Source organism: Impatiens glandulifera, chromosome 6 (genome assembly GCF_907164915.1).
Source record: "Impatiens glandulifera chromosome 6, dImpGla2.1, whole genome shotgun sequence".
In the NCBI taxonomy this organism is placed as follows: Eukaryota; Viridiplantae; Streptophyta; class Magnoliopsida; order Ericales; family Balsaminaceae; genus Impatiens; species Impatiens glandulifera.
In genome coordinates, this window is record NC_061867.1 from 7,895,660 (window position 1) to 7,967,748 (window position 72,089).

The 72,089-nt window shown below is 26.4% G+C and overlaps 2 protein-coding genes across 2 annotated transcripts; one reads left to right on the forward strand and one right to left on the reverse strand.

Annotated features, from left to right (window-relative positions):
* Positions 1-17,604: 17,604 nt before the first annotated feature.
* On the forward strand, positions 17,605-18,270 carry LOC124942361 (defensin Ec-AMP-D2). Its single transcript, XM_047482847.1, has 2 exons — positions 17,605-17,725; positions 17,976-18,270. Exons 1-2 carry the CDS (start codon positions 17,662-17,664, stop codon positions 18,152-18,154), a joined length of 243 nt encoding a protein of 80 aa, XP_047338803.1. The 5' UTR covers positions 17,605-17,661; the 3' UTR covers positions 18,155-18,270.
* Positions 18,271-31,041: 12,771 nt separating this feature from the next.
* On the reverse strand, positions 31,042-31,488 carry LOC124943063 (paraneoplastic antigen Ma6E-like). The gene has a single exon (XM_047483628.1). It carries the CDS (start codon positions 31,486-31,488, stop codon positions 31,042-31,044), a length of 447 nt encoding a protein of 148 aa, XP_047339584.1.
* Between the last annotated feature and the right edge of the window lie 40,601 nt (positions 31,489-72,089).

Genomic DNA, 72,089 nt, shown 5'->3' on the forward strand with positions numbered 1-72,089 from the left:
ATTATCAAACACTACATAATTTTAATTTCGCTTGAAGTTAATCACAAATTTCGATTTTTCAATAACAAATCATGACATTCAAAAACATTTACATCAAAAGTGTGAAACAATCACACAAGAAGGCTACAAATTATGTAAAACATACAAAATGGATAAAAATTGGAATCGCTAGTTTTCTTGTTTTGAAAAAGATCCATATGTATTAAAAATGATAAAAATTGTTTAAGCCAACGATAAAGCTTGACATTAAAAAAAACATGTTATTCAATAGGTTATCAACGTAGGTCTTCGAGAAAAATGATTAACTACTTGGCCGACTCTACCAAATTTTCAAATCAAATCTCAAAAGTGTCCTATAATATAATTATGAATTATACGTATCAAACAACTGCGATCATTAAAAGTTAAAAATTTATATATATATATAAACTCTTATATGTAAATGTCCTTGGATTTGGCTATAATAATAATAATAATAATAAATTGTATTTGAAGAAGTGAACAAGAGTGTTGTCCATAACCAATCTATTGGTTTGAATTGTTCAATAACAAACCATGAACATTAACAAAAACAAATACATGAGAAGTGTGAATCAAACCTAAAAGGCGACACATTATTTACAACATCAAGAGAAAATATAAACACTAGTTCATAGACTCATAGTTCATAAGTTCAAATTAAGTTCACAAAAGATCTAGAGCTTGTATGTGAATGTCCTTAGATTTGGTCATCCTCTACTTTTTTCAACCTGTTATGAACATTTAATAATAATAATTATTATTATTATAATAAATTGTATTCCCATATTTTAATATTTCATAAACCATTTTAAAAAAATAATAATAATAAATTGTGTTTGATGGAGTTTTGTCCATAACCAATCTAATATTGTTCAATAAGTATTTTCTTACACTAAACATTTTTCTATATTATCAATGAAATATATTCTTATTAACCTCTTCATTATATATATTATATATTACGTTAATAAATTATAAATTAATATTTTATTAGTAAGTTAAAAAAATATTAATTTATTATAATTATTTTTTATTTAATATATCAAATTATTGAATTTATTAACTAATACAATTTATATATAAGAGTATAATAATTTTAATGTATTTTTTTCGATATAAATTTTAAACATTATCAAACCGATTTAAAGATTGAGTACTTCAATTTTAGAAATTTTTATTTGTTAATTTAATTTTATATCTCAAAATATTTGAGTTATTAAGTACATAAAATTTAGTGTTCAGTATTTAGATTTTAATTTTTAATTTTACACATCTAAATTATTTTTCAATACAATCTAATAAATAAAAAACAATTAATACTTTAATAAAGCTATATAATTTTTTTTATTAAGTAATATTTTATATATTGGACCATAATTTCAATTTATTATGAAATTAATCGTTTTTATTAGTAATTGTACTTTAAATTGAAATACCATATCACATGTCATAGATCAAATAGAACCTATCATCTCAATATATTTCATTCCTAAAGTATTTTATAAATATTTACATAATCTCATTACACTTCTAGAAGATAATTGACGCATCTTTCTTCTTCTCATTCTTACTTTCAATGGATCAGTTGCGTCTAAACTCATTTGTATTATTATGTGTTATACTTTTGATGTTACCTATAGGTTAATATTAAAATTTATTATTAAAATTAGTAAATATACTTTAAATTGAAATATTATTTCATATCATAGATCAAACAAGAACTATCATCTAAATATTTTATTCCTAAAGTATTTTATAAATATTTACATAATAAATTCTTTTATATACCTTTTTTCTACATACAAAATGTATATAAATAGCAGATGATGGAGGAAGACCTCATTGCACTTCTATACGACAATTCTCGCATCTCTCTTCATATCCTTTTTACTTTCAATGAAACAATTGTTGCATCTAAACTCATTTATATTGTTATGTGTTGTGCTTCTCATGTCACCAATAGGTTAATATTAAATTTTATTAGTAAAGTTAGTAATGATATAATTGGTCGTTAATGGCTGCTTTCATATAGGGAAGATGAATCGAACCATAGTGGTGGAAGCAGAGACGTGTAGATCGGAGAGCCAACTGTTCACTGGAATGTGCTTCAGTGATAGTAATTGTGCTTCCGTTTGTGAGCTTGAGCATTTTTCAGGAGGAGATTGTGTCGGAAATAGATGTTTTTGCCTCAAAGATTGTTAAACTTTACATTTATTTCCCCATTAATAAGTTCATGTAACCATGCATGACTTATAAACATTTATGTCATTCAAATAATTAAGAGAAATAAAAAAAAAGTATTGTCATTTTTGTTATTTAATTTTCTTTTCTTAGTTTAGATTGATCTTAGTTTCCAGTCGATTCAAGTCATTATTTCAAGAAAATATAAGAATACATATTTTGATGGCATTTCTTAATGGACTATAGTATATTAATATTTTTTTATACAGTTTAACAAATATCATATATTTATAAGTTGTTTTCACTTAATAGATATAAGTTAGTTTTTTTTATTTGTAAATGATTGAACTATTATAAATAACAAAATTAGAAAACCAATTATCTTTGACGTATTACTTTGGCCTATAGTGATAGTGATGGGCTTTACGAGGGGTTGGTATCAGGGCCAGAGGCTTGCTGGGCTTGGCAGCACATTTATTAAAATAAAAAAAAAATTCAGTATATTTTAAACATAAATAGATTTAGCCTAATGGTTTAGAATCTAAACAAAAGGTTTATATCTAGTCATTAGTTTTAATCTCATCAAAACTTTTTTTTTATCATTTTTTAACGGTCAAAATTGACGTTTTTTTTAGGTTAAGGCAGCCCAAAACTCGGGGCCGACACTGTCAAAATTGACGTTTTTTTTAGGCTAGGGCAGACCAAAACTCGGGGCCGGCACTGGTCGGTATATATGCCCTAATTTATGTGTTTGCTTGGCTTATCTTATAGCCAACCCTCCATACATAAATCTTTATATTGGGTATTTCAAAATTACAAATGTTCAATGTTTTAATATTTCAGATTTTTACAATATATATATATATATATACAAAATTATAAATAAAATTTAATAATCGCAAATGAACTAATAATTAATGTTTCACATTCCACCTTCAAGACTAGGTTTTGAATCTCAATTCGTACAAATTTAAAAGGAATTATATATGCAAATAATATGGTTGGAAATTCAACTCCTACAAATTTGAAAGGAATTTGATAAGATAATAAATAAATAAAGTCTAATTTTATATTTCTAAATAAATTTTAGCATGTTCATATATAGTTAAATGTTATTCGTGAAGTGTATCAACTTTTCCATCAAAATATTCTCATTTTATCTAATTATAAATATAATGAAAGAAAATATATATTTATATATTCAAACGATATATAATATATATGATAACAGATAAAATATATATAAAAAAATTGTGGCTTCATATGTTAAGCCTATTGAATTATTTATATAAACTCCAAAATTTAATACAATAAAATATTATCAATTTTCTCCTACCAAACTAAAAAAAAATCAAAATAGAAAATTTGGTTTACACTAACATATAAGTCAGGTTATATTGTTAATGATTTTGTAAGGTTATCATTACCGTGCGCTAATAAAAATTTAAATCTTATTGAAATTTTAAATTTAATGAAATTTTAAATTTAATGAAATTTTAAATCATGAGTTTGAAGTAACTCGTGAATCATTATACAAATATTTTTCCTTTATAATTTTAAAAAAAATCAAAATTATTTTAAATCGATATTTTTAATGTACTTCAGTGAATTATACAATTTTGGGTTTTCGTCTCACTCGAGAGAGAAATGTGAGTTAAAAAGCATGACTATCGAGTAGAAAAAATCATTCTCATTAAGTTTTAATTTTTAGCGTTACACATGTAATTGACAATTAATTTATATTAAAAGAGTTATAATATACTTATATAGAGTGATTGTTATTCACGAAGTATATAAAATTTTCTTTTAAAATCTTGTCATCATTTACAAAAAAAAAAAAATTTTACAGATCTAAAGTCTAAATTGGAAAGTCAAAATAAATATATTAGTTACATTCACATATAAATCATGTTATACCCTTAGGGTTGATTTGTTGACAAAGGTATACAAATTGTATTATACTATTAAATAATAAGTACAATTTCTATTTTTTTAATCGCATTTTTTAGAGATGTAATTAAGAAAGTTTTGTATCTTATATTTTGAAATATGGTAAATGGTTCTCAACAAGTATATTTTCATCTCTAATTGTGAGAATTTTCATAATGTTAATTTTTTATTATCATATTAATAACATATTATAACAAACTCATCAAGATAGTTTAATGGTAAGAGTCGACTTATGAGATCAAAATGTCAAAAATTTGATTATTTTCTAGAAACAATTTATATTGAAACGGAGTCATGACTGTATTAGCATTCTAGTTCTCCTTAATTAAAAAAATTAATAACTATAACTATCTAACCTATATATATATCATTATAATATTTTATAATTTAGCTTTTACATAAACTAGCATGATAAATATATAAATAAAATATTATTTGCATATAAATATTTTATCGGGATGGCAATGAGTATGAAGTGGACTTATATTCAATTCGTTAAACTTTGAAAATTTATTTTACTTCCGTTTGGGTTTAGAAATCCTGGTGAGATATCGATTATACAATTTTCTAAAAAAACATTATATTTTTCTATTATACAATTTTTATAAATTTTTTTTCATATTATACAATTTTCTAAGATAATATTATATTTTCCTAATATAGAAATGTATTTTTTTATATAGTATATTAAAAAAATATATAAAATTTTGAAGAAATAATTCTAAAATTTATAAAATATACAAAATAAATAAAAATATATTAATTTATATTTTTAAAATATCTTCGGAACAGAGTCGGTTACAACACAAATACTATTTTTATCTATGTATTGTCATCCTATCGATCAAATCCAAAAATCGACCCAAACTGAACAATTTAAATAAAATCCTATCAGGGAATGAATTGTTCATCACAATTTTTTTTTCTTTTTTCTTTTTACTTTTTCTTTTCATTTTTCTTTTAAATTTTATTTTTAACACGGTTGAAAAACTAATTTTTTTTTTTTTTATTATTTATGCTTATTATTTCTAAAATTGTAGGGGTGAGTGGGATAACCGAGAGATATAAATGAAAGACCTATTTAATAGGCATCATCATTTATTTTGATATATGAAAAGACAAATAATTTGTCAGTAAAGCCTTGTAACAATCCATTTGATATGAAAAAGAGAAAATATAGTAACATTAAAGAGAATAAAATACTATCATTTTTTATAGATTTTTTCCTCTTGTTACCAACAAATTGGTATCAAAGCAATTATGTGTAAGGTGAGCGTGAGAGAACCTGTCAGCCTTAAAAGAAGATGAGCATCTAATTAGAAATAGCATCCCGCTACCCATGTTGACAAAAGGTGCTAACTACGACAACTGAAAGGTGCATATGAATGGCATTTTTGGCTCCCAAGATAACTAGGATGTGGCTAAGACTAGGTATGAGGAACCGACAAACATAGATGGGTATTCAAATGCCCAAATGAACGCGTTGAATGCCATTCCAGATAAAGACAAGGATAATTTGTATCTACTATATCAAGTCGTTGACAAATCTGACTTTGAGAAGATAGTTGGCGCAAAATCTTCTAAAATGGCATGGGATACACTCAAAGAAGCAAACAAATGAGTCAAATGAGTGAACTTCAAACCCTTAGGGGAGACTTGTAAATATGAGGATAAAAATGTCTATCTGAGTTTATTACTAGGCAGAGACCATGTTGAACAATTTGAATTGGAATAGTAAGAGTCTTTCATCAAACCGAGTTGTTGAAATGATTCTGAGGTCATTGATAGTAAATTCGAAAATATTGTGTGCGCAATAAAAGGAATCCAATAACCTATCAATGCTCACTCTCGAAGAGCTTACTAGGTCCCTAGAAGCGCATGAGTAGAGAAGGAAAATTAAGAAGGGGGAGTCCCTTAAACGTGCTCTCTAGGAGAAGGCGATAATAAAAGAGGAGAATTTATTATATGCCCAGTGTACAAGAGGCAAAGGAAGAGACAGAGGCCTAGGTGGTAGAGGAAGAGAAGGAAGAGGAGGATCAGGAAATGAACATGTTGGCCAAAACAATTACCATGGATGAGGTCAAGCTCGGGTGGCTAGACAAACACAAACAATAATATTTAATGTTATAACTATGAGAAGTATGAATATGTTCCAAAGATTGTTACTCAATAAAATGTTACAACTATGGAAAGTTGGTTCATATTTCCAAAGATTGTAGTTCCAAGAAGAAAAATGAGGAATCAACAATCTTCCTTGTTGAGAAAGAAGATGAAGGATTTCTGCTAGTGACAAAAATTCTAGAAACCGAGATCAATCTGAGATGTTTTAATAACTTGTTTTGGTACTTTGACACCGACGCAAGTAATCACATGTGTGGTGACGAGAGATTGTTCAAAATACTCTCAAAGGTATAGTCCATATCCATTTCTTTCGATGATGCTTCAAAAGTAGTTGTCAATGGTCGAGGAACGATCTGGTATCAACAGAGAATAAGAGAGATCAAAGATGCTTACTACATACATGATATCAAAAAAAATATACTGAGTATGGGACAATTGATGAAGAAATGGTACTAGACTCTAATAAAGGAGCGAGAACTACAATTGAAGGATAAACTTGGAAGGCTCATTACCCAAGTAGAAATGAAGAAAAGTTACATATACACACTTGAATCATTTAGTGGTAAGAGATACTTTGTTTCTGTAATTGGTGATTTCTCAAGGAATACGTGAGTTTATTTTTCTGAAGGAGAGTCAAAAGTGTTTGAAACTTTCAAAAATTTAAAGTAATGGTGGAGAAAGAAAGAAACATATTCATCAAAGTAGTTCGATTTGACAGAGGAGGTGAGTTCACTTCTGTTGAGTTCAACAAATAATGTGTTAACATGGGATCAAGCGTTTCTTGATTAGACCATATTCTCTGCAAAGAAATGGTGTAGCGGAATGAAAAAACCAAACTATTCTCGATATGTTTCGAACTATGTTGAAAGGAAAGAATATGCCGAAAAGGTTTTGGGCAGAGGTCTACGTGTAAAAAATGTCCACATGAAAAGCTAGGAGAGAAAACGCCTAAGAAGATTAGAAGTGGTATGAAGCTGAGTGTTTTTCATCTGAAGGTATTCGGTAGCATGACCTATGGCAAATAGCAAGTCAACACATGGCAAAATTAGAATATTAAAGCAAAAAATACATATTTATTGGGTATGATGAAAAATCTAAAGTATATAAATTGTTTGATCATGTTAACAAGAAAGTGGTGAGTCGAGATGTTCACGTGGAGGAATAAATAACGTGGAACTAAAGTAATCTAATTGAGGAAGAAACAAGTTTGAAGCTTATTATGCCTCCGATATCAACAACCACCGAGCTTTCAAAAGATATATGACACTACATATGAAGTCCATGTTGCATGCCTCTTAGCCGACTCAGAAGATTTGAATTTTGAGAAAGTTGTACAAAACGAGAAATGGAGATCAGTTATGGATGAAAAATTGGGGCAATAGAACATAACAAAACTTGGGAGTTGACTGACCTTCTTAAAGGAGCTCGACCTGTTACAGTAAAATTGGTATACAAAAAAAAATGAATGGCGAGGGAGAGGTTGAGCGTTAAAAGACATGACGAGGGAGAGGTTGAGCGTTATAAGGCTCAACTTATGGGGAAGGGATATGGACAAAAAGAGGGAATCCACTATGTAGAAGTATTTGTTCCTGTCACGAGAATGGAGTAAATTCGACTTCTGATCTTGTTAGTTACTCAGAATCAATGGTCAATTCTACATATGAATGTGAAGTCAGTCTTTCTAAATAGAGTTTTATAAGAGGAGGTGTATGTCGAGCAACCACTCGGGTAAATGAAGAGAGGAGATGAGAAGAAGGTATTGAGATTGAGAAAAACCCTCAACGAGTTGAAGCAGGTTCCTCGTTCCTAGAATGAGAGAATTGACAAGTATTTCAAGAAAAAAATAGTACGAGCAATGTTCGTACGAACATGTCTTGTACACTCAGAAAAGAATATGATGGTAGTCGTTCTTTATGTCGACGACCTCATATTCACCGGAAGCAACGCAAAATTGATTAAGGAGTTCAAGGAGGTAATGAAGAAAAAGGTCAAGATGACAGACTTAGGCCTGATGAAATATTTTCTTGGCCTAGAAATGAAATAGTCGGAGGAAGGGATTTTTATATCCCAAGAGAGATACACGCTTGAAATTTTAAAGAAGTTTAAAATGGAGGACTGCAACCCGATTACTACTCCAATGGAACTAGGCATTAAACTCTCAAAGTTTGATGGAGGAGAATGAGCTGATGCTGAGAGATATTGAAGCTTAATCAGAAGTCTAAGGTATCTTACAATCACAATACCTGACCTAATGTTGAGTGTTAGTATAACAAGTAAATTCATGGAGGATCCAAGCAATAGACATTAGCATGACTTGATTGAATTCTAAGAGAAACCCTTTCACTTAGGCTATTTTATTCAAAATTAGACGACTACCGATTAGTGGGTTACTCGGATAACAATTGGTGTGGTGATGTTGATGTCTGGAAAAGTACATCGGGTTATATATTCCTACTTGGGAATTTGAATTTTACTTGTCTGTCAAAGAAGAAGCCTATTGTGACTAAGTTGACCCTACGAGGCCGGGTATGTGGCGGCCTCTTGGAGTGTGTCATGAAGTATGACTTTTAAATTTACAAAGGCATCTGAGAGTGATCCGAGACGAAGGGACTATGATTTGAGTTGATAACAAGTCAGTGATCGAGTTGACAGAGAACCTGGTCAATCACGGAAGAAACAAGCATATAGACGTCAGATTTCATTTCATTCGAGAATAAATCGGAGAATGTTGAAAGTCAAGCTCAAGCCGTAGACGTATTTACCAATTCACTATTAACCACGCTACTAGAGAATTGTAAAAGGAAGGCTTACTAGAATGAGAGATGAGAAGAGTATTTAAGTTTAAGGGGAGATTTATTGAAAACTTTAATTAAGAAGTTTTATTTTTATGCTTAGTATTTCTAGAATAATATTCATGGTTTTATGTGTTGGGAATTTTGAAATGAAGATTACTTTTATACTGTAATCTAGCAATGTGAGATGGGTAAATGCACAGGTTATCCAAGCCTAAAACAGAAGATCAAGCACAGAACAAAACAACACCAGATTTACGTGGAAAACCCTCTCAACCTGGAGGGTAAAAAACCACGGGCCAACCAACAAATTTCACTATAAGCAAAAACAGATACAAATGTTCTTCTCAACTTTAAACCCAAAGTTGAGGCATACAAACAGAGAAAACCAGATTCATTCAGACTTAAGCTAGTCTAGATATAAGATAACAAGAGATTGAAACTTGAAGGTGAAAATGTAAGAGATCTACTGCCTCCTTCTCTTCTTCTTGCTCTGTTTCTTCTCTTCTTTGCAGAATGACTTCTCTCTAGAAGTGATATAATGAGCAGCATTCTTAGGGTTTTGCTTGTTTTATTAAATGCCTAATTGGACTGGACCCAAAGGCCCAACAATCTCCCCCTCCAGCCCACGGAGAGAGGTACACCAATCTTCAAGTCATCACTTGGTATTCATGCCGACAAGCCGACAATAGAGCTCGAGCTTGTCTTTTGGAACAATCTTCGTAAACATGTCTGACGGGTTCTTATCCGTGTGGATTTTCTTCAACTTCATCTGCTGGTTTTCTATTACATCTCTTAACCAATGAAACCTCATATCAATATGCTTAGTTCTGGAATGATATGTAGCATTTTTGCTCAAATCTATGGTACTCTGGCTATCACAGAAAACAATTGCATCTTCTTGTTGCATACCAAGCTCTAGGAGAAATCTAATCATCCACAATAACTCCTTACCAGCTTCAGTTGCTGCAATGTATTCTGCTTCTGTTGTTGATAAAGCCACACATTTCTGCAATTTGGATTGCCATGACACGGCTCCCCTGCAAAAGTAAACACATAACCCGAAGTGGATTTTCTATGATCTAGATTTCCAGCCATCTCAGCATCTGTGTAACCTTCTAACACAGCTTCACCATTTCCAAAACTCAAACACAAATTGGAAGTGCCTCTTAGATATCTAAGAATCCACTTCACTACTTCCCAATGTTGTTTTCCTGGATTAGAGAGGAACCTACTTACCACACCGACTGCATGCGCTATATCTGGCCTAGTGCAAACCATTGCATACATCAAACTCCCTACAGCTGAGGAGTATGGAACACTTGACATTTCATCATTTTCTTTCTCTGTTGATGGACACATCTTCTTGCTCAATTTAAAATGGCTAGGAAGTGGACAACTTACTTCCTTTTCTCCTTGCATGTTGAATCTTTCAAGCACCCTTTCAATGTACTTCTCTTGTGACAACCAAAGTCTCTTAGCTTTTCTGTCACGAGTAATCTGCATTCCCAATATCTAACGTGCTTGGCCCATGTCCTTCATGTCAAATGTCTTGGACATCTCCTTCTTCAACATTGCTATTTTCTCAGCATCATGTCCTACAATCAACATATCATCAACATAAAGTAAAAGGATCAGAAACTTTCCATTAGAAAATCTTTTGAAGTAAACACACGGATCTGCCTTGGTTCTCTGGTACCCATGACTCATCATAAAAGAGTCAAATTTCTTGTACCACTGTCTCGGAGCTTGTTTCAACCCGTATAGACTCTTCTTCAATTTGCAAACCATGTTCTCATTTTCTTTCACTTCAAAACCCTCTGGTTGCACCATGTAGATCTCTTCTTCCAAGTTACCATGAAGAAATGTAGTTTTTACATCAAGTTGCTCAAGCTCAAGGTCTAAGTTAGCTACTAGACCTAACACTGTACGAATGGAAGTCATCTTTACCACTGGTGAGAAAATCTCCTCAAAGTCGATGCCCTGTTTCTGTCCAAAACCCTTTACAACAAGTCGAGCTTTGTACTTCATAATTTCTCCATTTTCATCTCTCTTTAGCTTGAACACCCATTTGTTTCTCAATGCCTTTCGGCCCTTAGGAAGTTCCACCAGCTCATATGTGCCCATCTCTTGCAATGACTTCATCTCATCTTTCATTGCATTCTGCCACATAGCTTTGTCTTTATGAACTTGTGCCTCCTGAAAACTTTTTGGCTCTCCTTCTTCTGTCAATAATATATACTCTGAAGAAGGGTACCTTTTAGAAGGTTGGTGCTCTCTCTCAGACCTTCTTAATGGGGGCTCTTCTGGCTCCTCTTGACGATGTTGCTCCCCCTGCTCAGGAACACCATAAACAGTCTCATCATCATTACTACCATTCATGTCAGAGGTTTCCTCAGTGGCTTCTTCATTTTGTTCATCTTCATCTGTTACTGTTGACTGTACATGTGAAGGAATTGGTATGAGTTCTATGGACTCATCAACCCTCTCTGACTTCTCAATGATTTCTGGATTTATCCCATTCTGACACTCGAAGAACACAACATCTCTGCATCTAACAATTCTCTTCTTTTCTGGGTCCCATAATCTGTACCCAAATTCCTCATTTCCATACCCAAGGAAAATACATGGAATTGCTTTATCATCCAACTTGGATCTTTGCTCCTTTGAAATATGCACATATGCTTTGCATCCAAACACCCTTAGATGCGAGTATGAAATATTCTTCTTAGACCATACACTTTCTGGTATTTCAAACTTCAAAGGAACAGAGGGTGACCCGTTTATGAGATAGCAAGTTGTGCGAACTGCTTCTGCCCAAAACTGTTTTGGCAACTTTGTCATCTTCAACATGCATCTCACCTTTTCTACAATGGTGCGATTCATTCTCTCAGCCACACCATTGTGTTGTGGAGTTCCAGGCACTGTTTTGTCATGTCGAATTCCATATTTTACACAATATGCTTTAAACTCCTTGGAGGTATACTCTCCCTCGTTATCAGAGCGAAGACATTTCAGCTTATTGTCTGTCTCTCTTCCAACCATGACATGAAACTCTTGAAAGTAATTGAACACCTGGTCTTTTATTCTCATAAAATAAACCCACACCTTTCTAGACGCATCATCAATAAATGTTAAAAAATATCGATTGTCACCCAATGACTCCACTTCAAAAGGACCACACACATCAGAATAAATCAAGTCTAACACATTATGTTTTCTTTCTGATGTCTGACTAAAAAAGACTCGATGTTGCTTACCAAATGGGCAGTAGTCGCATAGATCCAGAACCTCATCTTTGGTTGAGGGGATGTGCAACTTCCTCACCAGAATTCGCAGCCCTTTCTCACTCATGTGGCCAAGGCGTTGATGCCACAGATTTAGAGAGCTTTCAGCTTGTACTGCATTCAGATCATCTTTGAGTACCTTCACATGTGTTCTGTACAATGAGTGCCACGACTTCCCTTTTGCTACAATCATTGATCCTTTGCTGAGTTTCCATTCACCACCACCAAGATAATGCTTGAATCCATTTTTGTCCAATGCATCACCTGATATCAAATTTAGACGCAAATCAGGAATATGCCGCACATCTTTCAGTGTTAACCGATGCCCCTGTTCTGTCTGCAAATAAATGTCAGCAATACCCACAATGCTTGAGTGACTAGTATTACCCATCTTCACTGTACCAAGATCTCCAGCCTTGTACGTGGTGAAGAACTCTTTATTCGGTGTAGCATGATAGCAAGCACCTGTATCAACTATCCACTCAACTCCTTGGTGATCTTCTACATGTAGATATTGTTCCTTTTCACAAGAAAGAATAACTACATCCTCTGCAGTTACTGTGGCTGTGGTATTTCTATTTTCATCATCTTTCTTCTGATTTTTGCCTTCATTCTGAAGTCTTTTCCAGGCTCTACAATTTTTCTTCATGTGACCTTCTTTACCACAGTGATAACATTCTCTTCCCTTAGATTTTGATCTGCCTCTGGACTTGCTATGGCCTCTTGATTGTTGTCGGTATTCAGCTCTTCCCCTGTTCTCTATGACAAGGGCCTATGCACTATTTGTATTAGTTGACTTCCTTCTTGTCTCCTCATTGAACAAGCTGCTAGTAACTATACTCATAGTAAGAACACCATTCGGAGCTGCATTACTAACTGTCACAACCAATGTCTCCCAACTGTCGGGCAATGATCCCAAGAGCAATAAAGCTTGCAACTCATCTTCTAAGGTCATCTCCATCACTGACAATTGATTAATCAAGCTCTGGAAATCATTTAAATGCTCACCAACACCTGCACCTTCTCTGAATTTCAGATTTACTAACTTTCGAATCAGAAACGCTTTGTTACCTGCTGTTTTCTGCTCATACAATGACTCCAACTTCTTCCACAACTCATGTGCACTCTTTTCACTTGCTACATGGTGGTACACGCTATCATCAAGCCACTGTCTGATTGTGCCAACTACTTTCCTGTTCAATTTTGTCCAATCACTGTCAGACATATCTTTTGGCTTCGCACTATCTCCTTCAACCGGCTCATACAAGTCTTTACAGTAAAGGATATCCTCCATCTTGGATTTCCAAATCTGCCAGTTATTATTTGTCTACCTGATCATTGTGTTATTGCCTTCCATCTCAACCTACAAAAGCACTCTTCAAAATAAACCTAACAGCTCTGATACCACTTGTTGGGAATTTTGAAATGAAGATTACTTTTATACTGTAATCTAGCAATGTGAGATGGGTAAATGCACAGGTTATCCAAGCCTAAAATAGAAGATCAAGCACAAAACAAAACAACACCAGATTTACGTGGAAAACCCTCTCAACCTGGAGGGTAAAAAACCACGGGGCCAACCAGCAAATTTCACTATAAGCAAAAACAGATACAAATGTTCTTCTCAACTTTAAACCCAAAGTTGAGGCATACAAACAGAGAAAACCAGATTCATTCAGACTTAAGCTAGTCTAGATATAAGATAACAAGAGATTGAAACCTGAAGGTGAAAATGTAAGAGATCTACTGCCTCCTTCTCTTCTTCTTGCTCTGTTTCTTCTCTTCTTTGCAGAATGACTTCTCTCTCTAGAAGTGATAGAATGAGCAGCATTCTTAGGGTTTTGCTTGTTTTATTAAATGTCTAATTGGGCTGGACCCAAAGGCCCAACATTATGGGTGAGTGAGATAACCAAGAGATATGGGTGTCATGCTTTATTTTTGCATTTGAAGAGGCAAGAATGTGATCATCTCGCACCATCAAATTACTCTATGGATTGTTTCCGTAATCGACTCTCGACAAGGGACCAAATTAGTAGGTATATGACAATTCCAAGTACACTCTGCGTTTTATGTTCAATGGAGGAAGAATCTATAGAATATTTATTTAGTGATTGCGCTTTTATGACTAAATCGTGGAGGTGGTTTGCTAATACTACGGGCTTGTTGAATTTTCCCCTTCATTGGAATCAAATCAAGGAATTTATGATTGGAAAAGATAAGAGATCTAAACACGTTTTTTTGTTAATGTCATGAAGTGTTACTTCGGGATGGTTGTGTATCAAACATGGATGGAATGAAACACTAGAGTCTTCTTAACGACTAAGAGAAACAATGTGCAAGTTTGGAACGATATCATTTTTTTATGGAAAACTCTAATACATACATGGAGGCATATTCTTATCACTCTGGAGAATTTGATGCTTTGTCTAGAATGAGGTATTATATTTGAAAAAGTCACTTATTTATGTTTGTATAAGGCGAGTTAGTGGATTTGTGTTATTTGTAGGTTGTATGTATTTATTTGTTTATTATTATTTTTTCTGTAAAATCAAACTAATGTTGGTCTAGTTTGATTCAAAAATTTATGTCAGTTTTTCTAATAATTTTATGGGGATGTTTAATGAAATGATAAATTTGCCGTTTTCAAAATAAAAAATGTGAGGAGTCAAATATTTTGTCTATAAAGACTTGTAATAATTATTTTGATATGAAGAAGAACAAATATAATGAGATTAAGATAAAAAAAGTACTGTCAATTTTTATAGTTTTTTTTACCATTTTGTTACCAACCAGTAGTGTGTTTGGATAATATATATATATATATATATATTCTTTTAAAAAAAATGCCCATATATATTAACTCAAAATTATTTATATCATTATAATGCATTATCAATTAAATAAAAAAGGCAATGGAGATATATATATATATATATATATATATATATATATATATATATATATATATATATATATATATATATATATATATATATATTCTTGTATGATACTAATGTATGGAATATTTGTTTGTTCTTTATGTATTTGCTTTTACTTTGATCAAAACCTACTCATTTCCCGAGTACTATAAGCTTGCGGATACAATAATGTGAGAACATGGAATAGGTTTCTTTAGTAAAAGATTTAAAGTTAATTACTATACAATTTGAAATTATTATTATTTGATTTGTTACTTTGTATTATTAAAAATACATGCATAAGAGAACAAATGTGTGGGTTCATTCTACTAAATGTCTTATTTAATATATGAAAGTATAATATCTCTTATTTATTTACTTTCAGAAACAATTCAATAATTAGAGTTACGGGAATTTGAAAAAAAAAAGTGGATTGGAAATATAAGAATATATATATATATATATATATATATATATATATATATATATTATAACGGATTAGACATCGTGGGTAACCTTTTTTTAAAATTAAAAAAGTAAATAGTGAATTAAATTGGAAAATTTTAGGAAATTATGAGTTAATTTTACATTTCTACCCGCAATATATTTTTTTCAGAATTGGTTCGGCCACTGAGCCCTAAAATAGATCCATTCGTATCGTCTTCCGGGGCGAAGCGATTCAAGTTATCTAAATAGGCAAGATCTTACGGTTAGACAAAAGTTTAACAATTTTAAATAATTTTATTTATACAAAAATTAACCTTTAAAGAAAAAATGGCATTGAATAAGTTGCTTATCATCAACTGTGGGTTGTTTAATAGGACAATCACACAAATGAAATGTAAATGTAAGTTATTACTTTAATGTTGAAATTGTTTTATAAGTTCAGATTTAGCCTATTTTATGATCATATATATTAAATAGCCAATTGTTTATTAAAACAAACAGAATTTGTTAGCCAAAAACATAGACAAGACTAAAAAAATAGTCATAGAAAACATCAAAATCATTCGCCCAATTTTACACGAGTTACAAAGATCAAATTGAACAAGTTTTTCAATTATCATACTTTTGTCCATTTATAAATGTGTGAAAACACGTCAGAACGCACCAAATTATGCCTAATATCCTTATTATTTGTCAAAAGAAATTAAAGTAAACGATTTAACTTTGATAACTTAAAAAGCTATTTGGCAAATTCAAGTACACTTCAAATAATTTAAAAATGAATCACATCTACATAGAAAAAGGATTAAAAAAGGTGTTTAATCGTGATTTATTCTAATGTTGAAACATGGGTGGATCTACTCATACTTTTGAGCGAATAATAAACTTTAAAGATCAAAAGAGATATGATGATGTCAAAAGAGAAGAAAAGGCAACTTTATTGAATAATAAAGGAAAGTTTACAGCGGGATCGGTTCTAAAAGTAGTGACAAGATATATAAATCTGAGCTGGTCATGATTTAATGCAATGGAATCTTTTTTTTTTAATTAAATTATTCTCAATTGAATTGAATATCCGATTTTGAATCTTCCCATTTAAAATATGATTATTGATATTAATATTATTTTTTTGATAAACATAACAAATGTTGGGTTTTTTTGTTATATAACAAATTAGTTATAATTTTTTTTGTTAGGTTATGTATGAGTTTTAAATAGGGCGATATAAGAGCTTGTCAAGCATGTTTGATTGTTATATTACGAAGAAAACTCGTTCCATTTTTTTATTTCATATGAAACGGTTATGAAAGTGTGGAGAGCATTTTAGATTAACTCGAAACTATTTTTGCATTTTTTTTATGAAGAACATTTCAACACATTAGCAATATGGTTCAAGACATGATATCATGTAAATTATTGTTTTATTTTAAGAGTTAAGTTGATGGGAAAATATCTTTATTAAATAATATGTTCCCATAATTGAATAATTTTAATTTAGTATGAAATTAATAAATTAAAATGATTGGCACCAACATATTATATAATAAAGATATTATCCATGCACCTCAAAGTCTTAATTTTTATGCTTATCTAGATAAACACTTTATTTTTAAATCACAATCCACCACATTTCATTTCATTTCATTTCATTTCATATAATAAATAAATAAGTATTGATTATCTAAATATCTAATATTTTATATAATTCAATTTCAAACTTCATTACTCAAAAATCTACATCACTCAAAACCCTAAAAACAAAGGTGGATGAGAGGAAATTTAATGAATCACAAACTTAAGGGTTTAATTCAACCATGAAATAAAACTTAGAACCTTTTATTCTTCTTTTATGAAAAGGAAATTTAGTATATAAATAGAAGACATATGTGGAAGGACTCATTGCACTTGTAAACTTTTAACCATTTCTTCTAATTCTTCTCACCAATGGGGAAATTGGTTCATTTGAGCTCGGTTGTATTGTTGGTAATTATGCTTCTCATGCCCACAGGTAACATCATTTATAGATTTTTTTATGGATTTCAACTATTTTTTATGCGATTTTCGCAAAATAATGAATTAATGAAATTTGTTTCAAATTTTTAAATAAAATAATAAAGATTGTACTTAATTATGTAAACCAACTATACTATTTTACTATTGTTCTTGATACATATTCAATTCTTACAAGACTTTGAACCATGTATTTATTCTTGTTATTTTTTTATTTCTTTTAACAATGGTTGCATGCATGTATGAAGAGATGATGGGTCCGATGGTGGTGGTGGAAGCTGGGAGGAAATGTGAATCGCAGAGCCACCGTTTTAAGGGGACGTGCTTTAGGCAGGGAAATTGTGCTGCTATTTGTCAAACCGAGGGTTTTCACGGAGGACACTGCAGAGGTTTTCGTCGTCGATGCTTTTGCACCAAACATTGTTAAGCCCTTTAAGGACAAGTTCTTGTCTTTTAACCATGTACGATTTCTCCCCATTTATCTCATTGGAATAATAATTAAGAGGAGAAACTAAATAAAGAGTTGTATGGTTTGTTATTTAATTTCCTTTTATTTCTTTAGATTGAGCTTACCAATCTTGATTTTATGATGTATTTGAGTTTAAACCAATCAATCAAGTCCTTATTTGAAGAAAGAATATAAGACTATAAATAAGAGATCAAATAACTCTCTTGACTGACTTTGAAAGGCATGGTTATTATTATTATTTTGTATTAAGGCAGAAAAATGAAATATTTTCGCCTCATAACTTAATTTTTTTATTTTAAATGGTTGCAAAAGTAGAAATGAGTCAAGATAAAATGAAATAACCCAAACTTTTATCCTGGTGAAACGGAGTGGAGATAGGTTGAGGCACGAGCAGACTAATCAAGGTGTGGCTCTTGCCTAGTTAGATGGTTCAGAGCTCAACTAGGAAGTCAAAGGTCACGGGTTCAAGTCCTAGTTCTGTTCTTCGGCTATCTGCATTCAAGTTATCGAAGACCAATAGATATTTAACGAGATTACATCAACAAGCTATGACAAATCCGATTAAGAAGTTTTTTTATAATAGTTATTTGAGTAATTTTTTACAATTTATTGGTATTTGTTATCTATTCATTTGTGTTTATTTATTTATATATATAAATAATATTTTAGATTAATCTACATGTCACAACCATTTAACAATATTAATAATCATATTAGTTACCTAGTAATTACTTTCTTAGTTTGATATTATTGTAAATCATACTCTTGGTTGTATTTGTTTCAATTACATATAATTATTTGTTTTTTAAGACTATTTTTTATAATTCTTTCACTTTAATTTCTGGATCCACATATCTAAATAAATCGATAATTCTGGGCCTTCCAAAAATGACTATATATTAAGGCTTTCTTTTAACTTAAGGCCTTACTATTATTCTCCAGAATCTCCACTTCCTCTACCCATTAATTATATATATATTCTTGTAAGTAAATAAACTAATATTAATATTAAAAATATATTTTTTTTCTAATTTATTTATTTGGTATGGTTTATTTAATTAGTCGATTTATTTATATTTATTAGTTTTCATTTATTTAAATAGTTCGAAATTTAATTATTTTTAAAATTCGGTTAATAACGATTCTCCTTTTAAATTAATTATTTATTTTAATAATGTACATTGAGTCAGAATATTATAAAGTTTTACAAACTAATTCGGTTGGCTCAAAATTTATTTAAAATTATAAATTAGGGGTAAAAATTAGAGTATGTAGATGTAATTATATAAAATAACTTAATTAGTGTGATAGTTAAAACAAAGTCAAGGATTAACCAAATCCTAGTAGTATAATCACATTAATTAAGATTACATGATCAAATTTCCAATTCACTGTCAAAATAAGAACATTCACATCCGAGAGCTTATCTTTGAACTTTGACCTCATGAACTAACAATTCCATTTTCTTTTAATGTTCTAAATAATCTGTTGCATTTTTCTAATATTTGATGCACACTTTTGATGTTTGATGTTTGTTTTTGTTAATGTTCATGATTTGTTGGTGAACCATAGAAATTTTCGATTAACTCTACATTAAATTAAGTTATTTATCAATGCGATCTAATAAATTCAAAAACGAATATTTTTAATTTATTATGAAATTAATAGTTTTATTAATATCTGTATTTAAATTAAATACCATATTTCATATCATAGATCAAATAGAAGCTAGACCCTATCATCTAAATAGTTTATTTCTAAAGTATTTTATAAATATTTACATAATCAGTTCTTTTTTCTAATTAAAAAATTGTATATAAATAGTTGATGATCGAGAAGATCTCATTCTAGACGAAAAATCTCGTATCATTTTTCTTTTTCTTCTCCTTATACTCTCAATGGAGCAGTGGTTGCGTCTGAGTTCATTTGTATTGTTATGTGTTATGTTTCTCATGTCGCCTACAGGTGAATATTAATTTTTATTAGTAAAAATAGTAATGTTATAATTGGTCATTAATGATTTCTTCCATATAGAGAAGATGAGTTCGACGATGGTGGTGGAAGCGAGGGAATGCGAATCGAAGAGCCAACGTTTTAGTGGACTGTGCTTAAGTAACAAAAATTGTGCCAACATTTGTTCGCTTGAGAATTTTACAGGAGGAAATTGCCATGGTATTCTAATGACATGTTATTGCAGCAAAGATTGTGAAACTAAAAATTTATCTATACATGAATAAGTTCTTGGACAAGTTATTATCTTTTGATCATTCAGAATGGATTCTCTACACTTCTGTCATTCAAATAATTAAGAGAAGAAAATAAATAAAGGGATGTGTTTTTTTATTTAATTTCATTTTCTTAGTTTAGATTGAACTTAGTTACCAATCATGATTATAATGTATTTGAGTTTAAGAATGCATACGGTGGAGGCACTATTAGGCCTCCCTTGGTATATTTTTTTTTTTATGTATTTTAAAATATCCCACATCTATAAGTTTTGTTTACTTAGTAGATATATATTATTGTTTTTTATTTATAAATAATTTAACTCCTATATATAAATAAAAAAATTAGAAGAAAAAAAATTGTCTTTGATGTATAGGGTTGGCTTAAACATGTGGGTAGTTTGATGAACTTTACCAATTATTTTTGGATAGTCAATTCTTATATTGGGGTTTTTTAAAAATTCATATGTTATCCATACACAAATAATAAATAAAATTTAATAATTGCAAGTAATATAATTGTTAACGTGTTCACATTCAACACATGATTCTAACTCGTACAATTTAAGGAAGTTATATATGCGAAGAATAAAGTTTGAATTCAGTTTGTTGCGAATTTGAAGAAATTATATATAAAAAAAAAAAGAATAGGGAATTGATTGTGTTATATGAAAGTTTGGTAGTTTATTTCAAAAAATTATTTTATTAAAATTAATTTGATACGATATAAAATGAATTTTATAATATTCATATAGAGTAAGGTGTTTTTCATGAAGTATATTATTTTTTTCAAAATCTTTGTATTTTGTTTAAAATAAATATGGTAGTTTTAAACAGAAATTTTTTAAAAATAAAATTGGTTTACAAAAGTATATAAGTAATGTTATATTGTTAATGATAATGTAAGGTTATGGAATTGTGCGCCATAACAATTTGTATCCATGCAAGTATAAATGAGTATAAATAACCTGTGGATTAAAATTTTACTTGTAAATTATATATATCCATACACAATTATAAATAAAATTTAATAATCACAATTAATTTAATTTAATTTAATTGTTAAAGTGTTCATATTAGTTATTTGAATTTTTAAAAAATGTGAATAAATATTTGAATGAATTATATGTGATGATTTTTATTTCAAATGATTATATCGTTTTTTAATGTGAATTTTACACGTTAAAGAATACTCATTTTAGCAATTACATGATAATAATAGTCTAATTCATCTATTTCTTGAGAATCTAACATCGTTAGGATTATTCTATTTTAAACATAAATCGATCACCGAGTTTTAACAAAAATACGACGAGTCAATAACTTGAAGAACACTCAATTGAATAAAAACTCAAAATAAAAACTCACTTAAGTGAAAAATTCGAAGAACACTGAAGAAAACAAAAAAAAACGTTTCAAATTCTAGATAAATAATTAAACGAGATATATAAAGAGTTATTACATGATGGATATATACCTGAAAATTAAACTACTATAATAAATTTATTAATTGATAATTCATTCAACAGTTGATATTACTATACTCTTATAACATTTCTAAACTCTTGACATTTTTAGACTCTTCACTGTCAATCTTATACATTGAAATTTGATCTTATTCATTGACATTAAATTTCACAAAACAATTGGTATTAATTTATATTTATTAAGATTAAATTACATTTAATTTATTTATTCGAATTCTCATTTCCATTTAATTAATAAAATTATCTTAATCATATTTAGTGCAAATAAAGATAGTTTATTTTATTATTAAATATTATATATGATAACTTTTACTATAATTGTTTTTTCTGAAATTATAATATTATTTGTTTTAGCCCATTTAAATTTTCTTTTCAATAGCATCTTCTTAATTTTCAAATCAATATTAAAACTAATATATATTTGATTGAATCTAAAGTATCAAATACATACACACTAGAACTCTCTTTTTTAAATCAAACATTCTTAATTTAGAAAATATCAGATCAATGTTCTTCGTCCCATTTTACAAGATTTCAATATGATCAACCATGTAAACAAGTGCACACATTTGAAATTGAAAATAGCAACAAAACAAAGTGTTAACAACGACAGTAGCTTGACACTATAGCTTCGTCGCTAATCCTCATTATTCATCGCTGAAGTAATGCTTTGAGAAATGTAATCGAATTTATATTTTTTATTTTGAAAGATGGTAACGATTCTTAACAATTATTTCATGTTTAATCGCGACAATTTTAGTAATTTTAATTTTTTATCGTCATATTAATGTCACATTTTATGGTTGTAATGCATACATATTATTATAGTAATTTATAATATTAATTTTTTAATTTGAGTTTTTATATAAATACATTAAAATTAGCCGAGTTTTTATTTTTATTTTCAAACGTTTTAAACGATTTTAAATAATCTATTTGGTGTTTAATCGCGACAGTTTTCGCATTGTTGACTCATTATCGTTGTGTTATTGAAAATAAATTTATATTGATATTTTTTTTTATAATATTGCACCTTCCTAGTTTCAAATTATATATCAAATATAAAGATCATCTAAATACTTTATTTCTAACTAAAGTATTTTATAAATATTTATAGAATCAATTCTTTTTTTTTGTTTAGCTAAAAATAATTGTATATAAATAGCTGAAGATGGAGAATGTCTCATTGCACTTGTAGACTACAATTCTTTCATTTTCTTCAATGGAGCAATGCTTATTTGTATTGTTAATAGTTATGGTTCTCATGCCTACAGGTTAATATTATATTTTATTAATAAAATTAGTAATGTTTCTAATTGGTCATTAAAGATTGCATGAAGTTGATCTATGTCGGGATTTACTGGATTTATGTTTAGTTGTATTTTTTTTTTAATTGTTACCTATTAAACTTTTATGAATCCAAATGTTTTCAAACATATAATATTTTAAGTCTATTGGTATTAAGCTAAACATATTTTTATTTATATTTAAATTGGTTAAATGTTATAATAATTTTTAATACATTTTAGGTTTACACTTTGTTATAGTAGTTTTTCTATAAAAAAAAATTTGTAGGGAGTTTGGGGAGGGAGTGGGCCTTAGTTGACTGCCCAGATTGTACTGCCCCAGAGCCGGTCCTGGCAATAGGCGAAGATCAGGCTCCAGAGCCGGCTCCGGCCATAGGAGACGATCAGGCTCCAGAGCCGGCTCTGGCCATAGGAGACGATCAGGCCCCAGAGCCTGCCCCGGCCATAGGCGACTGCCCAGATTGCGCCCCCCCAAAGCCTGCCCCGGTCACGGCCACTAGGAGATGTGAATCGAAGAGCAACCGTTTTAAGGGAATTTGTGTTGTTGAGATGAATTGTGCTTCTGTTTGCGAGACAGAGGGTTTTCATGGAGGAAACTGTAGAGGTTTTCGTCAAAGATGTTTTTGTAGCAAAGATTGTTAAACTATATTTATTTCTTCAAATTATGTTGTGAATTTATACTCACCTTAATAAGTTATTGTCTTTAAACAATTTAAGGCGTGAGCAAATAAATACAGGATTGTATTGTTTGTTATTTAATTTCATTTTATTCATTTATATTAATTAAGCTTACTAATCTTGATTATAATGTAATTGAGCTTAAATCAATCATGTCCTTATATTAATTAAACTATATTTATTTCTTCAAATTATGTTGTGAATTTATACTCACCTTAATAAGTTATTGTCTTTAAACAATTTAAGGCGTGAGCAAATAAATACAGGATTGTATTGTTTGTTATTTAATTTCATTTTATTCATTTATATTAATTAAGCTTACTAATCTTGATTATAATGTAATTGAGCTTAAATCAATCATGTCCTTATATTAATTAAACTATATTTATTTCTTCAAATTATGTTGTGAATTTATACTCACCTTAATAAGTTATTGTCTTTAAACAATTTAAGGCGTGAGCAAATAAATACAGGATTGTATTGTTTGTTATTTAATTTCATTTTATTCATTTATATTAATTAAGCTTACTAATCTTGATTATAATGTAATTGAGCTTAAATCAATCATGTCCTTATTTGAAGAAAATATTAGAATACATAATTTTTATGAACCGGATAATCCAGCCATCATGTTCAAGTGGTAAAGTTTTTATAAAATATATATCGATATACAAAATTATAAATAAAATTCAACAATAATGAGTATTCAAATAGTTAAATTGTTCGTATTTCACCCGAGACTAAGTTTTGAATCTCAGCTTGTGCAAATTGAAGAGAGTTATATATATATATATATGAATAGTTTATTTCGAATTGTTATATATTTATTTATTAAATCGAATTTGACACAATAGAGGTTAAACAATTTATTTTTTTATTTGAAAAAGAGTTTCAACATATTCATATAGTATTATTGCTAAAATATATCATATTTCTCTTTAAAATCTTCGTATTTTATTTACAAATAAATTTAGTAGTACTGAAAAATCAAAATAAATACATTAGTTTTCAAGATCATATCAGTCGTATTATATTATTAATAGTTAATATAAAGTCACCGGATCGTGAATTTAATATTTTGCACCAAAAATGGTTAAACTTTATCTTTATTTCTCCATTTATCTTATTCAAATAATTAATAGGTGAAAATAAATTAAAGGGTTGTATGGTTTGTTATTTAATTTTATGATATATTTGAGTTTAATCAAGTCCTTCATTGAAGAAATGATAAGAATTAATTATATTTTTAATTAGATATTCAAAGGTTTAACCATACTGTCATAAGCATTATTAAAAAATCAAATACATCATAAACAAACAAATCATAAGCATAATTAAAAATGCACACTACTTATAGTTTTTTAACTAAAAATACTAGCATGGCACCACAATGTCATGGTTCACGTTTTTATTAAAACGTTTTGGGTAGAAATTTTTATACACCATATATACTTACACCTGTTTTTCAAAAAAGAAAGAAAAACAATTGTTTTGATTCACTGCAATTCAAATGAAAAAATAGTTAAATTTTATTTAAAAAAAATAAATTAAGTAAAAATTTAAAACATAATTTGCTTTCCATTAAGACACCACACTAAAATAAATTATAAATTCCTCCACGCTTAAAAACACTTTCACCAACGCTTAAAAGCGTTTCCAAAGATATCGCCGACGCTTAAACTTGCGTCGCTATAAGGTGAGTCGGCGTATGTTCAGTGACGCATAAATACGAGTCGGTAAAATTAAATTAAACGCCGCCAAAAAACATAATTTTCGAATTAGTTTTAGCCCACAATTTTCAGGCTTTATTTTTTTAAGCTATTATATTTAAATTTTGTTTCAGTTATTATTTTGAATATCATTATCAATTGTTTTCAAATTTAAAAAAAATTCTAAATGTATAAAATACTAAATATTAAAATACAAATTTTAATTAATAATATTAAAGCAATAAAAACAATCCTAGAATTTTCTCCGTTGCACATACACAATCTATAGGTATAATATTGAAAGAATCAATACTTTTAAAAACAAATATATAGCACTTTATTCTTCTACAAATCACATAAATAAAATGAAAAGAAGAAAATAAATTCAATCACTTTATTTTCTTTATCCAAATAAATCTCAAGAAAATTATATAAATATGTACTCAAAAGTGTTAAGAGTTCTTTACAAGAAATGATCTTGCAATAAAATCTCATAATCTCCACTAATGTTTAATAATACAATACCACTATTACCATTCATAGTTATAATAAACTAGATTCATCATTATTTGATACCAAACATAGATATGTATCATAATAATATATTTAAATTCACACTACAATTACCTGAATAAAGAATGATGCACATAGTTTCAGAAAAGATAAAACCTTATATTAAAGTCAAATACATTATTTTAGAATAATGAAAAATAGAAAAGTTAAAAAAAAAAATACTTTTTAATGAATAAATTAATATATATTTTTAGAGATATAACTTGGTTATAAGACACTTCTATTCATATTAACAACTTATAAAAATTGATTTTGTAAGCGAACAATAGTAGAATATGAATTAAAACCTCTATCATAAGACCCTTTTTTAGGCATAACCATCTCTTTAATTTTATATTTACATCATTTACTTATTAGTATGTTTTAATGGACTTCCTCATTACTAATAACACCCTTACTCATTCCATTATAATATTTTTTTATTTATAAAATGCATTCTACCTTTATATTAATTCTACAATGTAAAAGTAAAAAAATCTTGACAACTTTGCGGAGATGTAACACACAATTTCAAATGCAATTTAACACAAACTTATCTAGAGGGATATGTACACATCCCTTCGATTACATTGTTCTATCTATGATAAAAACCTGCAAAATGAATAAAATTATTATTTGAATGAAATATTCAAAAAAAATATTTGTAGGTATTGGCTTCACTGCAATAACCTCTGTCTACAAGTGTATAAACTCATTAATTAATCATCTACATGATAAGAAGTGAATATCCCCAGCCTTCTTGAAAGGTCCTGGGTTCGAGCTCGTCAGGTGACAAGTTCTGCGTCTAGTTAAGTGTGTTTGTGGACTATGTGCTTAACCTATTTGTAGCCACATTTTTTTATAAACTCTTTAATTATAGAAGAAGAAAATAGATTTTCACTAAGAAATTGATTACAACCTAAAGAATTAGGAAAACAAAAGAGAGCTCAATTTGCATGTAACATGAATGTAAGAAAACAAAAAGATGTCTTGCAATGGAATGCACAACCAATCTGAAAATTTGTAAGGCATAAATAAAAAACAATAATTATAAGAGAATGAGCCTTTTCTCTATCATCTGGTTAAAGGAAACTTCTAATTGAACTTAGTATATAACATGAATAAAACTAACAACCAACTATATTTATATAGCTTTTCATATTTAGCTCACATGGTACTAGACATGAAAGTAAGAACAAATTGGAAGAATAATATTCTACTCCAAATCACATTGAATCTTAATTACCAAATTAGTTTTGACGTCGTAAAGGCATTGCATTTGTACCAGCTTTTCTATTTTGTATCCCTAAAAATAATATAAAATAATAATATCCCTATTTTAGAGAATCAAAATATAAATTATTCTACACCAGCTTCCTTATCTTTATCCATATATCATTTAAATATTCATTAAAACAGCCAATTTTTCAACCACCTCAACCACTTAATTACTTATTCATATATATATTTAAATATTCATTAAAACAAACAAATTCTCAACCACCTCAACCACTTAATTTATTTATAACCCTTAAATATTTATTCATAACTTGTCAACCACCTTAAGAACCTAAAATATATATAAGAACACATTCCCATAAAGAAATGACTTCTTTCACTTTAAAAGAAAATTCTGATTTGTACCAAAATGGCGGAGAAAAACAATGGTGGGATTGTTAGAAATGAAAAAAGAAATGGCGGGACAGTTAGCCATGAAAGAGAAAATATATTATTTTATTATTTAGGAATGCTACAGTAATCCCTAAATATAAAGATTCACTGTTCATCCTCCCTAAAAAATTATAAGGATAGGGAATTTGATAAAACATTTTTTTTACAACTTTTATATTATTTATCTTCATAATAGAACACATTTTAAGGATTCTGCTATAAATGCCTTGAAGTTAAGAAACTTTCTCAAATGCCTTTTTTTCTTCTGATAATATGAAATTTGTTGATCTCAAAACATTTAGAGCTCTATGTATGATGAATAATAATAATAAAAAAACACACATAAAAAGATAAGCCCATCCAACTGGTGTATGTAAATACACCATTTTGCTTTTTTATGGAGATTTGGTAAGAATTGCAAACGGATTGTCACACTCAAGTGAAAAAAACTCACTTAGACGTATGTATACAACTAGTTCACTTAAACATATTTACTAATAAATGTCATTTAAACGTATGTACTATCAAAAATTGACTCATTTAGCCTCTTTTAGTAACCATGGTTAACTTTTATTTTTAAATTTATATATTTATTAATTAAATATTAATATATTTTCTCTCTCCTTCCTCTTCATTTATTATTTCATTTATTACTAATAAATGAATCTCTATTTTTATCTTTTTTATAATTTTTTTTTATTTCTATATGAATATTTATGATTGATTATTTTAATTTTATTATATATATATATATATATGAGCATTCATTATTAATTTTTAACTCTATATTTCTTCTTTTTTTAATATATTTTTTTATATTCACATTAATTATTAATTATTTTAAAATTGTTTGATCCCAATAATTGAATATAACAATGAAAATTCTTTCAACAACAAAAATCCTTCAACACAAAAATAAATTAATTAAGAATTAAGAATTGAATAATAATAAAAACTCATTCATCAAACACTAAAAGAGTAATAATCAAATATTAAACAAAACAATTCATTTACTACTAATATAAGTCCTGAATAAAACTTATTAATTTTATTTTTATTTATATTAAACTAAATAAGAAAAAACATTTTTTCATTTTTATTATATTAAATTAAATAAGAAAAAACCTTTAAAAAATATTACAGTTAAACATAAATAAGTTGTTAAATTTAAAAAAAAAATGAGAATTTAAGAAATATGAGAAATAAAAACTAATAAAAAAAAAGATGAAATATAAAATAGAAATTAATATTAAAATAATAAAAAAATTTAAGAATAAAATAAATTACCTAGTATAATTAATGAAAAAGAAGGAGAGAGAAAATATATTAATATTTAATTAATAAATATATAAATTTAAAAATAAAAGTTAATCATGATTATTAAAAGAGGCTAAATGAACCAATTTTTGATAGTACATATGTTTAAATGATCTCTTATTAGTACATACGTCTAAGTGAGCTAGTTGTATAAGTACATATGTCGAAGTGAGTTTTTTTCCGGTGAAAAAATGTATATCAAGATTTATTAGCATATAATAACGACACTAAATATATGGTCCCAAGAATTTGGGTCATTAAACACTTTATCTTAGCAATATTTAGTGTAGGTTAATATAGTTTGTTTTATTATTAAATATTATAAGAGATAATTTTTCTATAATTGTTTTTTCTGAAATTATAATATTATTTGTTTTAGAGTCCATTTTTCTTTTACCCAACTATTGCCATTTCACTAACTATTTTAATTATTTTTTATTTAAAAAAAACTAGTATTACACCCACACTGTCCATATATTATTAAAGTTTACCTAGTGTCCAATGCAATATATATATATATATATATATATATATATATATATATATATATATATATATATATATATATATATATATATATATATATATTGAGAAATGATAGTGTTGATAAAAAGTTGAAAAAATCTATATTATTCGAGTGTCAATTTCATCATTCTCATCAAGTTTCTTAGTAATATTTTTTTTTTAAAATGACTTAAAGGTTGATTATTTGTTTACACAATTTATATTATATTGTTAAATAATAAGTTTATTATTTACTATTTCTAAAAATTCGCATGTTTGATAAATGTAATTAAGAAATGGGCATACAAGATATCAAACTTTTTATCTTTTATTTTGAAAGATGGTACACGATTCATTTTCTCGTAAATTGTAATGTCAGTTTTTTATCGTCATAGTATTTTAACCTTGTAACACATATATATATTTCATTATATATGATAATTTATAATATTAATTTTGTAACTTGATTGTTTTACATAAATACACTCAAATTAAACGATTTTAAATAATTTGTTTGACAATTTTCGTGTTGTTAGACTCATTATCATAGTGTTAATAAAAATGAGTCTATATTAATATTTTTTTTTTTATAAAATTGCACCTTCCTAGTTTCATATTATAGATCAAACATAAAGATCATCTAAATATTTTATTTCTAAAGTATTTTATAAATATTTACATAATCAATTCTTCTTTATGTTTAGTTTAAAAAATTTGTATATAAATAGCTGAAGATGGAGAAGGCCTCATTGCACAATTATTTCATTTTCTTCTTTTCTCTATTCGCAATGAAGCATGCATACTTATTTGTATTGTTAATAGTTATGGTTCTCATGCCTACAGGTGAATATTATATTTTACTAATAAAATTAGTAATGTTTCTAATGGTCATTAATGATTACATGCAGCTGATCTATGTATGATTGTACGGGATTTAAGTTTAGTTTTAAAAAAAATATACTTATTACAAATAAAACACATATTTATTAGGAGTTAAGTAAAATATAAAATTTCTCATTTGTATTGGACTTTTAATGTTGTAGGTTTGATTTATTTTAATCAAAGTTAGAATTTGTCTACTTTTAATCTTACCTTATTTTGGATTCTTCAATACTTTTGAGTTTTTTTAATAAAATAGTATTAAGCTAGTTTCCAAAACAAATTTAAAAACAAAAATAATTATAAAAAAAAAATAGTATTTTTATTTACGTTTACATTAAAAGTTGAAGTTCCATATTTATTTCGTCTTAATGCATACCTGCATAAATGATGGGTTCAAAATAGTTCTTATTTTTTTGAGTTATATTTTATGTTATTTTTCAATGGGTAAAATTTTATAATTATATTATGTAATAAGTCTTAAGTTTAAACCTTGTTAGGTTAGTTTTTTTCTTTCTAAAAGAACACATTTGTAGGGAGTCTGGGGAGGGGATTGGCCCTAGGGGGCGGCTGCTCAGATTGCCTCACCCCAGAGGCGGCCCCGGCCTTAGGCGGCTGCCCAGATTGCCTCACCCCAGAGGCAGCCCCGGCCTTAGGAGGATGCCCAGATTGTCCCACCCAAGAGGCAGCCCCGGCCTTAGGCGGATGCCCAGATTGCCCAAACCAAGAGGCGGCCCCGGCCTTAGGTGGCTGCCCAAATTGTCCCACCCCAGAGGCGGCCCCAGCCTTAGTCGAATGCCCAGATTGTCCCACCCCAGAGTCGGCCCCAGCCTTAGGCGGTTGCCCAGATTGTCCCACCCCAGAGGCGGCCCCGGCCTTAGGTGGCTGCCCAGATTGTCCCGCCCCAGAGGCTGCCCCGGCCTTAGGGTCGCCGGCCTTAGGCGGCTGCCCAGATTGCCTCATCCCAGAGTCGGCCCCCGCCCCAAACACGAGGATATGTGAATCGGAGAGCAAGCGTTTTAGGGGAACTTGTTTTATTGAGAGTAACTGTGCTTCAGTTTGCCAGATAGAGGGTTTTCAAGGAGGAAACTGCAGAGGTGCTCGCCGCAAATGCTTTTGTACCAAAGATTGTTAAACTATATAGAGAATTCATACTCGCCTTAATAAGTTCTTGTCTTTAAACCATTAAACCATTCAAGGCGTGAGAAAATAAACAAAGGATGGTATGGTTTACTATTTAATTTCCCCTTCTTCCTAAATTTATATTATGCTTACTAATCTTATTATGATGTATTCGAATTTAAATCAATCTAATACAACCATTCATTCAAGTTTTTTATATGGTAAAATTCTTATAAAATATATATCCATACACAAAATTTAAAATAAAATTTTACAATTGAACTAATATTCATTTTACACTAAGACTAAGTTTTGAATTTTAGCCACAGTGCGAATTTAAGAGAGAGATTTGAAAAATTATAAAAAGATAAATGGGAGATGTGCGGTGGTATATCTATGTTGAATAGTTTATTTCAAATTGTAATATATCCTTTACTAATTCGAATTTGACACAATAAAGGTTAAACAATTGTTTTTATACTTGAAAATGACTTTTAAAGTTAAAAGAGATAAGTGTTATTGATAAAATATATCAATTTTTCTCATTAAAATTTTCATATTTTATTTAAAAATAAATTTAGTTGGTTAAAACTGAAAAATCTAAAGAAATACATTAATTTACACGATTATATAAGTTGTGTTATATTGTTAATGGCTAATATAAAGTCACCCGATCGTGCACTTATAACAACTTGGATCTTCATGTGAATTTAAATGAGTACGGTAACTTGTTTATCAATATAAATGAGAACGGGTAGCTACTTCGATCTTAAAATGTTTTCACTGAAAAATATTTGGACCAAAAATTGTTAAACTCTATCTATGTTTCTTATTGAACAAGTCTTTTTACCTTTAACCATGTATGACTTCTCTCCATGTCACAACTTTGTTTAAATGAAGTTATAAGCATGCATGTGAAAACAAAATAATTGTATTTGAGAAAAAAAAATCTTAAATACAAAATTTCTAATTTAAAAAACAACACCTTACTTACACCTGTTACCAAAAAAGAAAGAAAAATAATTGTATTTAAGGGTTCATTGCAATTCAAATGAAAAAACCACTGTAGAAAATAGTGTTAGTGAAAACTAGAATGTTTTGAGCTTGGATTGTATTTATTTGAGTTATTATTTCTGTAAATAATTTTATCTTTATGCTTGTTTATGATTTTAAATTAATTTTATATATAATTATCCGTATAAATAATAATTATATATAAATAAGGGATCCACATGTTAATTGACATTATTGAAATCATAAAGAAATACTCTTAGAGTGTGTTTGACGAGGGGAATTGGAATTTGCATTAAAATTCTAATTTCAATTCAACGAGAATTTACATTAAATTACCATTCAATTCCTATGTTTGGGAAAATTATAGAATTGTAATTCAATTCCAATTCTTATGTTTGGGAAAAGGATAAAATTGTAATTCAATTCCAATTTTTATGTTTGTAAAATAAAATATCGGTTCAAAATGTTAATTTCTTAAATATGTTTTCACATTTTTGTCACGTTTAATACATTTTTGACATGTTTAACACATTTAACACGTTTTTGACATGTTTAACACGTTTAACACGTTTTTGACATGTTTAACACGTTCAACACATTTTTAGCACGTTTAACATATTTGACAAGTTTTTAACACGTTTTTGGCATGTTTAATACATTTTTGGCACACATTTAACACATTTTGGCACGTTAACAAGTTTTGACGTGTTTAACGGCACATTTAACACGTTTTTCACATGTTTAACGGGACGTTTAACATGTTTTTTTACGTTGATTTTCATTATAGTCGAACACGTTTTTGGCACGTTTAACACGTTTTTGACATGTTTAACACGTTTTTAATATGTTTAACACGTTCAACACGCTTTTACATGTTTAACACATTTTTCACGTTTTTGGCGCGTTTAAACACATTTAACACGCTTTTGACATGATTAACACGTTTTCACACTGAAAACACATTTTCACACGTTTAACATGTTTTTCACGTTTTTGGCACATTTAACATGTTTTTGACATTTTTAATACGTTTAATATGTTTTTCACACGTTTTGATAAGTTACTGATTTTTAATACCAAAACGTGTTAAACGTGTCAAACACGTGAAAAACATGTTAAATGTGTCAAAAATATGTTTAACATGCCAAAAACATGATAAACGTGTCAAAAACGTGAAAACATGTTTAACATATCAAAAATGTGTTAAAAGTGCCAAATAAGTAAAAAACTTGTTAAACGTGCCAAAACGTGAAAAACGTGTTAAACGTGTCAAAACGTGTTAAATGTGTTAAAATGTGTCAAATGTGTTAAAAACATAAAAAAATATGTGAAACGTGTCAACAACTTGTTAAACATGCCAAAAATATGATATGCATGTTTAATGTGTTAAAAACGTTTTAAACGTGTTAAAAACATGAAAATGTTTCAAAAACGTGTTAAACGTGCCAAATATGTGAAAAACTTGTTAAACGTGCCAAAATTTGAAAAACATGTTAAACGTGTCAAAAATATGGTAAACGTGTCAAAACGTAAAAAAGTGTTAAACGTGCCAAAAACATGATAAACGTGTTTAATATGTTAAAAACGTGTTAAACGTGTCAAAAACGTGAAAACGTGTTAAATGTCAAAAACGTATTAAATATGTTGAATATATGAAAAACTTGTTAAACGTGCCAAAACGTGCAAAATGTGCCAAAATGTGAAAAACGTGTTAAACGTGTCAAAAGCGTGTTATACGTGTCAAAAACGTGAAAATCGTGTTAAACGTGTTAAATGTGTCAAAACGTGTTAAAGGTGCCAAAAACGTGTTAAACGTATCAAATATGTGTTAAACGTGGCAAAAATATGAAAATATATTAAACGTGTGAAAAACGTGTTAAACGTGTTTAAAATGTGAAAATGTGTTAAACGTGACATAAACGTGATAAACGTGTTTACTGTGTGAAAAAACATATTAAACATGTCAAAAACGTGAAAAACGTATTAATTTGGAATTACAGTTACGACTTAACAAAATTGGATTGAGAACTATCAAATTATACTATATTGAATTCCATTGAAATTTTAATTTCAATTCCAATTCTTAATATCAAAGTGTCTAACAAACCTAAGAATTATAATTGGACCCTCCAATTCCAATTTCAATACTAATTTCAGGGTTAACAAACACACCCTTAAAGAACGGATAGATACCCGCCTTTTACTTTATTAAAATCATAAATATCTTTAAAGCTAAAGTTTATATGTACTGTCGTTATTATGTTATTATGTTGGTCATAGAAATTTAGTAAATGTTAATAGAAACTCTTTAAATTAATATTCGTTAAATTAATAAACTCTCTAACAAAATAAATTTGTCCGGTCCAGACTTAAATCAATGTAAGAAATTGAAAACTCAATAAAATAATGAAATAATATATTTTCGGGAGATCCCTTTATAATTTTCGGTCCCAAAAAAATTATAAATTCATAATTCAGAATTCAGAATTCAGAAACTGAAAACAATATATTACACTCTATTGAAATATGATTCAATAGTTGTCTGGTTTCCTTTAAATTCAAGTTTTTTTTGTGTGCTTGCAGGATTATTTCTCTTATACTCACACAATTCTTCACGTATTTGATTTGACATAGTTGATTTTGAAACACCTTTTAGATTATAAAAGAAGTCATCTTTGTAAGATATGGTTTGAATTTATATATTTTATGTAAAACTTGTTTAATAATACATTTACATTTATCCTTTTATTTACATTTACAGTAGTATTTCAAAGTTATTAATAGTGCTAAGTGAGTCACAATGTTCGCTGCAACGTAATTCTAAGTTCATAGACTAATTTGTTTTTTTTGTTTGATATGTATATTTACTTATTTTATAGGATATATGAATTATACGTTGATCGGTTAAAACTCTTTAAATTAATAATTATTAATTAATTAATAAATTAATAATTATTAATTAACTGATAAATAAATAGTTTTCTAAATTAATAAATTTATCCGATCCCGACATTATTAATTTAAATAGTTTGTGGTGTATTGTATGTAGTGTCGTTATTATGTCCCTATAATGTATTTTTTAGGATTGGTATATTTTACTGTGGTTACTATAATTGTTTTTTAATATTTTAATTTGTTTAAAATTAACAATTAATTTAATTACTTATTAGTGAGATCATACCAGTTAAGACTATCTTTATACTTTTAGACAAAATAGATTAATAAAATATGTTTTATCAATCCAACACTTCAATATTTCAATATTAAGCAATATTTTTACGATAAAATAGAAAATAGATTCTCTGTGCCTATTTTCTTCGTGTATCCCTCACAGGAAATATTGAAATGATTAAAAAAAATATAAATAAATAACATTTTCAACCTTCTCGGTGAAAGGGAAAAAAGAGAAAATGGGCACTGAAGTTCCACCTGCAAAATAGATTAATTTAGCATTCATTTTTAAATGAAACAATTTTAATTTAGAAAATATCGGATCAATTTTTTTCATTCCATTTTACAAGTTTTCAATATGATCATGTACAATTGAACACGTTTGAAATGGGAAATAGCGACAAAATAAAATGTTGCTGAATGTTAATAAAGATGTAGCTTGATAATTTATCTCCCGTCGCTAATCCTTATTATTCGTCGCTAAAATAATGCTTTAATAAAATTTTAAAAAGATGAAAATAAATTGTCGCTCATTATCATCGCTATTGTCAATTTTCACCCAGGTAAATTGTTAAATTTTACATAAGGTAGGTTGTTGCAATAAATCTAATATATATATATATATATATATATATATGATGTTTAATTTTTAAAGTGTCCGGAATTTCGGGTCGAGAGCGGTGATTAATTTGGATATATATGTGAGAGTAAATTGATACTTGTGTCGGATTGTGGGTTGACCCGCCCATAAACTTAAAACGATTAAAAATAAAATAAAAAATGCTATAGGTATGTTTCGAATTGCAACCTGACAAAACAAATACAATCCTTTAACTAACTAGATTAATTTAACACTTTAAAGTGTAACTTCAACACCAAATTTGATGAACTCGTGATATTTTAACAATATAAGTTCAACTTTTTAACTAACTAATATATATATATATATATATATAATGATGCTTAATTTTTAAAGTGTCTAGATTGCCAAATCGAGAACTGTAGTTAATTTGAATATATATGTGAGAGTAAATAGATACTTGGGTCGGATTGTGGGTTGACCCGTCCATAAACTTAAAACAGTTTAAAATAAAATTAAAAGTTATATGTATGTTTCGAATTTGCAATCTAACAAAAACAAGTACACACATTTAACCAAGTATAATTGGGATGTGGTTTGCCGAGGGATAATAGGTCGATATCAATTGAAAGCGGTTAAAAAAATATTCATATAATATTTGATTGAATAAAGTGTGATATTACGATGTTAAATATTAATAAATATGAATTAAATATTTGATTGACCAAATTAAAAGTGTAAAGTCATGAGATGAGATGAAGTTTATTCAAAAAATATATGTGATAAGATGTATGAGAAGATATGTTGTTTTACCGAAGTGAATAAAACGTAGAATGAGAACGTTTTATTTTTTATTTTAATATATTATTCGTGATTTATTCAAAATATTTAACATTGAATAAATATTATTATTTTTTTAATAATTTAATTTATTTATATTTTTATCCGTTTGAATCTCACGGAAATCTTTCAGGTGTATATATATAATCTTAACCTCAAATCAACTATTCTCACACCAAATCTTACCACCCATTTTTCAAATATATGAGTATGCATGTTTGTTAATTTGCGAGTTAATTCATTCATAAATTTGAAAAATGTAATATAAAAAAAAAAAAAACTTGATAGATCTAAAGTCTAAACTTAAAAGTAAAATTAAATAGTTATAATTAACTAATAAGTATTTTATTTGTTTTATAAAAATTGATATGTTTGAGAGATTTATATTTTTAAATGAATTTAGAGTTTAACTATTTGTAGACATGAGCATATAAATTTTTTTATACTATTAATTAATAATTTTTTTATTTTATTTTTCTAAAATTCGAATGTTTGAAAGATCGTAATTATGAAAAGGAACATAAGAGTTGATTGACATTTTATCTTTTATTTCATGTCTAATCGCGCCCCAATTTTCCTAATATTACTTTTTTATTGTCATATTAATTTCGCATTTTAATCTTGAAACTCATGTATATTATTATAATAATTTATAATACTAATTTTGTAACTTGAGTTTGTACATAAATAAGTTCAAATTAGTCGGGTTTCTTTTTTCAAACACTTTAAACGGTCTTAAATACTTGTTTTTATCTAATCACGACAATTTTAGCATCATTAACTCATTATCATTGTGTTATTAGAAACGAGTCAAATATTAATATTTTTGTAAGATTGCATATTCTTAGTTTCATATAATAGATCAAACATAAATATCACCTAAATTTTTTATTTCTAAAGTATTTTATAAATATTTACATAATCAGTCCTTTTGTTTAGCTAAAAAAAATGTACATAAATAGCCTCATTGTACTTGTAGATTATCAATGGAACAAACTCTGCGTTTTGTATTTTTATTAGTTATGGTTCTCATGACTACAGGTGAAGATTATATTGTATTATTAAAATTAGTAATATTGTAACTGGTCATTAATTAATGGTTGAATGTTGATAGCTCATTCTAAAAAAATATATTTATTACCTATTAAACATTTATGTATTCAAAAATAATTTAAATTGGGTATAATATTCTGCATTTTATTCAGTTCTCCCCTAGATGGATTTTTATTTTGGACATAAATTAATTTCAAGCCCTTAAATGTTTTTTTACATTAGGTTAATGATTGAAGTCCCATCATTTAAATTTTTACTAATCACTAGCAGAGATAGATCCATAAATTCGAGTTGAGATGGACTTAAAATATAAAAAGAAAATAATTAATTATAAAAAAAACGAGTAAATAAACTTATGCTTTGCCAAATTTTCTATAAATTAGAAAAGTAAATATTGAATTAAATAAAAAAACAAAAAATTAGGAGGTATGTCAACTCCTAACATATATCCGCTACTAATCCATGCAGAAATAATAGGTTTAGAGGTAATTGACATTGGGAATGGCCAATTGGAATGTAGATCGAAGAGCAACACTTTTAAAGGAAATTGCTATATAAGAAAAAAATGTACTTCCGCTTGCAAAATGGAGTTGTTTAGTGGAGGAAAATGCAGACGACGAAGGGCAAGTTTCCTCCGCCGGGACTGTGTTTGCTTCAAATATTGTGATGGTTCTCGTTGAACAAACTCTTCGACTTTTCGTCGTTTATCTTATTCAAATAATTAAGATGAGAAAATAAATATTGTATGGTTTGTTTTTTAATTTTCTTTTCTTTTTTATCAATCTTAATTTTATGATGTATTTGAGTTTATTAAAGTCCTTATTTGAAAAAAATGATAAGAATTCATTATATATTTACAATGAGTGAAACATACTCCTTCAGTGTTAAGATTCTTATTTATGAAATTAAAATTTTTTAACTTCATTTTTTTTTAGAATGTTCTGATTTAAAGATAAATTGTATAAAAATATTAATATTTGATAATGATAATCATATTATCACTCTCTTGAGTTGAATTTGAAAGACACGATAACAATTAACTAGGATTCTCGTGCAAAGTAGACTGACAAAAATTTTTTTTTTTTAAAAATGGACAAAAAATTTCAAATAATGTTATGATGTGTATTTAATGCGTCAAATAATTAATAAATTACAAATAATAAAAAATTTAATCACAAAATATTAGTTATTTTATCAATAATTTCTCAACTACTAAATAAAAATAACAAAATTGTTAAAGCTGAACATTAAAAATAACAATAAACAAATTTACATGAAAATTGAATGAACAATTTAGTGTATTGCAATAAAAATAGAGTATTGAGTAAATTAAAATTGTTTTAAAATTTATGAATGTCATAAAGACACTTAGACACAAAAAATGTTAGAAACTTATTCAATAATGGTTTAAAATTGAAATACAACATTGATGATACAAGTGCTTATGTTGCTCGAACGTTGTATAAAATATAAAACATTAATAATCAATAATATCTCAACTGAAAAAGATACCAATTAAAAATAATTATTGTGCCACATTGATTTCACATTTATTTTGAAGGTATAATGATCATGAATGAAATTTTCATTATTTACAAGCCAGATCCTTATATATTGAATTAGTAACTCCATATAATTATCAAATAATCTAATTTGTATCAAATTTTCTATTTTTTTAAATAAAATTTTAGCATAAGTATTAACCTTAATCCATGGTATTTATATGGGGAGATAATCTAGCTAGATGGACTCTTTCTGGTACTACAAGACAAAAAAATTTCAAAATATTAAAATTGAGAGATTTTTTTTAAGTACGACAAAAATTAGGAATGATTAAAGTTAATAATTTAGATAAATATATGGGTACAAGCATTTTTTTAGTATTAAAATTATTAAAATTATTATATATATATATATATAAACTATAAATTATAATAAATATTTGTTATTTTAATTTATAATGTTGCTATATATATATATATATATATATATATATATATTTTTTTTTAAAAATATAAATTAAAAAATATATTTAACTAAATATATATGTTTTTAAAATGATCATTTTTTTATTTATTATTATAAAATTATAAATTAAGACATTATATACTTGAAATAATATTTTAGAACTACGAAAATTTAAAAAGAAAAATATCATTATATATTTAATGTATTATTAATTACAAAGACTGAAATAAAATAAATAAATAAATAAATGTTTGTTAAAAATAAAAATAAAAACTGTAAAACAAATTAATAAAAAAATTAAAATAAAAAAGATTAAAAATATATTTAACTAAATAAGTTAAGTTTTAAATTTATTGATAAATGTATTTGTGACTTATTTATTATTATAAAATAACAAATTAAGATACTTGAAAGAATTATTTTTTATTATTATATATATTTTTATTTAATTATATATATATATATTAAATATTTTTTAATAATTTATTATTTAAAATATTTTTTTATTAGCACTTATTTTTTATTTAATTATTATATTAATTAACTATTTTTTTAATATTTATCTAATAATTTATTATTATAAAAAAATAAATTAGAAATTGTATATATGTATACCACATATTTTTTTAAAATTATTTATATATGCATATATATTAATTTTAAATATTTTAATATTTGTCCAATTATCTATTATTTTAATTTATTTATTTTTAAACAATTTATTATATTCAATTTATTTATTTTCCTATTTTTTTTTAAAATGTCCAACACTTATTAAATAATTAAAATTATTATAAAAATAAAAATATAAAAAAATAAATGAATTAATTATATAATTTTTTAATATTTTATTTTTTAAATAAGTATATAATTATAAAGAATATTAGACCCAAATAAAATTTTAATTTGATTGATAATTTAATCCAAAATTAAATATTTAATGAATTATTTTTCGAAACAATTTTTTTTCATCATATAATAGAGGTTTTCAATTCTTATGATTGGTTTGCATGTGCGCATTATATATTGATTTTTCCTAATAACCGACTATATCTTTCCTTTATTTTTTTTCAAACTTTATATATTTATGAATTTAAAAATATAAATAAATATTAAATTTTGATTAATTTAATTTTACCAATTAAAACCAATTCAAAGACTTTGAATAATATTATTTTTATTTAAATTATTTATATATAAATAATATTTTATTTATATTTTTATTCGTGCAAATGTACAACTTTATGCTAATTAAATTAATTGGATTAAAGAATCAGTTAACCAACTTATCATAACAACTTGTTATAAAATAATAGGAAGAATTATCAACTAAAAAATTAATTTAAAGAAGTTGAGAAAATCTTTTTTAAATTATTAGTCTCCATATTTATTAAATTAATTTTAAAATAACTTTTTAATTTTAGTTAAAATATATATTATTTCTCTCCATACGTATAATATACACCAATATCTTAACTTTTTTTAATTTAATATAATTATATACTAGATTTTAAAAATATTTTTACTTGAGTCTTAGTTAAAATTTCTAAATAATTTAATAAAAAATAAATTTATATATTCTTTTCATATTTATTATTTATACAATTAATTTCTTTTATTCATTATATATTTTATATATTATTCATTAACAATGATTAAATATATATATAATTTTAAATTAAATTTAACAATCACGTGTGTTCTAGTGGTTAAATGTTTATATTTCATATTTGAGACTAGAGTTTGAGTCTCAATTGATGCGAATTTATAAATATTAAAATGAAAGTGATGTGCATGTGAGTGTGAATTGCAAATTTGAAGGATGATTATTCATAGGAAAGTGAATGCATATTTGATGTGATGACATATGTGAGTCCTTACTTAAATATTCGTATGAATTTGTGGTCGATGGAAAGGCCAAAAATAATGATAAGATGACATATGTGAGTCATTACGTAAATGCGTGTGTGAATTTTTGATTGATGGAGAATGTCAAAAGTAAGAGTAAGATAACATATGTGAGTCACTACACAAATGCGGGTGTGGGTGTGAGCTTGTGGTTGATTGGAGTATTTGTACAAATTACTCAAAGAGATGTCTATAATGAGAGATTAGTAAGTCGAAATTTATTTTGATGGAATATTAGTTGTTTTTAAATTAAAATTTTAAATATATTTTATTTAGTGTTAGTCACGAAATTAGTAATATGAGAGGTCGATTGGGGAATGACAAAAATAATGGTAAGATTGATACAAAATGATCGAAGTGAAGCCTAGTAAGAGATCCATTAGAGAATATTTAAAGTGAGGTTACAATATTAGTAAGTTAGAAATTTATTTTTGTAAAATATTAGTTATTTTTAAATTAAAAATTGAACTATATTTTAATTTAACCATTATCAATATTGATAATATATAATAGTATGGGTTACTTATAATTTGAGGGATGGGAGAATTATGGTTCGAATTAAGAGCGTGAATGTTAGTCACGAAATTAATAACACGAGAGGTCGATTGGGGAAGGAAAAAAATAAGGATAAGATCAGTACAAAATGCTCAATGTGAAGTCTAATGAGAGATAATTAGAGATTGTTTAAACTTTAAAGTGAGGTCACAAATAAGTCGAAGTTTATTTTAATGAATTATTAGTTTTTTAAATTAAAATTTTAATTATATTTTGTTTATCCATATTATTACTATTATGTTTTTATAAAATGATAAAATATTTTATAATAAAAAATTATTAAATAACTAATTTATTAAAGAACTCGGATATTAGTAATGAGTGAGGGTAAAAATGTCACTACAAAATGATTGAAGTGAAACAATGTGTAATACGAGGTTAATTGAGAAATATTTGAAGTGATGTCACAAGATTAGTAAATCTTGAATTTATTTTGGATGGATAAAAAATGATTAATATCATTTTCGAAAATCGAATGAATATTAGTTTTTTACAAATACTTTCTAAAGCTTTTAATTTTTTTATTTAACCATTGTTAATATATTTTTCCTAACATGATAATATATTTATAATAAAAATTTAATAAGTAAAATAATATTTTAAATAACTCAAAAATTGGTAATAAAATAAGGTAAGAGTCCATAAAGTGAGGTAAAGAAATTAATAAAGAATATTATTATGTAAGTTATTATGGTTTAAATAACTCAAATTTAGCCCTTTATAAAATTAGAAATATCACTTAAGGTATTTTCACTTTATATTCATAACAAATATATCCATAAACCATATACTCAATTTCACATTATTTTAATTTATATTAAAGATGACATTTACACCATTATTTATTATATGAGGAGTGATAGAGTGAGGGAATTTAGTGAGGGAATTTGGTGAGGGAATGACGTGGCATCACCTTCATTGGTTGGAAAATGTATAAGTGGGAGGAAAGAGAGAAAAGAGAGAAATTATTTGATTTTTTCAGCGAATAAGATTATGACACGTCATTCCCTCACCAAATTCCCTCACCTAATCATTTCTCTTATTATAGAGGAGTGATAGAGTGAGGGAATTTAGTGAGGGAATTTGGTGAGGGAATGACGTGGCATCACCTTTATTTTATTGGTTGGAAAATGTATAAGTGGGAGGAAAGAGAGAAAAGAGAGAAATTATTTGATTTTTTCAGCGAATAAGATTATGACATGTATATTAGTGACTCCATTAATTAAAACAATAATATCGATAAAAATATAAAAGTTATTAATCATGTTATTCGAAGAATTATTTAAATAATTCGAAATATTATGTATCACTTTGACTATATAACGAAAGAGTAGAATCTTTAATTACAATTTATTACAACCCACCTACATTTTGTAAATTTTAATAATATAGCATAGTAAGGGTGAAATCTATAAATAGCGACACTATTTATCGATAATTTTTCTTTTTCATTGATTTTAAATTTCATCAAAACATTAATTCAGCATCGAATAATAAAGATTAGCGATAGAAACTATAGCGACAAGATTCTGAAGTGGTTGACCTTCAACGACGGTAATTTTGAGAAAGAACAAAAATTTTTTCGCTATTGAACCCTTTCAAATTGTTGCAATTGTTTACCTACATGGTCGATCCTAGGTAAGACAACCATCTAGATCAAATATTAGGGTCCTAAAATATTTTATAAAAAAAAATACCTTAGCAAGATTTGAATTATATAAAACACCTTATAAATTATTGTACCATTTAACTCACTAAATTAAATTATTTATGATAAATATAATACATAATTATTAATTTTTACAATAGAATATAAAAAAATAACACGTTAAATAAAAACAGAACAATTTTCCGTTTGTTGGCATTGGTCCAAACTTCCGGTGGCCCTTTTTACATAGTTGATCATATTGATATTAATTTGTAAAATGGGACAAATAACATTGATCTGATATTTTCAAAATTAAGAAGGTTTGATTTATTTATTTATATATATATATATATCTTAAATTTAAAGTGCTTAAATTATCAAATTGTTGCACGTGGTTAATTTAAATATTTAATATAAGACAAAATGAATAATTGAGTTGAATTTTTATCAAAATTAAGCTCGATAAGTTAATGGGTACGAGTATAAGTACCAAAGTCTTTTAATTAATTATTATTTTTTATTTAATAAAAAGAAAAATATATATTAAAAATAATGAATGCATCATTAATTATTAAGTTTAAAAAGGAAGAAGCAATTTATCTTTTTAACTCTATTATATATATATAATTATAATTTTATTAAATAGTTTATAATATTTTATGATATATAAAAATATATATTATATATATAAGTGCCTATTTAAATAAATAAAATTTATTATGTCACTTTATATATATATATATATTATATAACAATCTATTTAAATGAATAAAAAACTATTAATCATCACCTTTTTTTATAATATACATAATAAATAAAATTTATTAATAATTCAAAATTTATTAAAAACAATTTTAAAAATCATTAATAATATAATAATAATTCATTCATATATATATAATCAACTTTAGTGAAAAAAATAATAAATTTTAAAAATGAGAGTATAATTTAAATATATTAAAATAATATGTATTTATTAAATAGTTTAAAAATATAAATATTATATATATAAATAAAAATACCTTTCATGGTTTTATATAAAGTATACCAAATTATAAATATAAATCAACAATATTAAGTTGTTTAGTAGTTGAAATGTTAATGCTACATAAGATAATAGTTCAAATTCTGCTAAGAACAATTTTTAAACTATTAAAAAAACATTGAGGGTTAATATGTGAAGAAATAAGAACGTTGGTTTATCGAAGTGAGGAGATGGTTGGATGCGAAATGATATTGATGGTTAAAATGTGCAATAGAATTTGTGGGTGGGTAAATGACATTCACGATATGAAAGGATATGGTTTAGATTTTGTTGATAAAATGTAAGGTCACGAGATTAAATGTGGATAAATGTGCAATAGATGGCTCTGGTCAGTCGAAGTGAGGATAAGTAAGTCGTGTCGTTTATTGTAACATATGTGAGGAGATAGATTTGTTTGAACGACATGAGAGTAAAGTCTCGAGATGAGAGCTAGATGAGATTGGTGAGATAAAAATGAGGGAATGATATGTGGTTGGTTAATCGAAGTAAGTAAGGTCGCACAATGAGAGATTGATTAGGGATTAATGAGTCAAAATGAGGGTAAAATGATTAACAATCTTGGATTTTGATTTGGCTTAAATGTGTAATGAAATGTATTTGAGGTGGAATGAGCATTGATGGGCTAAAGTGAGGGTAAAAAAAAGATTCGTAATATTTGAGATTTTTTATTTGACCAAAGTGAAAGTGTAAGGTCACGAGATGAGAGGTTCATTGAGAAAGAATATGTGAGAAGATGAGTTGTTTTAATAAATTAAATAAAACGTGGAATAAGAATATTCTATTTTTTATTATAATATAATATTTATAATTTATTAAAAATTGTTAAACAACTGATACATATTTTAAAATTTTTATTATATTAAATTTATTTTTTTTATATTTGTATCCGTGTAATGCAGGAGAATCTCAAGTATATATTAGTATTTTAATATGTAAAATTTTAATATTTATTTGAAAATAAAAAACGCTCCTATTAAAAGACAAATGGACTCAAACGAATAGTATTATAATTTCAGCAAAAAAATATCTAAAGGAAAATTATCTCATATAATATTTAATAATAAAATAAATTATATTTATAGAAAATAAATATAGTTACCCTCGCTATTATGTGCCTATAAATATAGTTATTTTTATTAGGTAATAATTTTATTTGACTGCGGTGTCTAAGTTATACTATTATAGTTTTTTTTTTGTAATTTGATTTAAAAACTGTTTTATTAATATTTTGATATTTGTAAAATTATCAATTGATTTAATTTCTTAGTTATATCATATTAGTTAATCGCTTGTCTTTAAATTGAAAGAAAGAAGGTATATTATTGACATATGTTTCTTAAAATTATACTAATTTCATTAATTAAATAAAAATATATTTATATAATTTCATTAATTAAATAAAAATATATTTAGATAAATGAAATTTACCTCAAATTCAAATGTGAAATAATGGTGAAATTTAATTCAAATAAAATTCTCACAAAATTCAAATCTGAATTATTTTTAAAATTTAATCTAAATAAAATTTACACCAAATTTAAATGTGAATTAAAGTGAAATTAATTCAAATGAAATTTGAATCAAATTTAAATGTAAATTATGGTGAAATTTAATCAAAATATTTTTTTTAAATTATTACATTAACCTTAATGTCTTGTATGAGGCAATTAACAAATGATGTTAATTACTATTGTAACTACAAAATACATATTGCTGGGTGTAATTTGCAAGGATGAATGATGGATTAGTGACCGTTAGATTAAAAATTGATTATAAGTTTAATTTTCAATTATAAATATCCCTTTACTTTGTATTCCTCTTGACATATCATTTTACCTTTTCTTACTCTAAAATTCCAAAAGTCCTCTTCTTATTTTGTGAGTAATCTTCGAGTTCTTTGCTCGACATTTTTTTGTTAAAGCCCAGTGATAGTTCAGGTACACTAGTCAAGTTTGATGCGTAGTGATTTCAGTGCAGAATTATTACTAGATTCGTTGTACCCTAGAAAACATTTATCTGCGATAAGTTCCAACACAAATGGGAGACTATGCAACTATTTTAAGAGAAATGTGTTAAGCATATGTCTAAAATAAACATCTTAAATATAATTTGATGATTTTGTTCTTTGTATATATTTAATTTAATTTTATTTATCTGTAACATCATATGTATATATAACCAAAAAAAAAAAAAAAAAAAGAATTTTTTTTTGTTAATCCAACTTTTCTGGACAAAACCAAATTATAATTCTTCTTAAATAACAAGTTTATCGCTTATTATTTCTAAAAATTCAAATTTTGATAGATTTAAGTAAACAAATATGACAGAAGAATAAAACCCAAATTTTGTATCTTTTATTAAAGATAGTAATCCATTTTTTTTCTTTTAACAAAATTCATTTCATAAAAATAGTTATATTATAAAAACTTAAAACCAATAAAAAAAATTAAAAAGAATTATGAGAAGATTGTTAATGAAACAACATTCTCTCATAATTGGATATTTATCATACCCCAGTGATACACCTTGATTAACAATTATTTGATATCTGATCACGGATAATTTTCATATATTAGCTTCTTATCATTATTTAATGACGTATTTTAATTAATGCACACCTATATCATTACAATAACTTATATTTAATTACATTTTATAACAAATGGTCTGGACAACCAGTTTTGTATTTAATTGCTTCAATTTTTGTATCGTTCATTACATATCGTTTCTTTATATAATGTGAGTATAATATTAACAATATTTTAACATTTTAATACAATAGATCAAACATAAGAATCATCTAAATATTTTATTTCTAAAGTATTTTATAAATATTTACATAATCAGTCCTTTTATTTAGCTAAAAAATGTATATAAAAGCTACAATTCTTTCATTTTCTTTCTCCTCATCTTTACTCTCAATGGAACAATGTTTGCGTTGCTTATTTGTATTGTTAGTAGTCATGGTTCTCATGCCTATAGGTGAATATTCTATTTTATCTATTAAAACATTATGTATTCAAATTTTTGTAAAATACTATAGTTTCTTAAAATAAATAGTGTATATCCTGTATTTTCAATTCTCTCCAAAGTGGATTTTTATTTTGGAATGTTTCTTACATTAAGTTCAAACCCGTAAATGTTTTTTTACATTAAGTTGAAGTCCCGTAAATTTAATTTTTGACTCGGTCTCCCGTTGCATGTATATATGTAGATATAATGGGTTCAAAGATGGGTGAAAAATGCATGTGGTCATATAGAATGAAGAGTCGCACCTATAGAGGAAGTTGCACTTTTCGAAACAAAAATTGTGCGGCCGCTTGCAAATCGGAGGGTTATGGCGGAGGAAAATGCAATCATAATGTTGCAAGTTTTTTCAGAAAGAACTGTATTTGTTACAAATCTTGTGATGGTTTACGTTGAACAAGTTCATTTTCTTTTTAACCATGTATGCCTTTTCTTCATTTATCTTATTCAAATAATTAAGAGAAGAAAATAACAAATTATTATTTAATTTCCCTTTCTTTTTTATCAATCTTAATTTTATGATGTATTTGAGTTTAATCAGTCCTTATTTAAAATATAATAAGAGTTCATCATATTTATAACTAGGGAACCTACTACTTCAAATTAATATTCTTATTTAAGAAATTAAATTTTTTTCTTCAATTTGTATTATAATGTTCTGATTTAAAGATTAGTTAGATAAAAGAAATAATAATATTCGATAATCGTATAACTCTCTTGAGTTGGAACGGAATGATTATAATAATTATTATTATTAGCAGAATTCCGCGTAATGCAAATATAAAAAAAATAATTTCCTCAAAATAACAAAAATTTTATAGCTGAAAGTTAAAAATAACAATAAGCAAATTGAATGAACAGTTTAGTCTATTGCAATAAAAATATAGTATTAAGTGCATTAAAAATGTAAGTCTATGAAAGTTGTACCAACTCATGTTGTTAATGCCATATTGACAATTGACAAAATGTTAGATATTTAGGCTTAAAATCAAATCGTCACTATCAACTCATACTCTCTTTTATGGTAAAAGAAGTTATGGAGGACATAAGTATTTGAAAAATGATAGGAATTTTTTATAATATTTTATTGGCGTGTCGATTTAAATGAAATGATGTTATGAAATATATTTTAATTATATATATTAACAAATTTAATAATATTTGTTCGCTCAGCTTCACTTCAGCTCTAAGTATTTCTAAACAAGGCCTAAACAAAATATATTCTACAAAAATACTTCACAATAATTTTAAGTTTGAAATAATATCTCATTATCATATAACTCTCTAGAATTAGAATGAGAATGATAAAGATAAAGTTTCTTAATATCAACCTTATTTTCTTTTACATGGGAAGGGTGTCACTATAATTTGAAGTCTTCTATTTAAGATTATTGGTATTCAATGGGTTATACTGGGAACTGTACCAGGGAAAATGGATTGAAGCGGCTAGATTTGCAGGGTTGAAACAATGAGACTATATCCATATTATTTTATGATGGATAATTTGGTTGGAGAAAATTGTAGAACATTTGACAATCTCAAATGACCGTTGCAGATACTTCACAATGTTATCATTTTTACATTATATGAGATTTGATCTGGCAATTCGACATATTCGGTTGGAGAGTTCATTGCCTGTTTGGAAAATCTCCGCACATATTAATTTTTTAATTTTTGATTATTTTATTTTCTCAAAAGATATGTTTTTATTAATATGATTAAATTAACTATCTATTTTAAAATTAAAATCATGTAAAAAAAATATTTTCTATCTTACATTTTCCTTACTTATTATATAGGACAATTCTCACAAATGTAAAAGTACATATTCAACTCTATAATATATATATACTTTTTAATGCACTTGTTTATGTTGTATATAAGAAGAAAAAATGTACAAAACTAACTTAGCATTTGTTGTTTCACTAATTAAACATACACAAAAATAGTTTAGGGAAATAAAATGAAGCAAGATAGAGCATACAAAAATCACATTATTTCATTTAGAAAAGGAAATCAAAATTATGTAAATAGCAAGATAGAGCATACAAAAATCACATTATTCTTTCGTCATATAGATTTTTTTTTATCTATATATCTTAATTAATTTATTTTTTATTTTCTCTCTATATATATACACGATATTTTCTTTCATCATTAATTTTATTATATATATATATATATATATATATATATATATATATATATATATATACTTTTTCATTACTAATTTTATATAAATATATGTTTTTTCACTAATCAGAAATATATATTGTCTCGTAAATAATTTTTATATTTATAAATAAAATATTAATTTTTTTTATATATATAATAACATAACATAATTAAAAACAAATAAATCTGTAAACATAAGATGAATAATAATAACTAATTTCTCATTCTTAATTAATATTTTTAAATTTTTTCTATTTTCAAATATACTATATATACTTCTAATTTATATTAATTTTATTTTCTCTCCCATCTTATATATGTATTATATATTATATATTATTTAATCCTACAATATATTAGATTTAAATATTTTAAAATATTTGACATATATATATATAATAATAATACAATCTTAAATTTCATGCACTAAAATTTTATTTTTCTCTCTAAACAAAAATATTTTTTTCTCGATAATTTAATTGTTATTTTTATTTATATAAAAAACACATATAATTCGCCTACAATATATGTAGGTAAATGATGTATATTTCATGTTTGAGACTAGGGTTCTAATATCAACTAATGCAAATTTAAGGGAAGGTATGATGATGGAGAAATAATACAATTTCAAATTTCATGCACCAAAGTTTTATTTTTCTCTCTAAATAAAAATATTTTTTCTTGATAATTTAATTATTATTTTTTTTATATATAAAAACATATCTAATTCAGTTAGTCAAAAACTTACCTACAATATATATACATGTACTTAATTTTAAATTAAAACAAATAATAAGTGGTCTAGCAGCTAAAATATTCATATTTCATGTTTGAGACTAGGGTTTGAATCCCACCTAATGCAAATTTAACCGAAAGTATGATGGATGGGGGAATGAAAGGCCTAAGTCTTTGAGAGTTGTACTATAAAGACATACATGACAATGACCATGGTAGTTGCGAATTTGAGGAATGAAAGATCTAAGTCTAAACCTAAGTCGATTGGAATTGGTAATTAGTTTACTAATGAAGAAGAGGACGAAAATATTGGAATTTATGGTTAGTTTACCGAGGGGCAAGAGGTCGATTCCGGTCGGTGGTTTGTTTGCCGATAAATAAAAGATGCGTTTGAAAATGTGATTGAGATTGGTGGTTGGTTGTTGGTTTGCCTAGAGATAAGAGGCATATAAAAGTGTGATGTCATGAGATGGAAATGTTCATTGGGATTTGTGGTTGGTTTGACGAGAGATAAAAGACGTGTAAAAGTAACAATGTCATAATATTATAGGTCAATTGTGATTGGTAGTTGATTTGTCGATTAATTAGAAGCATGTGAAAGTGTGAGGTCACGAGATTAGTGGTTGGTTGGCAAGGGATAAGAGACGTATGAAAGTGAGTGAGGTCACAATATTAATAATGAGTATCCATTGAGAAAAAGAATAATGGTGGTTAAATGTGTGATTGAGATAGACCGAAGTGTACAAGTGAGTTCACAAGATGAGAGGTCAATATGATTGGTGGTTGGTTTGTTGAAGTGAGGGTAAAGAGGTCGTAGTAATGATATAAGATGATTGAGGTGCAAAATAATCGAAGTAAGGTCGCGAGATTAGTAGTGAGATGTTCATTAGAGAACAACAAATATTTGTCGTTAAATTTATGAATAAATTTGTTGGTTTACCGAAGAAGTGAGAGTAAAAAGGTTAGTGATATGATAATGGTTGGTTGAGCAAAGTGTAAAAGTGATTTCACGAGATGAGAGGTCAATATGATTGGTGGTTAGTTTGCTGAAGTGAAGATAAAGATTACGTGGTAATGATATGAGATGCGGTTGATGTACAAAATACTCAAAGTAAGGTCACGAGATTAGTAGTGAGATGGTCATTGGAGAACAAAAAATATTTTTCGTTAAATATATGAATGGATTTGTTGGTTTACCAAAGAAGTAAGGGTAAAAAGGTTAATGATATGATGAGATATTCGGTTTGCCAAAAATGATGGTAAATAATGTTTGTATTGTTGCGATGGTTGAGTGCAAAAGTGAGATCACGATATTAGTAATATGAGAGATTTATTGTTTAAGAAAAGATATTATTGGTTAACTGATAAATGAGAATAAAAAGTCGAAAAGGAAGATATCGACGCTAATGAGAAAAAGGATAAATAAATATTTTATTATCAAATTTGTTATCACTTTTATAAATAACAAAAAGACCGATGAATGAGAAAGGAATACGATCACTAAGCTGTCACAACCATTGAAGCACCATCATGTTCAGACCATAAATATTGACGACGAAGAGGATAATGAAGACGATGAAAATGATGACAACCACAAATAGGTAATTATTGTTTATTTCAACTTTATAAATGTGATTTTTATTTATTCTTGCAGCGTAAGAGCATTGTGCTAGTTATAAAAAATGACACAAAAATAAGAATCACATTTTTTATTTTTTTTATTTAAAAGATAATTCGTTTAAATTTTTTTTAATAAAGATCATTTCATGAAAACAAATTAAAAAAATGTTAAATACAATAAAATTTTGAGAAGTAATAAAGAAACATTTTCTCTTATCATTGGGCATTTATCATACTCGAGTCACACACCTTGTCGATCATTTAATCATTATTTGATGTTCGATTGCGATAATTTTTTTTTGTATGTTAGGTACTTACCATTAATATAATGACGTATTTTAAATTTGCAACGTACATATATTATTAAATGAGTATAAAATTAATACGCATATTAGTATGAATTTTTTAATTTTTATTTTAAAATAATTTAAACTTTTCTGGACAACTTGTTTGGTATTTAATCGCTTCAATTTTCACGTTGTTCATTACAAATTGTTTAGTTAGGTAAAATGAGTATAAAATTAAACTTTTTTTTTTATCATTTATAACATTGTAATATAATAGATCGAACATGAGGATCATCTAAATATTTTATTTCTAAAGTATTTATAGATATTTACATAATCAATTATTCTTTTTGTTTAGCTAAAAAAATGTATATAAATAGTTGAAGATGGAGCATATGTAGACATAATTCTTTTATTTTCTTTCTCCTCGTCTTTTCTCAATGGAACAAGGTTTGCGATTAAGCTTATTTGTTTCGTTAGTAGTCATGGTTCTCTTACCTATAGGTGAATATTATTTTTTATTAGGAAATTAAGTAATGTTGTAATTGGTCATTGATATTTGGAAGAACGTGTGTTTAAGCCCATCCTACCCAAAATCTGATATGATCAAACTTTTTTTAAAATAGTATACTTATTTTAAGTGAAATTGTGCATGACTAAATTATCATTTGAGGTTGAACTTTAAATTTTGTCATATAGGATCAAATTATTAAAATTTCAGTTATTTGAGTCTTCTTTCAAATTAATAAAATATCCTTCATATTATTTTAACGTTTTTATCTAATTAATTTATCACGTTTTTAAATAAAATAATATTTAGATATGTTTGGACTTATTTTATAAAAATTAAATATTAATTTTGATTACGCATTTTAATTTGTCAAAATTGGTTTTGAGTGACTTAAAAATGTTAAATAAAGAAAGATTTAAGAAAATTTGAAGTGCGATAATTTTTTATTTATTTTCCAAAAACTTTGTAACGACATAACTTGAATGTTTACCGTTGATTAATTTGGACGTATTTATATTATAAATTGAGTATTTGTTTTGAGATATACGCATTCAAAATTGTTGAATGCGGTTTGAATATTTAAAACATGTGTAATTTGTGAAAATAATTGAAAAAATAGATAATTGCTATTTTAATTATACAAATGTGGTAAATTAATTAAAAAAAAATACTATGTTAAATTAAGAAAGGAATACATTCGTATGTGAAAAACTTTAAATGACTAAAATTGTGATAGTTGGAACTAGGGGTTCAATATTTTGTTTGAACCTAATATCCAACTGAATTCGATAAAAAACCAAACTCGGATTTTATTTTTGATTTTCGGATCGAATTTTAAACTTATTCGAATTCAAATACAGTTTTCAATTTGATTTTCGAGTTGGGATTTGAACTCGCAAATTAAATCGAAAACTGAATTAATTTATTTATTATAATTATATAGTTATATATTAAATTTGACAATAAAATTAAAAAATAAATTGAATTCTGTTCGAATTTGAACCGAAAATCAAATTCGAATTAAGATCGGATTTTGAAATTGCTAAAAAAATAAAAATTAAAAAAAAAAACGTGGAACTCAAATAATCCAAACACCGAACCAATAAACATCCCTAATTGCAGCCCTATATGTCACCATTCAAAATTCGTGTCTCATCTAGTAAATTCTAATTTCATTTTGACTCAATATGTTGTATGTTTGTAGATATAATGGGTTCAGAGATGGGTCGGAAATACATGTGGGTAAGTAAACACAAGAGCGTCACTTTTAAGGGAAATTGCACTCTTAGAAGAAAAGAATGTGATGCCGCTTGCAAGTTGGAGGGTTTTCAGCAAGGAAACTGCATAGGTAATTGGTTTTTTCGAAATGAATGTATTTGCCACAAAACTTGTATTGGTTTACGTTGAACAAGTTCTTTGTCATTTTAACCATGTATGATTTCTCTTCATTTATCTTATTCAAATAATTAATTAAGAGGAGATAATAAATAAAAGAGTTGTATGGTTTGTTATTTCATTTCTTTTTCTTTTTTATCAATCTTAATTTTCTGATTTATTTGAGTTTAATCATGTCCTTATTTGAAAAATGATAAGAATTCATCATATTAATATTCTTATTTTAGAAGCTAATTTTTTTTTATTTTAATTTTTATTAAGAATGTTAAAATTTAAAGTTAAATTGAATAAAAAAATTACCATTCCATAATTATATAACTCTCTCCAGTTTATATTACTAGAGGGATTCACCACGGGTCCGTTTTGGAAAAGCCCAGCTGTAGATCTGGATTTGGGATTGGAGGATTTATTTTTTATATTATTTTATTGGATGTTGATTTAAATAATATATTTTAATTAGGTATATATTAACAAATTTAATATCATTTATTTGTTCAGTTCTAGTAAATTCGTTAAAAAAAATTCACAATAATTTTAAGTTTAAAATTAATATCCAATAATAATGTTATAATGAAATGCGTGAAAATGATATAAACAATAAATAGACAGAGATTTAACGTAGTTCACCAAAATAGAACTTAGCTACGTCTACCCAAAAGAGAGACTATTATTGAGAAAATTGTTACAAAGATGATGATATGACAAAATTAGGGTTATAACACGAGTTTATATTACACTCGATCTCATGAAACCCTAATACAGAAACTCTGACAAATAGAGAATTGGATCGGCCAATTAAGAAAGTCCAACTATTCAAGTCTATTAATTAGAAAGAGGGAGTAGACTATAACGAGATTTTCTCACCAGTAGTCAAATATACATCTATTAGGGTGTTGCTAGCAATAGTGACACATCAGGATTTGGATCTCGAACAAATTGATATGAGAATGACGTAAACAATAAATAAATAAATATTTAACGTTGTTCACCAAGATAGAACTTGGCTATGTCCACCCTGAAGAGAGAGACTATTATTGAGAAGATTGTTACAGAGATAATGATATGACAAACTAGGGTTATAACACGAATTTATATAACATTTAGTCCCCTAATACATGCATAAACCCTGACAAATAGAGAATTGGTTCGGCCATTAAGAACGATATATGTGTATATTTGACACCTCAAGCCAAGTTTCGTAAACAAATATGATATTATTCCCTATTTCTAATTTATTTTAACTCCTATTCACTTTATAATCATCAAAAATATATTATAAAAATTTGAAAATATATAATAGTTCATAAAATAATTACATTAAACACATATAATAGTTCCAAAATTTTTTAGGACTCGTTTGAAATTTTCTCAACTTCCAGCAACTTAGGGTTATGATAACTTGAGTTCTACAACTCTAAAATTCATGAAAAAATCATACATGCTTAAAATTTTTGATCCGGACAAGTTCAATTTTCTACTCTGGTTCTTGCTCTCTCATTATAAATGCTTTGTTTATTGCATTTATTTTTAGTCTTGTCTAATACTATGAATATCATACTCCCTTCTAATAACGGAATAAACATAGTCACTTTTAGACATAATCTTATTTTTAGACCAACATTCAGGTTTTAAATTTAAAAAGAGTGTAATGATCTTTCACTTTTTAAAAGGTCAACCATTATAACCTAAGAAGTCATCCATGAATGATAACAGATTATGACGAGCTACATGGCCGACCAGTACATCAATATGCGATAGTGGAAAGTTATCCTTAGAGCTTGCTTAATTTAGATCTCGATAATATACACAAACATTAATTTTCCTGTCGATAACTTAAAATTTATTTGATGTCCATTTACGATAATTTTAATAATGCTAGTTTATTATTATCTATATATATATATATAATGATGCTTAATTTTTTAAGTGTCCGGATTGTCGGGTCGAGAGCTGTGGTTAATTTGGATACTTGGGTCGGATTGTGGGTTGACCCGCCTTTATATTTAAAACGGTTAAAAATAAAATTAAAAATGCTAGAGGTATGTTTCGAACTTGCAACCTAACAATACAAATACAACTCTTTAACCAACTAGGCTACTAAGACTTTATATTTTAAAATCAACACCAAATTTGATAAACGCGGGACGTTTTAACATTAATATAAGTTCAACGTTTTAACTAACTAATATATATATATAATTATGCTTAATTTTTAAAGTGTCCGAATTGCCGGGTCGAGAGCTGTGGTTAATTTGGATACTTGGGTCGGATTGTGGGTTGAACCGTTTTTAAATTTAAAACGGTTAAAAATAAAATTAAAAATGCTAGAGGTATGTTTCGAACTTACAACCTAACAAAATAAGTACAATTCTTTAACCAACTAGACTACAAAAACTTTATATTTTAAATTCAACACCAAATTTGATAAACGCGTGATGTTTTAATATTAATATAAGTTCAACTTTTTAACTAACTAATTTTTATATATATATATATATATAATGATGCTTATTTTTTAAAGTGTCCGGATTGCCGAGTCGAGAGCTGTGGTTAATTTGGATACTTGGGTCGGCTTGTGGGTTGACCCGCATTAAATTTAAAACGGTTAAAAATAAAATAAAAAATGCTAGAGGTATATTTTGAACTTGCAACCTAACAAAACAAGTACAACTCTTTAACCAACTAGGCTACAAAGACTTTATTTTTTAAATTCAACACAAAATATGATAAACGCGGGATGTTTTAATATTAATATAAGTTCAACTTTTTAATTAACTAATCTATATATATATAATGATGCTTAATTTTTAAAGTGTTCGGATTGCCGGGTCGAGAGCTATGGTTAATTTGGATACTTGGGTCGGATTGTGGGTTGACCCGCCTTTAAATTTAAAACGGTTAAAAATAAAATTAAAAATGCTAGAGGTATGTTTCAAATTTACAACCTAACAAAATAAGTACAATTCTTTAACCAACTAGGCTACTAAGACTTTATATTTTAAATTCAACACCAAATTTGATAAATGCGGGACGTTTTAATATTAATATAAGTTCAACTTTTTAACTAACTAATATATAATGATGTTGAGTAAATGGATATTTAGGTCGGATTGTGGGTTGAGCCACCCATAAATTTAAAATGGTTAAAAATAAAATTAAAAATGTTATTCGTAATTTTTTTTCACGGTTTTTTATATTATTACTCGTGCAAATGCACGGACTAAATGCTAGTTATATTAATGACGCATTTTAATCTTGTAACAGATACAATAATTTACAATATTTGTACTTTCAGCTTTTAAATAAATAGTATATTTGTCGAGTTTTTTTAGTTTTTATTTTACAACAATTTAAGTGGTTCTTGACAACTTATTTGTATCGTTTCAATTTTCGCGTCGTTGACTATATATCGTTTCGTTATATAAAATAATATAATATTAAACTTTTTCAGTCACCAATGAAACGCTAATGAGATAATGGGGGCATAAAGGACTAAAGAAAGTTTATGCAAACATCAATGATCTCTATTTTCTGCAATTCAAAAAGGGAACAAACTTGGATCATATTATAAAAATTGGGCATACTTATATTGGATCCATCTATATGAAGTTAGAGAGATGGTCTGAAAAATTGAGCCTTCTAAGCAAGTCAAAGAAAACAATCCAAATATGGTTCAAGTTTAGGAACATCCCAACACACATTATAATGCAGAAGTTCTAAGTTACTTTGCTAGTCTATTGGGAAAATCATTATATATGGACCCAGTTACAGAGGGAGGAGTGCACCTTACTTTTTCTAGAATAAGAATTGAAGTACATCCTCAAAGTACACTACCAAAGAATATGACAGTTGTTGATAGGAAGGGAAATCCAACAGTCATGGAAATTTCATATGAATGGAGACCAAACAAGTGTGCTTTCTGCAATACTTCCAACATGTTAGTACTAAATGTGCAAAAGCAATTGAGGAAGAGCAGTATATCCTGAAAGCTCGAGAAGCGAAAAAGAAAGAAAATGAAACGAAATTATAAAAAATGGAAGACCATATTGTGGAAGTCAATGACAGTGATAAAGAAGACAAAAATGAGAAAAATACAGAGGAAAAAAACAAAGAAGATTCAGAGAAGGAAGAAAAGAATGAAATTGAAGAAACAAAGGATGTTGAAAAAGTTCAATCCGAGGACAAGGAAGAGGAATAAGCAAAAGAAGAGAGCAAAGAAATAATAGAGGAGAAGAGTGAGGAAGAAACTAGGGTTGTTGATCCTCAAATCTGCAAAACTGAAGTAGTGAAAAGCATTGATAAAAGCCATGAAATTATGAAAAATATTTTTTTTATCAGATCAGTACATGTTCATATAAAGGTGAGTTAAACAATGTGAACAGACAAACATTATTATCTTCTACAATTCAATCACTTTTCGTGAAGTATGAGCGAGGAAGGGAACGTGGAAGAAAGTAACATTGCCTACAAGGCGAATATGAAAATAACAACAAAGATTGTAAACTTTAATTTTACTGTTGTTTGATTGCTATTATTCAGAAACTCTAGGGTCGTTTGTTTGTCATTTTATAATCAAAATTAGGATTTGTCTAGTTTTGATTCTTAATCCTACCACTTTTTAAATTTTTTAAAGAAATAGTTAAACCGTTTTTCAAAAAAAAAATATTGTAATATAATAAATCACAAAAGATTATCTATATATTTTATTTCTAAAGTATATTATAAATATTTATCTAATCAATCATTCTGTTTGGCTAAAAAGTTGTATATAAAAACTGCGGATGAAGATGGAGCATTTATTAACCACAATTGTCCCAAAATTTTTAATATATAATAGTATTATTAGTTATATATTATATTATTAATATATATTTTTCTTTTTTTAATATTATATAATATATAAATTTTTTATTTCCTTTTTTATTTCAATAAAAAAATATATTGTTTGAGGGTAACAAAATTTAAATTTATATTAGCCTTAATCTTTAAAATCGACCCAGTGGAACAATGTTTCCGATTAAGTTTATTTGTATGGTTAGTAATCATGGTTCTCATACCTATAGATGAATATTATATTTTATTAATAAAATTAGTAATGTTCTAATTGGTCATTAATGGTTGAATGATGAGATATGTACTGTACGAGTCTAAGCTCTTTTTAAAATAGTAAAATTTGTTGTAAGATAATTAGTGTATATTCTGCATTTGATTCAATTCTCCCCAAAGTTGATTTTATTTTGAAATTGTTTTCATACATTAAGTTCAAACCTATAAATGTTTTTTTTATAATAAGTTAATTCCCCTAATTTTTTTTACTCAAACCCTAACGAGACACGAGACACAAATTACTAAGGGGTTTAGGTGGGCTTCAGCCCAACTCGATAAAATAAGATAAAAATTTACGACATAAATGTGAAATGACCTCTTAATTTTCTAATTGTTTTCAATTTGATTCATTATTTGTTTCTCATATTCATACACTCAATTTCATATATTTTTTAAATTTTTTTAAGCCCACCTTAAGAGTATTTCAAACCATCCAAAACTCTAATTTATTGATCTGTCACTGCTCCCTGGTTGCATGTAGGTAGAAACAAAAAGTGTGTTGATGCTTGCAAGGCTGAGGGTTATGGCGCAAATAACTGCAAACTTAGAGGTGCAAGTTTTTTCGGCAATTTGTTACAAATATTGTAATGGTTTTCATCGAATTTCTCTTCATTTATCTTATTCATATAATTAAGAGGAGAAAATAAATAAAGGGTTATATGGTTTGTTATTTAATTTCCTTCTTTTTTATCCATCCTAATTTTATGATGTGTTTGAGTTTAATTACGTCTTTATTTGTAAAATGATAAGAATTCAATACGTTTATAATTAGGGAAACTACTACTTCAAGTTAATATTCTTATTTAAGAACTTTAATTTTATTAAGAATGTTATGAATTAAAGATAAAAAATTAATATTCATTAGTTTGAAAGGAATGCTTATAATTATTATTAGGAGGTTCCGAGTGAGACGTCACCAGAGAAGATATAAACAAAATAAATTTGATATAAAACTTTACAATAATTAATGTGTCAAATACTTAATAAATCATCAATAATATTATAATAAAAAATTTAATCACAGAATATTAGTTATTATATGAATAACCTCTCAACTAATTTAATCAAAATAGCAAAATTGTTATAGGTAAAAGTTAAAAATAACAATAAGCAAATTAACATTAAAATTGAACAACAATTTAGTCTATTGCAATAAAAATAGAGTATTGAGTAAATTAAAAATGTCTAAAACTCTATGAAAGTTTTACCAATTATTCAATAATGGCTTAAAATTGAAACTGTCAACATCAACTCATTATTTCTTACACAAAGCGACAACATTGAAGATAGAATTGTGTTGTTACTTGAACAGTGTAAAAAACAAAACATTAATAATGAACAACTAATTACAAGATAAATAAATAAATATTGTGCCACTTTGATTGCCCAATGTTTTTTGAAAATGTAATGATTTTTTTTATTATTTATAAGTCAGATCCTTGAATTAGTAACTCCATCTAATTTTCAAATAATTATATTTGTATCTAATTTTCTATTTTTGAAATAAATATTTGTAGAATCTATGTGAATAAATCTTATTCCATAGTATTTCTATGAGGTTCATCTTTTTTTTTCATTGAGAAGAAAGTTTCTAAAAGAGCTGAGTTGTTTATAGTTTATCTTTTATTTATTATGAGAAATATATTGATTAATTTCGATTCCTTATTTTTCTCTTGATTCTTTTTAGAAGGAGATGTATGGATCTGTGGATCTATGTGTTTTAATTTATTTTTATTTTAATTATATATATATATATATATATATATATGAATTAACAAAACTGTGCAAAGTTCTATTTGTATGACATATTACTATGTTACTTAAATAATGAAATAATTTAATTTTAATATTATATAAATATAATTATTTTTCTTTTTTAAAGTGAGAAAAAAAAATAAGAGTAGGAATAAGAGTAGGAATAAGAGTAGCCGGAGTGGAATAGGAGTAAGAGTAGGAGTAAAAATTACATATTTGTTTCATTACATATAAATATTATAATCATTTATCTTTGTTATGCAAAACAAATCATTACAATATTGTCTTATTTCACTTCACCCAAGAGTTGAAACATTAGAATTATTTTTCAGGATTTTCGAGCTCTTCACATTGTTGTTCTCAACTTGAATTTCGAGATTATTGTCTTCATTTTTTTCAGTTTCAGCTTTGGAATCCTCATAAACTTTGGATTTCACTATATTAACCTTAGAATTCTCTTCTCCTTTTGATTAACCTGAGTATCTTCCTCTCTATTTTTATTAGCAATCACTTCAACTTGATTTGATTGTGATTCCTCAACTACCTTTTCAACATGATTGGGTTGAAGTTTCACCTCCTTCTTCATACTACTTTCTTCTTGTACATAATTTTTTTTTATCTTTTGTTTCATATTCTTTAACCACATTTTATTCTTTGATAAAATACACTTATTTTTTATTTCCATGTATCTTTCATTTCTAGCTATTATGAATTTTCTCATCTTCTTCCTTAGCCAAATCACATTTTGGGCTTGCATGTTGGAAGGTATTGCGAAAATAATATCTGTCTAGCCTCCATTCATAAGTGATTTTCATGATAATAGGTTTTCCTTTTATGTCTACCTTTGTCATACTTTTTGGCAGTGTGCTTTTAGGATGCACATTAATACTAATTCTAGTAGATGATAAATGTTCTCCTTCTTCCGTAATTGAATCCATGTATAATGCTCTACCCAATAAACCTGCAAAATAATTAAGAGTTTCAGAATTGTACATATGTTTAGAGTTATATTTCAAAGTTTGAATCATATATGTACAATATCTTTTAGCTTACTCAATAGGTTCAAGTCTTCAGACCATTTTTTTAACTTCATACAGTTTTCCTCTACTTTAGTAGGAAATTTAAATTCAAATAGAAAATTGAATACTTCTACTTTTGTCTGTGTATTGTCTAAATAAAATTTTCATTTATAGGCATGATCTTCTGGTTTTTTGTATTTGTTGTTCTTCCCAACTTAATTAGTTTTTCATGTGAAGTTACTCCTTATAGTATATATGACTTAGATTTATGACTTAGATTTTGGAGTGGCTATATAGTATATATGACTTAGATTTTGGAGTCGCCTCCAGCCTTCATCAAACACACATATTAAATTATATAAAATGGGTATACTATTAACATTTTTTAATTATAACTTTATTTCTAAAATATTTTATAAATATTTATATAATCAATTCTTCTTTTTGTTTAGCCAAAAAAATGTATTTAAAAAGCTGAAGAAGATGGAGAAGGGCTGCATTTGTAGACCACAATTCCTTTCACTTTCTCCCCATCTTATTATATTCGAGTTTCTTAATTTTTAATTTTATATAATTTTAATTGTCCTGGACAAGATCATTGCCTAATTAAGTTATATAAAATGGGTATAATATTAACAGTTTTTAAATTATAATATAATAGATCAAACACAAGGAACATCTAAATACTTTATTTCTAAAATATTTTATAAATATTTACATAATCAATTCTTCTTTTGTTTAGCTTTAAAAAAATGTATTTAAAAAGCTGAAGATGGAGAAGGGCTCATTACATTTGTATACCACAATTCCTTTAATTTTCTTTCTCCCCATCTTTACTAAATAAGATGGAACAATGTTTGCGTTATTTATTTGTATTGCTAGTAGTCATGGTTTTCATACCTATAGGTAAATATTATTTTTTATTAGGAAATTAGTAATTTTATAATTATGTATTTAAGCTCTTCCTAACCAAATATATTTATATGTATTCAATTTTTTTTTTAAATAGTATGGTTATTTTAAGATAAACAGTATACGACCAAATTATTATTTCAGGCTTTAAGTTGGATCGTTTTTATCAACTAGATTCGAATTTTAAATTATACCATAAAGATCTCCAACTTTTTAATTTTTTTTTTATTTGAGGCTTTTTCAAATTGATAAAACGTTCATCATATTATTTTAAAGTATTTTTCTTTTTTCAAATACATTTGTAACTTTTTAAATAAAATGATTTTTAGATACGTTTTGTACATATATTTTAAATATTAAATGTTAATTTTGAAATTTATGCGTTTAATTTGTCAAATTTATTTGAGTGATTCAAAAATAATATGTAATTTAAATGAAGATTTAAAAAAATTTGAAAATAGATTTATATAAAAATTTATTTGAGTAATTAAAAAATGTGAAATTTAAAGAAAAAATTGAAAATATTTAAAAATTGATAAATTTTTATTTATTTTCCAAAATTTACTTAACAACATAACTCTCTAACTTTTGTATAGATTATTAATTTATTAATTTGGACGTATTTATATTTTAAATTAAGTATTTTTTCGAAATATACGTATTCAAAATTATCGTATACGGTTTGAATGCTTTAAAATGTGTAATTTATGGAAATAATTGGAAAATGGAAAAAATATATAATTGTTATTTTAATTTTACAAATGTGGTAAAGTAATTTAAAAATGAAAAATATTATGTTAAATTAAGAAGATGGTGCGTGTACACCCTAGGTGAAAAAATCTTAAATAAGTAAAATTATGATAGTTAAAACTAGGGTATTCAATATTTGGTTTGAACTGAATATCCACCCGAATTCGAATAAACCAATAATGAATTTTATTTTCAATTTTTAAATCGAAATTTAAATTATTCGAATTCAAATACAGTTTTCGATTTGATTTTGAGTTGGAATTTCAATTCGAAAATCAATTTGAAAATTGAATTAATTTATTATTATTTATTATAATTATATATTTTATTATATATTATATAATTTAATACATATAATTATATTATTTTTATATTAAATTTGCCTATAAATTTTTTAAAAAATCGAATTCGAATCGAAAATAAATTTCGAATTTAAAACACAAATAACTCGAAAATCGAACCGATAAGCACCCCTAATTGCAGATACATTCTCATCTAGTAAAAACAACCCAAGTTCAAATTTCGAATAGCAGTTGAGCCTATTGTGTTTGCTCTCATTTAATTTTTGACTTACTCACCGGTTGCATGTATGCAGATATAATAGGTTCAGAGATGGGTGAAAAATACATATGGTTATGTAAACACAAGAGCCTCACTTTTAGGGGAAATTGCACTTTTAGAAGAAAAGAGTGTGTAGCTGCTTGCAAGGCAGAGGGTTTTCGCAGAGGAAACTGCACAGGTTTTTTCAATAAGGATTGTACTTGCTATAAAACTTGTATAATTTGAATTAAGCTAAACAAGTTCTTAGTCTTTCTAACCATATATGACTTCTCTTCATTTATCTTATTCAAATAATTAAGAAGAGAAAATAAATAAAATGGTTATATGGTTAGTTATTTAATTTCCTTTTTTTATTTTATCAATTATTTGAGTTTAATCATGTTCTTTTGAAATATGATAAGAATTTTTATAATATTGTTGATTTAAATTAGATAATATTTTCAAATATACTTTAATTATGTATATATTAACCAATTTAATAATATTTATTTATTCAGCTTCACTCCAGTTTCAAGTGTTTCTAAATAGGGTTTTAAACAAAATAATTTCGACAAAAAACTTCACAATAATTTTAAGTTCGAAATTAATATTCGATAATCATATAATTCTCTAGAATAAAGTTTCTAAATATCACCCTCAACTTCTTATACATTGAGAGGGTGTTGATGAAATTTGAAGTATTCTATATAACATTACTGGTATTAGTTATACCGAGAACCATTTGTATGTGTTAGGAAAACGAATTGGATTGAGGCGGCTAAATTTGAGGGTTGAAATATTGGGGATATATCCCTATTATTTTTTGGTGGATAATTTGGTTGGAGAAAATTGTAGAATTTTTGACTTCGATAATTTCAAACGACCGCTGCAGATCTTTCACAATGTTATCATTTTGACGTTAGATGAGATTCGATCTGGGAAGCTGACAGATTCAGTCGAAGAGCTCATTAACCGTTTGGAAAATCTCAGCCGAAATTAATTTTTGATTGATCTTCTTTTCTCAAATGTTATTTTTCTTTTCTAAACTATTCTCTATTACATAATAAATTTTAAAAAGAAATTAATATCATCATTTTTATGTGTAACTTAAGAGCTTCTTACCAGCGAAATCTCCGTGCATTAAATTCATTTGACAAAGATACATTAAGGAGTTGACATTTTATATTCTATTTATTTTGTTTGAAAATGCTTGAATAGGGAATGAGTTGCAAAGATTCTTATTTGATAATAATATAAAAATAAAAATAAAGATGTTACATAGATTTAATTCAACAAACTTCTTATCCCATCATAAGAAAAATTAAAAATAAGTTTACTTATAATATTATAACAAAAAATTTAATCACAATATTTTAGTTATTTTATCAATAACTTCACAACTAACTCAATCAAAATAACAAAATTGTTAAAGGTAAAGTTAAAAAATAATAATAAGCAAATTTACATGAAAATTGAATGAACAATTTAGAGTATTTAGTGAATTAAAAATGTCTAAAAAATCTATGAAACTTGTACTAATTCATGTTATGAATGTCATAGACCCTTCACACCAAATTTTTTAGATGTAATAAAGGCATAAAATTAAAATCGTCGCTATCAACTCATTCTCTTACGCAAGGGCGGAGTTATGTAGCGGGCTGCAGTGCTCTAGTCGAGGGGTAAACTTTTTAAAAATACTATTTATATATTTATATATATGTTTAATAAATAGGTCTATGTCAAGTCGGCTTTCAAACTTTTCTATATAAAGGAGGTTAGAACCCTGGCCTCCTCACTCACCCTTTCTATTTTATAATTTTAATTTCTTATTATATTTTAAAATATAATTTCTTATATTATATTATTTTAATTTAATTTTAATTTTAATTTTAATAAAATAATTATTATTAATATTTTATTTTATATATATAATACTTTCTAATGTACAGATATTTATAATAATACATAAATTTTAATCTTATTATATTTTAAATATAATTTATATCTTTATAATTTATTATACTATTCTAATTTAATATGATTTTAATAAAATATTAATTATAATTTATGTAATTATTTTATTATTCATACAAATTACTTATAAGATAAAGATAAAAATAATAATTTATATAAATATAAGTGTAAAATAGTCTTTTATATATTTTTTAATATTAAATTATTTAAAAAATTTAAAAATTAATATTCCTAAAAAAAATTAAAACATTTATATTAATTTGATTAGGTATTTAAATAAATAAATTTATTATTTATTCTTCCAAATAATTTGTTTTGTCATGATTTTATATTTTTATTCTTATTTTCTTATCTTATTTTTTTTTGCTTGTATTTTCATCCAAATAGACTGAAATCTCTAAAGACTTTCATATTTTCTTTTTTATATTGTAAGTTTTTCTTATGTAAAACCTAATTAATTTAACGTCTCAAACTTTCTTAACCTAATTTTTCATAGTTTTAAATTTATAAATTTATTTTTAAAATTTAGTATTTTTATCTTTTATTAGATTTCGTATATTTATTTTATTTAGTATAAATATTCGTGAAACGATTTGATTAATATATTCATTTATTATCTATATTAGTGTAATACCTATAATCTTTTCAGCCCATGAAAAAAATTTCACGCTCACGCTCACGCTCTTGCTCTCCCGACAACATTAAGGATAAAAATATTTATGTTTCTCGGTGTTCACAAAAAAAATTTAGTAATCTACAATATCTTAACGGAAAAGGTTGTCAATAAAAAACATATAATTACAAATTAAAAAAAAACAATTATTGTGCACCTTGATTGCACAATTGTTTTTGATGTAATGAAATTATAATTATTTATAAGTCAGTTCCAAGGGAACCCAGTAACTCCATTAAATTTCTAAATTATCTATTTTTGGAATAAAATATTTGCGAATATTAAACCTTATTCGACGAGTTTTCTATAAGGTTCTTCATTTTTTTTAATTCCAAAAAGTCTATAAGAGTTGTTTCTGATTTATTTTTTTTATATAAATGTAATCACAGGGGAGCGAGATATTTGTAGCGAAAAAGGTAGCGCGTAGCATATTAGATTGTTAACTAAATATAACATTTATTTTTCATTTTTATCTCCATTAATAGTTTATCTCTCTTATCAATATTTACATTTTTACACATTTAATATATATATTTTTTAATTATTATTATTAAAAAATACTTAATAATTTATCTATTTAAATTTTTATTATTATAAATATTCATTTTAATTTAAAATGATTGTACATACTAATATAAACATATTTTAATTATTTCTCTCCCTTAAAATTTATTCTATTTTATTTATTAAAAAAATTAAAATTTATTTTTAATATTTAAAATAGTCAAATTAAATAAATAATAGTAATATTTAATAAATCACACAACCTAATTAAATAGTACCAATCAAATAATTTATTGGAAACATTGTCAAAAAGAGTACGCATCATATTATCTACTTTTACAAAATCCAACAACCTAATATAATGGAATAAATTATTTCTCTCTCAATAATTATTTTTTTAATTTAATTAATTATTTCTTCCATCTATTAATGTAATTAAATATATAATAAGTTAATAAAAAATAAAATATTAATAATAAAAAAATAAAATTATTAATTATTTTACTTAAATGATTGATTCTCTTTTAACCATGTTGTTTCTCTCTTTTCACTCTTTAAAAGTCTTTCTTTTATTGTCTGTTTATCTTCTATGATTTTTTAGAAATTCAATCAACTACCAAAAGCTCAATAATTAAAAAAGCTCAATCAACAACATTCAACTATCACACTAGGTTAGATATGAAGTTTTGATGTCAATGTATTAACTATAGAAGACTCGTGAAAACTACTATTGCTTGATGATTAAAGACAATTTATCATTATATTATGTTATTTAATTTTGTAAAAATTAATAAATGTTATGATACACTTTTAAATGATTTTTTGGGTAAATTTATTTCATTGGTACCAATCTTTAATTCTAATTTTAGATTGTGCAATAAATTAATTCAAGTAATGTTTTTAATTAAATATAACACAATTAACTATTATTTATTTATTTTAACTCATTTTTATTATTAAAAATAATTTTTTTAATAAATTAAAGAGAATAAATTATTGAATAAGAAAAATAGTTACAATGCTTTTATAGTTATAGTGGTACGTACAATAATTTAAAAAGAATATTTATAATAATAAAAATTTAAATAGATAAATTATTAAGTACTTTTTAATAATAATACTTGAAAAATATATATATTAAATAAGTTATTCAATAGAGAGACAATATAAATATTAATGAAAATAAAAAATAAAAAATAAATGTTATACTTAGTCAGCAAATCTAATAGCTTTCCAGGCCGCTACTACAAATATTTCTATCGCCCTATCATTACTCTTTAATTAAATACGCATATATTAGCAAATCTAATAGCTTTCCAGGCCGCTACTACAAATATTTCTATCGCCCTATCATTACTCTTTAATTAAATACGCATATATTATTACTCTTTAATTAAATACGCATATATTAGTAAGAATTTTTAAATTTTATTTTAAAAAAATTTATAGTTTTTAGACAACTTGTTTGGTATCTAATAACTTCAATTTTCAAGTTGTTCACTACAAATTTTTTTGTTATGTAAAATAATATAATATTGTAAACATGAAAAATTGACATACCAATTTATAATTTAAAATAATATTTTGAATTTTAAATTCAAAATAATCTAAAGGAGAAGTTAAAACTAAATTAGAATTAATTATTGTGATAATTAAACCCTAATTAGAAAAATAATTGAAATTCAAAAATAATTTGGGGATAAATATTGTAATTATTTTATCCAAAATAAACTCAAAAAGGGGTTGAAATAATTTAATCATGATTTTAAACATAAATTATGTATAATTTATGGCTTAAACTAATTGAATAAATACCAAAAAAAATAAAATAAATGGACATAATTTTATTATGTTTTCAAAAATATTTGTGTGTATTAATTTAGTGAAGAAAATGGGAGAAAGGATTAAAAAATTCGATTTCAAATAACCCTTTTATTTAAAATATAAGCTGATGATCCTATCTAATAAAAATTATGTTTAAACTTTGCAACAGGATTCGTGGCCATCAGATAAGCGTTTGGGCTTCATCCAACGTGCTAGGAAGTTCCACGCATCCAGATATAGCCAAGCCGAAGTGCGCCCGGGATGCACCAAATCAGGAGACGTTAGTTAGCCAGGATGCTAACGGAACACCCGAGCTACTAACGGAATGCAATGACGCATTTCATTTAAATGAAACGACGCCGTTTCGGTCGTCTTATTCGTGAATACATCGCGAATGCCGGAGATCAGCGCTCGACGCCAACAACCTTTCAAAAGCTTTATCTTCGCCATCTTCCATCCTTATCCTCCAGATTTCGCCTACTTACACGTCTCTCCCTCGCCTTCAATTTCTCTAGAATAGGAATTCAAACTCTATCCTATAACTAGGCCCACGAGGATAAAATCGAAATCAAAGGATAAAGTTTCAAAAGTCAAATTGGATTCGAATTTGGCTTCGAAACCGACCTAGCTCGAGTATAAATACACCCAAAGTGTTCTTCTTCCAATCCATTGAACAAAAGCCATCCATTATAGCCTGCTTGAAGATCCTCATCAAAGCTCCGACGACTGTTTCTAAAGAAACCGTTCTAGCATTCTAAATTTAAATCTAGAGCTTTGAAAGCTTCATAAAAATCATTAAAGTATTTTTCAATCATGAGTAAGCTTCCAGGCCATTTGTAATTCAAATTGTGATTCAAAATTGATTTTTCAAGTTCAATCGGGTTGATCTTATATAGTGTTTTTTTTGCTTTCTATAGCTGAAATCAATCCTTAGATGATTTCTAAGCTTTTGTTAAAACATATTTTTATCAATTCAACACCAATCGAAAATTCAAAATTTAATTTGAAAATCTAAAAATTTTGATTCTCATGTTTTTCAGATTTTGAGATTGAATTTCGATTCAAATAGTTGCCTAACATGTTTGTAAACATCTTATGACAATTTTCAAATCACATAACACCCATCCCGATCATGTTTGATCGAACTGAAATTTTTAATATAAAACTTTAAATTTCAGTTTTAAAAGTTGATATTCTTAATTTGGTCATATTTGATTATAAACATCATTTGAAAGTTGTTGGAACAAGAATTAGGCCATGACATGGCCTAATTCAAAAGTTTACAAATCTTGCCCTAGAAATCACTTTGAAAAATTGATTATCTTATGGCTTGATTGATCGATTCTAGGATTAGGGGTTGTGATCCCTACATCCATATGAGTTGATAATAACTTACAAATCACGTTTTCGTGATCTGTATCAAAAAATGAAAACCTATACAATCGACCAAATGAAGAACACTTGGTGTTATTCATTTAACCGATGACCTAGTAGGGGACCAAGAATCCTCAGTCTTGTTTAAAGGCCATGACCGGTAGAATTAACTTGGGACCGAGACCAATGACCGATGTTCTTGAGTTAGGACTGAGACCAAGGACCGAAGTTTTTAAGTTAGGATCGAGACCCTAGGACCGGTGTTCTTGAAGCTAAGACCTAGTTTTCCTAGCCTTAGGACCAGGTTTCCTAAACCATAGGACAATGTTTTCCTAAACCCTAGGATCAAGCCTCCTAGCTTTAGTACCGAGTTTTCCTAAACCTTAGGACCGAGCTCCAAGACCTTGGACCGAGTTTCCTAGACCTTAGGACCGAGTATTCCTACACCCTGACCTATGACCTCCGGTCCTCCGACCGAG

Bases quoted from the DNA above. Each gene is read 5' to 3' on its own strand.
- LOC124942361 (XM_047482847.1), top strand. From the start codon at position 17,662: ATGGGGAAATTGGTTCATTTGAGCTCGGTTGTATTGTTGGTAATTATG. The intron at 17,726-17,975 runs GTAACATCATTT...GCATGTATGAAG, and splicing joins TATGCTTCTCATGCCCACAG to AGATGATGGGTCCGATGGTG.
- LOC124943063 (XM_047483628.1), bottom strand. From the start codon at position 31,488: ATGAGGCAATCTGGGCAGCCGCCTAAGGCCGGCGACCCTAAGGCCGGG.